Here is a 72,089-nt window from a genome sequence, read left to right on the forward strand (position 1 = left end):
CAATCTATTATTTCAAGTAATACAGAAAGAAAAACTGCTTTAAATTAAAGATCTGTTTTTAAATAAAAGTAAAGTTGTGCCCTTTATTGAAAGAACAAAAATGATAAATCCCTAGAGTCCAATCAGATGCACATAATAACATTAAAAGACAAAGGACACTCCAGCAGCAAAAAATAAATGAAGAAAGTCACTATTTAACACACTGGATTTTTTTCTTAATTTTTAAAGTGAAAATCTGTATTCTTGCTTGATTTTGCTTCTCTAGTTCCCATTTATCTTTGCTGTTTTTTTAAAACCAGATTGTGATATACTGGTGGTCTCAGCTTTGCAAACAAAATACAATCATTTGTAAAGGAATTGTTTTGCAAATTGGCACTGGACAATCACCCATTTTGCAGTTGAGGCAGCTGTTTACAAAGTTGAGGAAAAAGGAGTGTCTTAAAAACAGTGAGTCCACAAGCAGACAGCATTTCAAGGATTGCTCTTATTTGGGAACCAAAACTTCATAGTTCTTGCTATAATTCTTATGTACAAATAAAACAGAATAAAAGCCCAAACAGAAATATATTTTCTAATACCACTTTACAAGATGTGTGTGAACAGCAGTTGGCCTCTGAGAGTTGACTACAGGAAGGTTCAATTCTTTTATTATGTCAGATTACTTTGTAACTAACCAAGAGTGTGGAAGAAACCCTATGACAGTAAGCATGGTTGAAATTTATACCTTCTACTGTGTCACATCTTTAGAAAATGTAATTTGATTATGTTGCTTATGTTTTGTTTACATGGGCCTATGTTTTGTATATTGGTATGTAATATTAATTTTCCCTTTATCTTATTTTTGAAATATTGTCCCATTTTTCAATATATTCTTGGGTATTGTGGACAAATATATGTATCCAAGCAGCTAATGAAATGTCAAGTTGAAATTAGCAGTTTGTTGTCTGATTCTGCGAGTTATCTATAAAAGATTTTTTTTTGGTAGGGGTATCAGCATGAAAATACTTAAAATGAAATTTGAATAGTATCAAGTGAAAACAGTAACTTCTAAACCTTTGATCTGCCATTCTGATACACATATCTTGAGGCTAAAGGAAAAGGAGTAAGTAGAGAAAAGGAAAAATTCTTCCAGATGAAATACACATATACACACAGGAGACTTCTAGACAGTTCCCAAATGTGTGAAACAAAAGAATACATGGGTTCTAAGAGTATGCTCTATATAACCACAGTCATTTAAGAGATAGACTATAATATATGGGGACTGTTGCACACACATTACAGTTTTAATAGTGATCCAATTTTTACATTATCTTTTCTATGTTTCTTAAGATAATTGCTGATATTTTCATGTTATGATATTTTGCTACAGATATAATTTTGCAGCACAAATCAAATGCTACTTGAGAAGGTGTTATAATCGACCAGCTCATTTGTGTGAGAGTTTCAAAGCTCTCATGATATCTGGTCTTCTCACTTTTCCTAATGTGAAAGGAAATCTTGAAAACCCAAAGGTTGTGGATTTCATTTTTTAAAAATCAAAGTTTTATTTCTCATTCTTTTAAATATTGCTTGCGAGACCTTGGGAATATCTTTTTTCTCTGTCTTGGAATTACAGTGAAATAACAAGTCATTATTTTATGGAGAATGGACCACAATAGACTATGTGAGTGTTCAGTAAATGTGTATTGAGTTGTTTCACTATGTAAAAGCCTATTCCCTCCTATTCAATGCTCCTATAGACATGTATTGCCTTTAAACATCTCCAAAATTGTGACAACTTACTGTAGAAAAATATATGTCACACTACTTTTTAAAATCCACAATCAAAAGTTGTGATTTAATTTTTTAAACCTAAAAGATGTTTACCCTACTTAGTGTTATTTTGTCATCTTTAATCAACCATTTTCCTTCTATTTGCAGTTCTTAAATTATGAATTCAGAGAACTAATGGGACTGATATTTCAGCAGATGGGTTAGCCTTAGAGTTTCATCTGAGTCTGAGATTTTTAGGTTCCTTGGCAGAATAAAAGATAAAACTATTTGCTCCAAACTTAGAATAATTTAAATAAAGGAAGAATGATATGATTGGAGTGCTTTAAGAAGCAATTCTAAAATATATTAAGTATTAAGAAGTATTAAGAATTTGTAAGTAAAATCAATAAACTAATGGGAGTGTAAAACAAAAAAACCTATAATTTCCACACTTATAAAAATAGCAGATACTAGTGTGTGATGATTTTTCTGAATTATCAAATTATTGTCTCTAACCATTACCTAGAGAGGAAAATAAAGAGTAAGTTGAATTAGCCTCTTTAGCTGCAGCTATGCGAGGCCACCGAATCAGGTCTACAAATAGTGAAGTTATATTTAAGAATCAAAAAGTTTTCCTTTAATTCTTAACACATGAAAATACAAAGATAGAAATATATAGTGAGAGACTTAATTGTATACTCAAACTGACTTCTGTCACCAATCCTAAATGTACATTCCTGAGGATATATTGAAAAATTTAATCTCAAATTTAATGAAGTATTTTTATTTATAATGATTCTTCTCTTCCCACTGAGACAGAAAATTAATTATAAAATATTTAATTGTATTTCCAGTAGGTGTATTTCTTTCTAGAGCTAGGTCCAAGGCAACCTGGTATGAGTTTGAGAACTTTCATAGGTCTCCTAATAAACCACTTTCCTTCTATAACAAGGTTTGTTAGTCAGACCCTGTCACCCTGGCACTGGCATTTCTTCCCCAGTCTTGTGTATGAACTAAACAGATAGAAAGAGCCACCATAATGGTTTTTTTTTTCTTTTTAAATAGAGCACATGCATAGGAAAATTGGAGCTTTATAGGGTTTCAATATACATACAGTATATTAGAACATTTTACTACCATAGAATCACTCTATTCTCAACTTCCAGTAAGGAAAAGATTGTTCAAATAAAAAGCCGATGTGATTGAATTGGCTTCAGACCAAGGCCAGTCCAAAAATTCTTATAAGCCACAGGCTAGTGAAGAGACTTCCACAAGAATTGGAAATGAGTTAGGTGAGTGTTGACGCTTTCCCCTAGCAGCATGACTACATTAATGCCACTGTTGTCTAGCTAATATATTAACAATTGAATTTGTCATATGTAGGTTATTGAGGGGTCAAAGTATTATATATTAAAAGTCTAGGCTCTGTAAAAAATCGAGTAGTTTATTGCTTAAATAAAGACAGTTGCAAAAGGTCTAACTGAATGAGTGTTCAAAATACCTATATTTTTGAGTAATATGTCAACTCCTTTCTTTCTATGTGGTTTAGTTATTTTCTTTTGAAGCCTGCCTTTGGCAATATGTGGTTTTAGATTTACAAAATTATAGACTTCTCGATCATCTTAAAAGAAATTTTATTTCTTCTCTGTATTTTTTTTCTTCTTTCTAAATGACATTATTTCTCTGGACTGTTGCAATACCCTAAAAAAAGACTTATTTTGTTTGTTTTTAAAGGATACTGGAAAAACAGTGGACTTCATAAAAATGTTTGTTGCCTTATTGATTTTTTTGTCTACTTTCATTGAACTGAAGTAAAATATCTCCTCTATAGTGTAATCTTATATTTTAGCATTCATACACATATTGACAAAGTTAGGCCTATCTTTAAAGGGTTAAAATTATAATTTTGGTCCTATCAAGTATAATGATGAGAGTTGCACACTCTTTATTTATTTGTTCTTTTATTTTAAAAAAAAAGTATGCCTATATTATGAACAATCTGATTCTGTCTTTCAGCAAATTTCATGTGGTAAGTTCCTCAGCATCACCTGAGTCCACATTGCAGATTTGTGTGCAATGTATACGTATATATGAGTGCTAATACAGGGTCACAGTGGCATAGAGATGATTTGTTAGTGTTCTTGAATTGTAATAAACAACAAAAAAATTACACATGAACATTTTAAACATAATTATTTCTTTCATATTCATTTTTTTTTACACTTGAACTTTGCTACTTAGTATATACTATAAGATATTGCAACTTTTATTCATTGTGTTTTCTTATAAAGACAAAAATTTTGTTTTTCATCTTTTTCTCTCTTTTTTTAGATACGAGGCAGTATTTTTTTTAATGTTTTTTTATTATATTATGTTACTCACCATACAGTACAACGCTGGTTTCTGATGTAAAGTTCGATGACTCATTAGTTGCGTATAACACCCAGCGCACCATGCAATACATGCCCTCCTTACTACCCATCACGAGTCTATCCCATTCCCCCACCCCCCTCCCCTCTGAAGCCCTCAGTTTGTTTCTCAGAGTCCATAGTCTCTCATGCTTCATTCCCCCTTCTAATTACCCCCCTTTCTTTATCCCTTCCTTCCCCTACTGATCTTCCTAGTTCTTATGTTCCATAGATGAGAGAAACCATCTGATAATTGTCTTTCTCTGCTTGACTTATTTCACTTAGCATTAATATCCTCCAGTGCCAACCATGTTGCAGAAAATGTTGAGAAATCATTCTTTTTGATAGCTGAGTAATATTCCATTGTCTATATGGACCACAACTTCTTAATCCAGTCATCTGTTGAAGGGCATCTCGGTTCCTTCCACGATTTAGCTATTGTGGACAATGCTGCTATGAACATTGGGGTGCATATGGCCCTTCTCTTCACTACGTCTGTATCTTTGGGGTAAATACCCAGTAGTGCAATGGCTGGGTCATAGGGTAGCTCAATTTTTAACTTTTTAAGGGACCTCCACACTGTTTTCCAGAGTGGCTGCACCAACCTGCACTCCCACCAACAATGTAGGAGGGATCCCCTTTCTCCACATCCTCTCCAACAATTGTTGTTTCTTGCCTTGTCAATTTTTGCCATTCTAACTGGCGTAAGGTGGTATCTTAGTGTGGTTTTGATTTGAATTTCCCTGATGGCTAATGATTTTGAACATTTTTCATGTTTCTGTTAGCAATTCGTACGTCTTCATTGGAAAAGTGTCTGTTCATATCTACTGCCCATTTTATGATTTGTTTATATGTTTTTCACGTATTGAGTTTGAGAAGTTCTTTGTAGATCTTGGATACCAGTCTTTTATCTGTAGTGCCAATTACAAATATATTCTCCCATTCCGTGGGCTGTCTCTGAGTTTTTTTGATTGTTTCCTTGGCTGTGCAGAAGCTTTTTATCTTGATGAAGTCCCACAAGTTCATTTTATCTTTTGCTTCTCTTGCCTTTGGAGATGTGTCATGAAAATGTTGCTTTAGCCAATGTCGTAGAGGTTGCTTCCTAGGTTCTCCTCTAGGATGTTGATGGATTCCTGTCTCACATTGAGGTCTTTCATCCATTTGGAGTTTATCTTTGTGTATGGTGTGAGAGAGTGGTCAAGTTTCATTCTTTGGCATGTAGCTGTCCAATTTTCCCAGCACCATTTATTGAAGGGACTGTCTTTTTTCCACTGGATGTTTTTTCCTGCTTTCTCAAAGATTAGTTGCCCAAAGAGCCGAGGGTCCATTTCTGGGTTCTCTATTCTGTTCCATTGGTCTATGTGTCTGTTTTTGTGCCAGTACCATGCTGTCTTTGTGATCACAGCTTTGTAGTACAGCTCGAAATCCAGCATTGTGATGCCCCCAGCTTTGTTTTTCCTTTTTTCAACAGTTCCTTGGTGATTTGGGCCTTTTCTGGTTCCATACAAATTTAAAGACTATTTGTTCCAGTTCCTTGAAAAATGTCATCAGTATTTTGATCGGGATAGCATTGAAAGTGTAGATTGCTCTGGGTAGCATGGACATTTTAACTACGTTTATTCTTCTGATCCATGAGCATGGAATATTTTTCCATCTTTTTATGTCTTCCTCAATGTCTTTCAAGAGTGATTTATAGTTTCTAGAATATAGATCCATTACGTCTCTGGTTAAGTTAATTTCAAGGTAACTTATGGTTTTTGGTGCTATTGTAAATGGGATGGATTCCCTAATTTCTCTTTCTTCAGTCTCATTATTGGTGTACAGAAATGCAACTGATTTCTGAGCATTGATTATGTATCCTGCAACCTTACTGAATTGCTCTATAACTTCTACTAGTTTGGGAGTGGATTCTTTTGGGTTTTCCATATAGAGTATCATGTCATCTGCAAAGAGAGACATTTTGACTTCTTTGCTGATGTGGATACCTTTTATCCTTTTTGTTGTCTGATTGCTGTTGCAAGGACTTCTAGTACTATGTTGAATAATAGTGGCGAGAGTGGGCATCCTTGTCGTGTTCCTGATCTTAAGGGAAAGGCTTCCAGCTTTTCCCCATTGAGAATAATATTTGCTGTAGGCTTTTCATAGATGGTTTTTATGAGATTGAGGACTGCACCGTCTATCCCTACACTCTGAAGGGTTTTAATCAGGAAAGGATGCTGTATTTTGTCAAATGCTTTTTCTGCATCTATTGAGAGAATCATATTATTTTTGAATTTTTCTTTCTGAATAAAATCTTAGACACTGATAGATTTGCGAATGTTGAATCACCCTTGCATCCCAGGTATGAATCCCACTTGGTCATGATGGATAATCTTTTTAATGTACTGTTGGATTCTATTAGCCAGGATCTTGTTGAGGATTTTGGCATCCATATACATTAGGGAAATCGGTCTGTAATTCTCCTTTTTGATGGGGTCTTTGCCTGGTTTGGGGATCAAGGTAATATTGGCCTCATAGAATGAGTTTGGTAGCTTTCCTTCTGTTTCTGTTTTTTTGAAATAGCTTTAGGAGAATAGGTACTATTTCTTCTTTGAATGTTTGGTAGAATTCCCCAGGAAAACCGTCCGGGCCTGGAGTTTTGTTTTTTAGAAGGTTGTTTATCACTGACTCAATCTCTTCATAATTAATTGGCCTGTTTAAAAAATCAATTTCTTCCTGTTTCAGTCTTGGTAGTTTATCGGTTTCCAGGAAGGCCTCCATCTCTTCCAGATTGCTTAATTTATTGGCATAAAGCTGTTGATATAAGTTTCTAGTAATCCTTCCAATTTCATTGGTGTTGGTTGTGACCTTTCCTTTTTCATTCATAATTTTGTTAATATGGGTCCTTTCTCTATTCTTTTGGACAAATCTTGCCAGTGGTGTCAATTTTATTGATTCTCTCAAAGAACCAGCTTCTAGTTCTGGTGATCTGCTGTACTGTGCTCCTGGTTTCTAATTCATTGATTTCTGCTCTAATCTTGGTCAACTGCTTCCTCGTGCGTGGATTAGGCCTGTCCCTCTGTTGCTGTTCCAGCTTCTTGAGGTGAGAATATAAAAACTGCATTTTAGATTTTTCTATTCTTTTGAGTGAGGCTTGGATGGCTATGTATTTCCCTTTTAGGACTGCCTTTGCAGTATCCCATAGGCTGTGGACCGTTGTGTTTTCTTTCTGGGTGGTGTCCATAAATTGTTTAATTGATTTTTGATTTCCTGGTTTATTGACTCATTCCTGAGCAGGATGGTTCTTAGTCTCCAAGTGTTTGAGTTTCTTCCAAATTTTTCCTTGTGGTTGAGTTCCAATTTCAAAGCGTTGTGGTTTGAGAATATGCAGGGAATAATTTCAATCTTTTGGTATCGGTTGAGACCTGTTTTGTGCCCCAGAACATAGTCTATTCTTGAGAATGTTCCATGGGCATTAGAATAGAATGAGTATTCTTTGGTTCTGGGGTATAGTGTTCTATATATATCTATGAGGTCCAACTCATCAAGTATGGCATTCAAAGCCCTTGTCTCTTTGTCAATTTTTTGCATGGGTGTTCTATTTCTGATAGTGGAGTGTTGAGGTCCCCTACTATTAACATATTTTTATCTATATGTCTCTTTATTCTGGTTAAGAGTTGGTTTGTGTATCTTGCTGCTTCCCTGTTGGGGGCATATATATTTATAATTGTCATATCTACTTGTTGGATACATCCTTTAAGAATAATGTAGTGCCCTTCCGTGTCTCTAACTAGTCTTTAGTTTAAAATCCAGACTGTCTGATATGAGAATTGCTACCCCAGCTTTCTTTTGAGGTGCATTGGTATGAAAGATGGTATTCCATCCCTTTACTTTCAGTCTGAATGTATCTTTAGGTTCAAAATGAGTCTCTTGTAGACAGCAAATGGATGGGTCATGTCTTTTTATATAATCTGCAGCCCTGTGGTGTTTTATGGGAGCATTTAGGCCATTTACATTGAGACTGATTATTGAGAGATATGATTTTAATGATGCCATGTTGCCAGTAAAGTCTTTGTTTCTATAGATTGTGACTTTCTGTTCTGTATCACTCTTGGGGCCTTTTTACCTTTATAGAACCCCCCTTAATATCTCCTGTAGGGCTGGTTTTGTGGTTACAAAATTGGTCAATGACTGGTGAGTCTGGAAGGTCTTTATGTCTCCATCAATTCTGAATGGCAGCATTGCTGGATAGAGGATCCTTGGCTGCATGTTTTTCTCTGAAAGAACTTTAAAAATGCCCCCCCAGCCCTTTCTGTCATTCCAGGTCTGTGTAGACAGGTCTGACTTAGTTCTGATACCTTTGCCTTGGTACATGAGAAATTTCTTTGCCCTGGCCACTTTCAATACTGTATCCTTGGATCTAATATTTGCGAATGCACTATGACGTGACGTGGCGTAGGTTTGTCGTGGTTGAGCTTGGGAGGGGTCCTTTCTGCCTTTTGGACATGAATGTTTGTTTCCCTCACTAAATTAGGGAAGTTTTCAGCTACAATTTGTTCAAATATCTCTTCTAGACGTCTGTTTTTCTCCACCCCCTTGGGGATGCTGATGATTCTGACATTGGAATGTTTCATTGAGTCAGTAATCTCCCATAACCTACATTCTTGAGATTGGATTTTTTTGAGTCCAGATTCTCTTTTAGCTTTCTCTTCTACTAAGCCATCCTCCCACTCGCTGACACGTCTTCTGCTTCATTCACCCTGGCCGTCAGAGCCTCTATTTTTTACTGCATTTGGCTCATAGAATTTTTAATTTCTGTGAGATTCGCTCTCATTTCTGCCCTTAGAGATTCTATATTCTTATTAACATTTTCATTAATACTTTTTTCAAGTCTACACATCATCTTGACCATTGTTACTCTGAATTTCATTTCTGATAATTTGGTTATATCCATATCCGTTAGTTCTGTGGCAGAGGCCACAGGCTCATTGTCTTTTCTTTGCTGTGGGGATTTCTCCTTCTCATCATTCTGATGAGGAGAGGTTGCAGGGTTGTCCAGAGCCCAAATTATTGACCAGGACCCACGCTGTGTGCCCTTGTTTTATAGGGATCTTAGGGATGTGGGCTTCTTGATTTTTCAGCCTGCCTTCTAGGGGAGAGGCCTGCCACACGGATACTCAGGCAACCCTGTTTGGGAAGAGTCTCCATGTCCCCTGAGAGGGGGCATGGGGATGGGCACACTGTGAGCCGGTATTTCCAGGCTTTTGTCCTCTGGCAGCTTTCTCTGGAGGTTTGCTGTGCCCCTTCTGAGAGTCAGAGCAGCAGTGGCCGAATCTCAACCTCTGTCTCAGGACAGAGGGTTCGCAGACTCTTCTCCACTGATGTTCTGGCCACTTTAACTGTGTTCCGTTGGTGCTGCTCAACCCTGCAGCATCCCAGGATGTGCGCCCCACACCCGACGTCCCAGCCCTCACTTCCAGGGCCGGCATGTCTCTGTCCTTTGTGTTTCTAACACTGCCGGCCGCCAGCCGCTCCTGCGCTCCTGGAGCTCCCCGTCTCAGTCTGGTTCCAGTGAGCATACCAGAGCTCCATTTCAGTCTGGTGTCGCACGTTCCCCTGCTCACTGTCTCAATCTGCTCTCTCTCGGGTGCCGGTCCGCGAGTCCACCAGCTCCCCAGTGCAGTTGGTTACTGCTTCCCGGCACCCAAATGTGGTGGCTCCCTCCCCCTTCCATTTATCTTCTGATATCTGTGTGCGGTTTCACGGCTCCCCACTTCATACCTCAATACTCAGTGCTGGAGATGTTCATTTTTAGAGATCCAGGTGTATCTTCCTGCGTCTCAGGCTGATTCTGTGGATGTTCAGGCTGGTCTGGTACCTATCCAACTAGACTCAGGGGACCGGCTGAAAAAGTGGTCCCCTACTCCTCTGCCATCTTAACTCCATCCGTATTCATTTTCTTTTGTTCATTAATTCTGTATTTTGGGAGCCCCAATGGTTCTGGTAGGGGAAGGGTTGCATAGGAAAACAATGGGTAAATATAATTTAGTAAAAAATTATAAAAAGTCTGACTAGTTGGCTTTAAAGTATATATTTGGCTGAAAACTCTAAATATGTCTGTATATTTGTCCCTTATAGAGGTAATTGAATTAATTAAGGTCAAACTAAAAATGGCTCCTTTCTGATCTCCTTCCCTACCTCCAAGTATTGAGAAATGTTGATGGCAAAAGAAAGACATATCTTTGTTTGTTAGTTTTCTGTGACAAGAAAGAATTGAGGCAAGAGGTCTCAAATTTCCTCAATGGAGACATTCAGATAAAACTCTGAATTATAGGGGAAGTACCTATATGTACACATATGCACGTAAACCCTGTAAAGAAATAAAGAAAAATATGACACCAATAATTAGATTTTGATACTTTCCTGGGAAAACAAGTTGATGGTCTAGTAGTCAGAACTATAACATGCTTCACAATATAAATTTTATTAAATATTGGGCTAATATAGACTTTAAGATTAAGATAATTAAAAACTATCTCTTTGCAAAGGACACACAATCATTATGTATTTCTAAAAAAAATTAAACAGCTATTTTAAAAATATTAAAATAAATTAAATTTAAAAATAAAATAAATTTTAAAAAATTAAAAATAAATTTCCTTTTTTAAAAGATTTTATTTATTTATTAGACAGAGGGAGAAAGACAGAGAGAGCACAAGCAAGGGGAGTGGCAGGCAGAGGGAGACAGAGAAGCAGGCTCCCCAGTGAGCAGGGAGCCTGATGCTGGGCTCATTCCCAGGACCCTGGCATCATGACCTGAGCTAAAGGCAGACACTTAACTGACTGAACCACCCAGGTGTCCCTAAAAATAAATGTCAAAATAAACTGTTATTTTTATTATTCATAGTAATGTGAAGCAGAATTTATAACATAGTTGAAAACATCGAATGACTTTTAAAATCAGATTAAAACATCATTAATTTAGAAATTCTAAATTGGTCAGGCTACTATCTATTGAAACAATTTGCTAATGTCAAATTGAATGAGATAATGAGAAAATTTTAAGACTCCTTCAAACTCTTCAGGCAGCTCAGAAAGACAATTCACAAATAAAGAATATATGTTTATTGCAGTGTTGTAAAGCTATCAAGAAAGAGGCTGGTATTTTAATTTATTCATATTAAACAATAATTTTCTATGTATCAGGCCTAACCATTACTAGATAATATTTTGGCAATTTTAGTCCAGCTAATTATATATAATTGAACTTGCTAAAACCAAATTTCATTTTTAAATTCCCCAAATTAAACATCATACTCATAGCTACTTATTGACTTAATTACTGAGTTGTGAAATTTTGCTACATAAAAATGCATTCATAAGCATAAGTTTAGGAGTGGTACTCATCTTCTAAATAATTTAAAATTATATATTTTTAACCCAGAATTCAACTCATGTATATATGGTCATCTGATCTTCCATAAGGGTACCAAATACACAATGGAGAACAGATATTTTCTCCAATAAATGATGTTAGGAAAACTGGATATCCACATGTAAAAGAATGAATGTGGACTTTATCTTACTCCATACACAAAAATAAACACAGGTGAGTTAAAGACTCAAATGTAAAACCTGAAATTGTAAAACTCCTAGAATAAAACAGAGGATGGAAAACCTTCTTGACATTCATCTTGCAGTTTCTCACATATGACACCAAAAGCAAAAACAACAAAAGCAAAAATAGACAAGAAGGACTATATCAAACTAAAAAGCCTCTGCACAACAAAGGAAACAACCAGCAAAACAGAATGGCACCTATGGAAGGGGAGAAAACATTTGAAAACCATATATCTGATAAGGAGTTAATTTCCACACTATATGAGGTAAGAAACTACTACACCGCAATGCCCAAAGCAAAACAAACTGATAATGCAATTTAAAAAGTGAGCAAAGGATTTGAATAGATCCCCCCCCCCAAGGAAGACATACAAATGGACAACAGATACATGAAGAGATGTTCAATGTCACTAATCATTAGGGAAATGCAAATCTAAACCGTAATGAGACATCACATCATGACTGTTAGGATGGCTATTATAAAAAAAAAAAGATAATATTGATGATAATGTGAAAAGCTGTAACCCTTTTTAATGTTGGTGGGAATGTCGGTGGGAATGTTGGTGGGAATGTAAAACAATGCAGTTTCTGTGTAAAACAATATGGAAGTTCCTCAAAAAAAAAAAATTTAACAGAGGACTATAATATGATCCAACAAACTCACTTCTGGGTATTTACCCAAAAGAATTGAAACTAGATCCTGAAGCAATATCTGAACATTTACATTAATTATGATATCTCATAATAGCCAAGTTTCAAAAGCAATTCAAATGTTCATCATGGATGAATGGATAAAGAAAATGTGATATACCAATATTATTCTGGAAATGCTGCCCTATGTGAAAACACAGATGAACTTAGAGGATATTATGCTAAGTGGAATAAGCCAGTCACAGAAAGACAAATACTGCATGGTTCCACTTATATGAGACAACTGAAATAGTCAAATCATAGAATCAGACAGTAGAATGGTGGTTGCTGGCACTGGTATGGACGGGGAAATATGGATCTATGTAATTGATATAAACCTTCAGTTATGCAAGAATAAATATTTCTAAATATCAGCAGTGCAGCATAGTGCCCTTGGTCAACAATATGCATTGTACACTTACAAATTTAAGTAGTTAAATCTCATGCTGTGTTCCTAAAACAGAAAAAAAGGGACAGAAGGAAACTTTTGGAGGTGATGGACATGTCTATTACCTTGATTCTGGTGACAGTTTCGTGGGTGCACCCATATCTCCAAAGTCATCAAATTGTATACATTAATGTGTACAGTTTTTTGTATATCAATTACATCTTACCAAAGCTTCCTTGAAAAAGATATTTATTGGTATACACGTATTTTTTTCTGTTGATATACACTGTTCATACCATTTATTTTAAAATTGATCAATGACACATACATAGGGTGATATTTATTAATTTACCTAATATTATTTGATTGCTTCTCTGGCAAGTACTGTGTTAGGTATTGGGAATGATACAAAATGACCTGGATTAGGATTTTCAAGACAGTGGCAGAGTAGGAGGACCCTAGGCTCATCTTGTTCCATGAACACAACTAGATAGCTATCAAATTACCCTACACATCCCAGAAATCAACCTGAAGATGGACAGAACAATCTTCACAACTAAAGAGAGAGAAGAGGCCACATCAAAGAAGGTAGGACATGGGAAGACATGATTTAAGGTAGAAACAGATCATGCATGTTGCAGAGGAGGAAGCGGTGGTCCTAGAGAAGAACAAGAGAAGGGGCATACAGGGGAATGCACAAGAACATTTCCCCAAAGCCGGTGGCTTAGAAAATGAGAGGGGATGAATTTCGTGAGTTCTTGAAACCAGCAGGACTTAAAATCTGGAGTTTTCAAGGTTAGTAGGCTTAGCTGGGATATAACCCTGAAGACACAGCCCTGCTCCTGGAGAGGAGGCAGGCAAACAACCCCAAGGGTAGAAAGGTTGGGAAAAAAGATCTGAAAAACACCTGGAGCAAACAGAGAGGATATTATTTGCTATCCTAGGAGCACTTCCCTGAAAGGCATCTTTCACAGAGATCTCTCCAAGAACAAAGGAGCTGGCTGGCACCATTTTCCTCTTCCATTTCACAGCATGAACACCAAGCGACCTAAAGGAAATAGCTCAGCATGGACACTGGCTGCCTAACTTGCTTATACCAAGCACCAAACTCCTGTGCCCTGGCCTTCTCAGTCAAGCTTGCATCAGTCCCAGTATAGTGGGCCCCTACCCTGGAAGACAAGCACAAACCCCTACCATGCCATGCCCTGTACATGTCTGCCAACCAGAGAGTTCTGCAGGGCTTCAATTCAGGTAGAGTTGGTGTCAGGTCTCTTTTCAGAAGCAGACCAGAGACACCTAGTTAAACCTTGCCATAGTCAGGCCAGGGACCAAACACTGCCCACAGCAGACAAGGAGAGTCTCTGCATATGACCGAACTGAAGGATAGAGCGCCCAAAACAGAACAGCAGAGTGCACACACCACACACCAGAGACACTGCCTGAAGGGCTGTGCCCTGGGCATTACATGACCTCTTCTTCATAAGGCCATTACTAACAGAAGCAGAAGACATAACTGGCTTTTCTAACATATAAGATAGGAGACACTTAGACAAAATTCCAAGATGGAGGAATTTATTCCAAATGAGAGAAAAAGAGAACTCCATGGCCAGATATCTAAGCAAAACCGATATAACAAATATGTCTGATGAAGAATTTAAAGCAACAATCATAAGGATACTCACTGGGCTTGGGGGAAAAAAAAAAAGAAGACATCAAGGAGACCTTTGCCATAGAAATAAAACAGTTAAAAAAGAATCAATCAGAGATGAAGAATTCAATAAATGAGGTTGAAAACTGGTTTGTTGTAATGAACAGCAGATTAAAAGAAGCAGAAGAATAAATTAATGGCTGAGAAAGAAAAAAAAAGGAAAATATGAAGCTGAACAAAACAGAGAAACAGAACTTATACAACATGAGAAGAGTCTTAGGGAATTCAGTCACTCCATCAATTGTAAGAATATCCATATTATAGGAGTCCCAGAAGAAAAAGAGAGAGAAAAGGGGGCAGAAAATTTACTTGAGGAAAAAATAGTGGAAAACTTCCCTAATCTTGGGGAGAAAAAAAATATTTTCAGATCCAGAAAGCACAGAGAACTCCCATAAAAATCAAAGATAACAGAACAACAGGTCATATTATAATTACATTTACAAAAAACAGTGATACAGAAAAAAATCTTAAAAGCAGCAACACAGTAGTCCTTAAGTTACAAAGGAAAACCCATAAGGCTAGCTGGAGATTTCTCAACAGAAACTTGGTAAGCCAGAAAAGAGTAGCATGATATATTCAAAGTGCTGAATGGAAAAAATACCAGCCAAGAATACTTGATCCAGCAAAGCTATCTCATTCAGAGTAGAAGGAGAGATAAAGAGTTTCTCAGACAAACAAAAACTAAAGGAGTTCATGAACACTAAACCAGCCCTGCAAGAAATATTAAAGGGGACTCTTTGAGGGCAGGACAGACAAGAATGGATCAGACAAAATCTCCAGAAACAAGGACAAAACACATAATAAAATGGCAATAAATACATATATATCAATAATTACTTTGAATGTCAATGGATTAAACACTCCAATCAAAAGACATAGGGTGTCAGAATAGATAAACAAACAACAAAAAACAAGAAACATCTATATGTTGCCTACAACAGACTCATTTTAGATTGAAAGATACCTGCAGATTGAAAGTGACGGGGTGGAGAAATATTTATCATGCAAATGGATATCAAAAGAAAGCCACAGTAGGGGCGCCTGGGTGGCGCAGTCATTAAGCGTCTGCCTTCGGCTCAGGGTGTGATCCCAGCATTCTGGAATCGAACCCCACATCAGGCTTCTCCACTAGGGGCCTGCTTCTTCCTCTCCCACTCCCCCTGCTTGTGTTCCCTCTCTTGCTGGCTGTCTCTGTCAAATAAATAAATAAAATCTTAAAAAAAAAAAAAAAAAAAGAAAGCCACAGTAGCAATACTTACATCAAACAAACTAGACTTTAAAACAAAGACTGTAAAAAGAGACAAAGGGCATTATATAATAATAAAGGGAACAATCCAACATGAAGATAAAACAATTGTGAAATGTTTATGCATTCAACATGGGAGCACTCAAATACACTGAACAATAACAAAGATAAAGCAACTAAAGTAATAACACAATAATGGTAAGGTACTTTAACACCCTACTTACATCAATGGACAGATCATCTAAATAAAAAATAAACAAGGAAACAATGGCTTTGAATGACACACTGGACCAGATAGACTTAACAGACAAATTCAGAACATTCCATCCTAAAATGGCAGAATACACATTTCTTCCAAGTACACATGGAATATTTTCCAGAATAGATCACATGTTAGATCACAAAATAGGTCTTAACAGATATAGTGAGAGTGAAATCATACTGTGCATCTTTTCTGACCACAATGCTATGAAGCTAGAAGTCAACCACAAGAAAAAATTTGGAAAGACCATAAATACACCAACGTTAAATAACATGCTATTACATAATGAATGGTCAAGCAAGAAATCAAAGAAGAAATTTTTTTAAAAAAATACATGGACACAAATGAAAAAGAGAACACAATGGTCCAAAATCTTTGAGATGCCTCAAAAGCAATCCTAAAAGGGACATATATAGCAATATAGGCCTACCTCAAGAAGCATGAAAAGCTAAAATAAACAGCTTAAATTTACATCTAAAGGGACTAGAAAAAGAACAACAAATAAAACCTAAAGCCAGCAGAAGGAAGGACATAATAAATATTAGACCAGAAATAAATTATATAGAAAATAAAAAAGCAGTAGAACAAGTCAATGTCACCAGGAGCTGGTTCTTTGAAAATATCAATAAAATGGATAAACCGGTAGCCAGACTTTTCAAAAAGAAAAGAAAATAGACCCAAATAAATAAAATAAAAAATGAGATAGGAGAAATAACAACCAATACCACAGAAATATAAACAATTGGAGAATGTGGAAGAAATGGACAAATTCCTAGAAACATATAAACTACCAAAACTGAAATAGGAGGAAGTAGAAAACTTGAATACACTGATAATCAGCAAAGAAATTGAATCAGTAATCAAAAAACTCCCAAACAAACAAAAGTCTAGGGCCAGATAGCTTCACGGGTGAATTCTACCAAACATTTCAGAAGAGTTAATACCTATTCTTTCAAACTATTCCAAAAAATAGAAAAGGAAAGAACACTTCCCAATTCATTCTATGAGGCCAGCATTACCCTGATACAAAACCATATAAAGACACCACCAAAAAAAAGAGAACTATAAGCCTACATCCTTGATTAACATTGATATAAAAATTCTCAGTAAAATACTAGCAAGCCAAATTAAAAAATACATTTAAAAAATTCATTCACCTCCATCAAGTGGTATTTATTCCTGGGTTGAAGGTGTGGTTCAATATTTGCAAACCATTCACTGTGATATACCACATTAATAAAAGAAAAGAACTGTATGATCTTTCCAATAGATGCACAAAAAACATTGGACAAAGTACAACATACATTCATGATAAAAACCCTCAAGCAAAGTAGGGCTAGAGGGAAAATACCTCAACAAAATAAAGGCCATATATGAAAACCCACAGCAAATATCACCTGCAATAAGGAAAAACGAAGAACTTTTCCTCTATGGTCAGGAACAAGACAAGGATGTCCACTCTCACCACTTTTATTCAACATAGTATTAGAAGTCCTAGCCACAGCAATCATACAACAAAAAGAAATAATAGCATCTAAAACAGCAAGGAAGAAGTAAAACTCTCACTCTTTGCAGATGATGAGATACTCTGTATAGAAAACTCAGAGCACCTGGGTGGCTCAGTTGGTTGGATGGCTGACTCTTGATGTTTTTTTGCTCAGGTCATGATCTCTGGGTCCTGGGATCAAGCCCCACATCAGGTTCCACATTCAGTGGGGATGCTGCATTGGGATTATCTCTCTCCCTCTGTCCTTTCCTCCCTCTAAATTAAATAAATAAATCTTAAAAAAAAAAAGAAAGAAAAGAAGAAACTCAAAAGACTGTACCAAAAAACCCTGCTAGAACTGAAAATAAATGCAGTAAAGTCATAAAATCGATGTACAGAAATCTGTTGCATTTCTATACACCATAAATGAAGCAGCAGAAAGAGAAATTAAGGAATTAATGAAATTTACAATTGCACCAAAACCAATAAGATACTTAGGAATAAATCTAACCAAGAGGTAAAAGATCTGTACTCTGAAAACTAGAGACTGATGAAAGAAATTGAAGATGACACAAATAAATGGAAAGATTTTCCATGCTCATGGATTAGAAGAACAAATATTTTTTTTAAATGTCTACACTACACAAAGCAATCTACACATTTAATGCAATCCCTATCAAAATATTACCAGTGTTTTTCACAGAGATAGAACAAAGAATCGTAAAATTTGGCGGAACCACAAAAGATGCCCAATAGCCAAAGTAACCTCAAGAAAGAAAAGCAAAGCTGGAGGAATCACAATTCCAGACATAAAGTCATATTGGAAAGCTATAGTAATCAAAACAATATGGTACTGGCACAAAAATAGACACATAGATCAATGTAACAGGATAGGAAACCCAGAAATAAGCCCACAAGTATATGGTCAATTAATCTTCGACAAAGCAGGAAAGAATATCCAATGACAAGAAGACAGTCTCATCAACAAATGGCATTGGGAAAACTGGACAGCAACATGCAAAAGAATGAAACTTTCTTATGCCAAACACAAAAACAAATTCAAAATGGATTAAAGACCTAAATATGAGACCTGAAACCACTAAAATCTTGGAGAAGAACGCAGGCAGTAACCTCTTTGACATTGGCCATAGCAGCTTCCTTCTAGATATGTCTCCTGAAGCAAAGGAAACAAAATAAAAATAAACTATTAGGACTTCATCAAAATAAAAAGTTTCTGCCCAGCAAAGGAAACACTTAACAAAACTAAAAGGCATCTTACAAAATGGGAGAAGATATTTACAAATGACATATCCAATAAAGGGTTATTATCCAAAATACATAAAGAACTTATACAAGTCAACACCCAAAATCCAAATAATCCAATTTTTTTTTTAAAAAAAGGACAGAAGACATGAAGAGACATTTCTCAAAGAAGACATCTAGATGACCCATGGACATATGAAAAGATATTCAACATTACTAATCATTAGGGGAATTCAAATAAAAACTACCGTAAGATATCACCTCACACCTGTTTGTATGGCTAAAATAAAAAAAACATAAGAAACAACAGGCATTTGTGAGGATGTGGAGAAAAACAAACCATTTTGCACTATTTGTGGGAATGCAAACTGATGCAGCAACTCTGGAAAACAGTATGGATGATCCTCAAAAAGTTAAAAATAGAACTAACATATGATCCAGAAATTGTACTAGTAGGTATTTTCTCAAAGAATACAAAAATCTTATTCAAAGGATACATGCACCCCTACGTTTATGGCAATATTACCCACAATTCTCAAATTATGGAAAGAGCCCGAATGTCCATTGACTGATAAATGGATAAGAAGAAGTGGTATATATATGCAGTGGTATATTATTCAGCCATAAATGTTTGAAATCTTGCTATTTGCAATAGTATGGATGAAGCTAGGGGTATTGTGCTAAGTGAGATAAGTTAGAGAAAAACAAATACAAATACCATATGAATTTAAGAAACAAAACAAATGAGCAAAGGGGGTAAAAAAGAAAAAGAGGCAAACTAGGAAATAGACTAAACTGTAGAGAATAAATTGATAGTTACCAGAGGGGAGGTAGGTGGGGCAATGGGTTAAACAAGTGATGGTGATAAAGGAGTGTACTTGCTGTGATGGCCTGGATCAGGACCCAGTGCTTAAAGAGTCTAATGGAGGATGTCCTTCATTATACAATGGATCTAGGCTATAACATAGATAACCAAAATGGCACTACAACTGCAAAGGTAATAAGAACCTCAAAGGATGTATATACAGGAATCATAGAAATTGAGAGACAAATAAAACTACTACCAACAGAGGGAAAAAAGAAAGATGCCACTAATTCAGTACTATTTGAGCTTTGTATTCAAGGGTAGGTAGAACTTGGATACATGGATATTTAGGTTAACAGCATGGAATGTAGAGGAAATATCACAAAGACAGACACAAAAGCAAAGGAGGCTTGTTGCAAAGAGGAGAGTTAATTCAATCAATGCAGAGATATAGAAGGGTAATAATGAAGAATAATAATGGAAATACATGTAGGGGCTATATTGTAAAAGACATGAAAGGCCAATATAAAAATATTAAATGATGTATTTTGAATAATCATGAACAATCATGAAAGATTTGTCAGGAAAGTACTGTCCTTCACAAAATTAACTTTGAAGAAGTGGATAAGATGGACCACATAACAGAAAAAAAAAAGGAGAGGGGGAGAGAGAGAGATAAGAACACTAATTAGGAGTCTATTGTTATCTAACTATTACATAGTGAATCTCGGGGGAGAGGGGTGCCTGGGTGGCTCAGTTGGTTGAGTGTCTGACTTAGTTTCAGCTCAGGTCATGATCTCATGGGTTGTGAGATGGATCCCCACATTGGGTGGGCTCCATGCTCAGAGGGGAGTCTGCTTGAAGATTCTTTCCCTCTGCCCCTCCCCCCACTCTCTTTTTCTCTCTCTCAAATAAAAATCTTTAAAAATAATAAAAATAAAACTAAATAGTGAATCCAGGGGAAAAAATAATGAAAGTGAAGACAGAAGTTCAGAATCCTAATTTATTTACATGCAGTACTGGGAGAATTGGAAATTCATTTGAAATGGACTTAAAAAAAGAACTTAAGAATTTTGAAATGTATGCCTCAAATTTTGTAGTTATTTTATTAATAGAACAAATCCTAAAAAGTGATATTCAAAATATTCCCTAACTACTATGCTATGAATACTAATCATATGGAATGGGCACTGGTTTGGGGCTATACTGTTGGTGTCAGCTCTGCATTTAACAAGGGGAAGATGATTGAGAGGAAAGAAAATGCAGTAAGTGTTCAGGACTATCAAGATTATCAAGGTTTGAGTTGCTCATGGGATGTATATTTGGACATGTCCTATAGTCACATGCAAATTGAGAATAGTACTCCACAACCTGGTATATTGTATTTAAACCATACTGTAAAAATTCCATTCAGGTACAGAGAGGGACAGTTTGATCTCCAAGTTACAAAGCACCCTCAAGCAATTATTGCCAATGAAACATTACAGGTTTTTCAGCTTGTATACACTAAGGAAGATGGCAACCACTAATTTTTGGTGGGGAATAAAATATACTGTGTCTTTACTCCACTAAAGAACTCATGGCATATTAGGTGAAGTTTTTCTGATTATACACTTTCATTAAGATAAGAAACATAATGCAGTGTGATATAATGTTAAGAAATATACAATTTTAATTTACATGCGTTTTCCTGCAAATTTTAGATACCTAAATTTAGGTAAGATAATTAATGCTTAACTTCTCTGAAACCCTCTTTCCTCCCACACAAGATATGAAAAGTAATACCTTAGGGTTTGTAGTTAAGGTTCAAGTGGATAATAAATGTAAAGGACTTAACCAACACAAAAGGGGAGTAGTTTCCCCACAAAATCTAATGTTTACTATATCATGCTAAAGCAGCTGGATGGATTTGCATTATGTTACAGTGCATGATTGAAAATGGTCTGACTTAAAATATACTTTATGGGCACCTGCATGGATCAGTTGGTTAGGCATTCAACTCTTTTTTTTTAAAGATTTTATTTATTTATTTGACAGAGAGAGAGACAGCCAGCGAGAGAGGGAACACAAGCAGGGGAGTGGGAGAGGAAGAAGCAGGCTCCCAGTGGAGGAGCCTGATATGGGGCTTGATCCCAGAACACCGGGATCACGCCCTGAGCTGAAGGCAGATGCTTAACGACTGAGCCACCCAGGCGCCCCAAGCATTCAACTCTTGATCTCAGCTTAGTTACTGATCTCAGGGTCATGAGTTCAACTCCTGGGTTGGGCTCCACACGGGGCATGGAACTTGCTTAAAAAAATTTTTAAGTATATTTTATAGAGCATAATCAATATTAATATTAATCAATATTAATTTTGGCAGCATTTGGAGTATATATCAAAAAGGAAGTCTTCTACCTGAATGGCTGAAATCAACATGCTATATGTGGTTGGCATGACCTTGCTTTAGAAAAACATGAAATACTTTCTAAAACAATGTGGACTGTAAAATCAAGAATTGTTTCAAAATCACCAATACAAAGTCATAGGGCACATGGACTAAATTCTAGACTTCAAAAAGGTCAAGTCATATATCCCCAGATATTTAAATTTGTGATAAGCAATATTCTTTGAGATGCAATAGTGAAAGCATCCTCTTAGTATTTAAGTTATTTTTTCATAGAAGTTGAGCCTTAGAAAGCATTCTTCCTTTTGCAGAAAATAGGATATTGTACTGATTTATATGAAGGTAGCTTGACAGAAATAACCCACCTCTAAGGCAATAATCTCAATGTGAGAGGAGAATTTAAAATAACACTGGGCATATTGAGCTTTAGGAGTAATAAACATCATCATGTTAATGTCATCAAATTAATGAAAATGTGGCTAACTCCCTGTGGATTTGAGTGGTTTCAAATGGGCAAAAATTCTTTTTTTTTTTAATATCTGTGATCCAAGCCAATTTTTTTCCCCACTCATGAACTAACCTCATTGAAACACACTTGTAGCAGAGACTCTTTTATGTGAAATGTACCGAATTCTAGGCCAATGAAAGGCCTGCAAATTATATGTCTGCTCTTTCTTGAATCAAATCTCAACTAAGATTCATTCATTCAAATCTCATTTCTGGGACATATGTGATTATTTTAAATATCTTCTAAGGATTGTAGTATTTCACTATTTGATTTGCTATATACTCAAACCTCTTTATAAAGGAGTTTTCTGTGATTTCGTTAAGAATTTTGAAGGAAACCGTAACCAGTGAGAGTAAATCAGAGACAAATTCAAGAAACCATATGAAAGAAGAATTTGTTTCTACTCTGTTTTGGAAAGAACTGAAAATAAGTGAAAAGTAATTTGATATAAAATTTATGAGATGTTTTATGATAGATTCTCTCTTGAGACTTGGCAGATCTTTGAATATAACTGTGGTTCTATGGACAGACAGGTGTGCCAGCAGTCTTAAAGTCTAAGACCGTCATGTGATTGAAGCCATGATGACAGGGATAAATGTGCAGACCAGAGAGGTAGATTACTAATTTTTAAAAAATTATGGGCGCTTTTTGTGTTTCTGAATAACACATAAGCAATTGACTTTGGTTGTTTGTCTTTTTTTGTTTAATGTAGCCAATTTGATGCATTTTTGGCAACTCTGATACATTTCCAATGATACAATCACCCACCTGCTCACTCACACATAGGAGATGGGCCTGGAGGATGTAGGCAGTATGTTTTTCCTGGTTGTCTTTGAGACATTGATTTGCCTTTACACAAAGAAGTATAAAAGAAAATTAAGACAGGAAACTAAGTCTCCAAAATCTCAACCTCCTACCCTTTCCTTTAACCGGGGTCTTCTGAAAATACAGTGTAAGTCAAAAACTTCTAAAAAATAGCCTAATTTATTTTAAAAAATTAGACATGTCCATTGAATCTAGTCATTTTTTTAATCCTAAATCATTATAGTAAAGCGTCATATGTGCATCTTATGACCATCCTGAGATTCCATGGCAAATTTCTTCTTTTTACATATTCCTCATTATCTCAGTTATTATATCAGAATTGTAAAATTTTCACCTATTCATTTAGAAAAATAGCATCTCAAGTGGCATTTTGTTCAGGGAATCTAACCGTAAGCATGGTTCCCTGTCTTATGCTGCGCATCCTTTTTTAATGTCTTTCGTGTTCCATTTAGTTGTTGCAGAGGTACTTGCCCTTTAGGACACAATTATCAACTGTTGCTAATAACAGGAAACTGCACTCTTAATTAGTGGTACCCCTTAGGACCAGATGTAACAGTGTGATATGTAAAAATGATTATTTTTCACCTTCCTTTATAGATATATATGTTGCTTTAAGAAACAGTGAAGGGGCACCTGGGTGGTTCGGTTGGTTAAGCATCTGCCTTTGGCTCAGGTGGTGATCCCAGGGTCCTGGGATCGAGACCTGTTTGGGGCTCCCTGCTTAGCAAGGGAGACTTCTTCTCCCTCTCCCTCTGCCTCTCTCCCCTGCTTGTGCTCTCACTCTCTTTGTCTACCAAATAAATAAAATAAAATAAAATACAATACAATGAAAATTGGGATATATGATATGAAAATGGTAAGTCATGCATAAAATTAAAATATTTTAAATGTCTCTGTGATGATAATTTAAGTTCCATCTCCTAGAAGCAGGCTCAGGTGGAGATTTTTGTTCAAGTGATATGTTGATTGCTATTTTCCAGAGGAGGGGAGTGAGGGAAACTGGATAAGGCAGGAGGCCAAAAGGGAGCAAGGTGATCTCAACAGCACAGAGAGCACCACAGATTTAGCCCTATTTTGTGACAAAGAACTGGCCTTTTGTACAACCCCCAGGTGGCTGAGGGTGGAAGTGGAGGAGTCAGTGTGTCCAGCCAGGCAAGGTAGCTATCATTTGGTCATGGGCAATTCACCAGAAAAGAGGACAAGTGTGAGTTGTTAATGGGTAGATATAAAGAGCAGAAAAGGGGAATTAGGTGAACACATAATTCTGTTCCAGTGTTCTAACATGAATGGGAATTTTATTTCAGCTTCTAAGTATTGCCATCTCAGCAGAATGAAAATTTCTCCAAACTAAAATAGTTATTTAAAAAATACTCTGTGAAAACTACACAGATTCAAAAAATTTGTTTAATTTGCCTTCACCCACAGTAAAACAGTAGTTATATTAAAATCTTGGATGAAATGATTTTACTCAAATCATTGGATGAAATTTTAGGAAATATATGTAATATATTTGTGAATTTTAGGAAATATACGTAATATATTTTTTAGGAAGTTTTTTTAGGAATATAAATTTTTAAGGAATACAAATTTTAGGAAATACATGTAATACTTTGTGAATTATGTGTCTCCGTTTTATTGCATGAAATACCACCAACTTACCAACATAACGATGAGATAGACATAGTAATAAATGAGTTCATTGCCTTGGTTAATTGGTGAATTTCTTCTTCCTTTTGTTTTGTTTTGTTTTGTTATGAAGCTATTATTAGTGTAGAAGAATTGATTGTATTTTATTTAGAGTTTATCTTAATTTAATAAATGTAAAATATTTAAATGTAGGTATGTGTCTTCTTGACCTGGGCTCCTCAATGATCAAGGTCTAGGCTTGGCCCAAAAGAACCACTTTTAAAGCTTTTTGGTTTGGGATCATCTGGAAGGCATTTTGCACTTTTGCACCAGCTAAATATATATATATACATATATATATATATAATAATTAATTATTATTATTATATAATAAAAATATATTTGCACTTTTGCACCAGCTAAATATATATATATGCCACTTTTTAATTAATCAGTTTTAAGAAGAACATATTCTAGTTCTACATTTAAAAATATGGTACTTAACCCTCATATGGCATCCAAAATTTTCCTCCTCTATTACTTTTCTACCTTTTTAAAAATTAGATGTTTATTTTTGTTTTTATTTGCTTTTTTCATTTCTGTAAGTGTATTTGAATTTCTATTTCTTTAGATATCACATATAGATCATACCTTTTTTTCTTCTTGAAAGGCTAAGAAACTTACGCTCCTTTACCAGACCCCACCTTATCTCTCCTTCTACTTAAATAGTACTTGTTATATTGTTACATTTATAATGTCAAGATATGGAATATTTACTTTAGGTTTATTTATTTATTTTTATTTATTTATTATTTAAATTCAATTTAGTTAACATATAGTGCATTATAAGTTTCAGGAGTAGAATTTAGTGATTCATCAGTTGCATATAACACCCAGTGTTCATTACATCAAGTGCCCTCCTTAATGCCCATCACCCAATTATCCCATTCCCCGTCTACTTCTCCTCCCACAATCCTGTTTGCTCCCTATAGTTAAGAGTCTCTAATGATTTGTGTCTCTATATGTTTTTATCTTATTTTTCCTGCCCTTCCCCTATGTTCATCTGTTTTGTTTCTTAAATTCTACATATGAGTGAAATCATATGATATTTGTCTTTTTCTGACTGACTTATTTCACTTAGCATAATACCCTCTTGTTCCATCCACGTTGTTGAAATGGCAAGATTTCATTCTTTTTGATGCCTGAGTAATATTCCATCATCTATATCTCACATCTTCATTATCCATTCCTCTGTTGGTGGACATCTGGGCTCTTTCCATATTTTGGCTATTGTGGACATTGTTGCTATAAACATTGGGGTGCATGTGACCCTTCGAATCATTACATTTGTATCCTTTGGATAAATACCTAGTAGTGCAATTGCTGGGTCATACGGTAGTTCTATTTCTTAATTTTTTGAGGAACCTCCGTACTGTTTTCCCGATTAGCTGCACCAGTTTGCATTCCCACCAACAGTTACTTTAGGTTTATAAATGCAATTGAGCCATCTGCTGTTGGTACTTAAAGTGACTCAAATATATAACAAAAAAATTGCTTATAAGATGGTCATTATGTTAATGTAATTGTTGAGTGTTAAACTCTAACTTTGGGTCATGCATAATCTTCCTGGGTTGTTATAGAAGAAGGGAAATCATTTTAACAGCCTAGAGCACTTCCAGAGTGACCAATTTACCCAAAGTACCAGGAGAGTGACTTTTCATTTCACTTTTTACCCAATGGTAATTTCTTCATGGAAGAAATTTAATCAAAATGAAGCAAATCAGGGGGCACCTGGGTGGCTCAGTCAGTTAGGCATCTGCCTTCAGTTCAGGTCATAATCTCAAGATCCTGGGATTGAGCCTTGCTTTGGGCTCCCTGTTCAGTGGGGAGTCTGCTTTTCCCTCTCCCTCTGTTCCTCCCCCTGTCTGTACTCTCTTTTTCTCTCTCTCGAATAAATAAATTTAAAAATCTTTAAAAAATGAAGCAAATTAGGCATAAAGGTAATTTATTCAACCGATGAGCCTGATCACACTCATGATGCAGATTTGCTGTATCCAGCAAATTTTCAAACATATTGGCTTAAATTTATAGATTTACATAAAATCAATATTCTTTCTTTTTTCCCTCTCTTACCCATATTGCCTCCTGCCCAGTACTTTCCAAGGAGTTCTTACTATGCCTCCACTATGATACAGCACTATAATTGGAACTTACTTCTGCTATTAAAAAATTACCTCATTTTAATAAGTAGAATATTTTGTTTCTTTTCCATCATATTTTTCAGGTTGTTAGCACAGTTATATTTAATGTTTTGTCATTTCTGTATGATAGGAATGTTATGTTAGAAATCATTGTCTCTTAAATCACATTTAAATGTTTTTAAAACAATGTGAGACCTACCTTTATTTTTTAAATGATCCTCATTGGTTCTTAATTCCAATATAAAATGATATTAATTGGATTGGGCTGGGAATAATCCTTGTCACTAAAACTTTGCCTTTCAAAGCTCAAAGTCAAATGTATTCTAGTCTCTTGAAGCACAGACAGGTTAAATAACTTCTTTAAGGACACACAACCCAACAGGTGGATGACAGTCTGGCTGCTCTACATCTTCTCTGGCATCCAGTGCTATGATGAAATCTGATGTCAACTCAACTATTTCTTTTGAATCTTTGATTCTGAAAACTTTAAGAATTCTATCTATACTTTGGTATAAGGAAGTCCCACAAGACTCTTTCTAGGTATGGACATTTTTCCATTCTGCTTCATACTCAACACTCACATAACTCTATAAATAAATCTATTCACTTCTCAATAGTTTTTTATTATTATTTTTTATGTATAATTGCTCTACTTGTCTCCCTCTTGTGCCACCATTTTCTCTATTCTTTTTGTTTTTGATAGAATGTTTGTTATTTGAATATAGTACATTCTGGACTGATCCCTTCTGTCTGTTATTTTTCTGATTATTCTCACCTCTTCATCTTTTTTTTTTTTTTCATGTTCTCTACACTGGAAGTTTATTTTAAATTTATGTGCTGGAATTATTTTTATTCTATTCCTGAAAAATACATTTCTTTAAAAATTCTAAGATATATTTTTGCATTTCCTTAAAAGGCGTTTCAATTTCTTAGAAACCAGATACCAATTTTGAGCCTGGGTTCCTATGTAATACTTTAAATTTCTCTACAAGCACAAGAATGAGAAACTAATATGGAACTCTATTCCATATGTAGTTCACAAATTATTCAAACTCATTATTGAACTGCAGCCTATTCCTGTTGTCTATGCTATCTGATTTAGGCCCTAATCATTCTCAGGGATCTGCCAGTAAGAAAAGACCAAACCCTTGAGGCTGCTTTATTAAGTATATAATTTAGTTGCAATATTTTCTATTTTGGCTTATCCCCTTTCCTTTTCTATCTCTCATACTCTGTTCTTAAGAAATATATCTGCTGCTTGTCCACAATAACCCAAGTCACCTTCAGTTATCGGTTCTGTTATATACTCATTCCTCTTTGTATGTAATTAACATAATTTCAGTGAGGTATTTTGGAAGGAAGGAAATGTAAAGACATATAGTCTTCATTTTTCAAGTTATAAATCTGATGCTTGAAAAAATTTTGTTATAAAGGCTATATTTTAAAATTAATTTGAAAGTTATAAAACCCTATGGCTTCTAGTTATATGGAAATGTTTGATTCACGAATATTATTAATTTAACCCCAAAGTTTTAGCACTGTTTCCTTGATCTCTTTTTCCTGTAAGATCTAGCAAATATATAACAGCTCTTATTCACTTTCATAAAATGTCTGTTCTCCCCACTCCTTTTTTTCTACTATAACTGTTAGAAAGTTAGTATGTCTTCTGTACTTGTTTTTTGTGACAAGTTCACTGTCCTAGAGTTCTCTGTTATATTTTTTCATCTTTCATTTCCATGGTGAGCTATATATGCTACCTCAAGCAGTCTTTTAATGGCTTCCATCTTTCCTTCTCTTTTTCATTGATATCCTGTGATTGAAATATTATCATCCACCTCCAGGGCACTCAAGAGCAGTCACAGTTCTCATTCATCTTGAAACTCCAATAATTGAAGTCCTTTACCTCCTCATATCTTTCTGTTAGATGTAAGATTTGTCTGTTGCAAGAAATTTCCATTTTGTTTCGAGATTACAGATAGGTGCTGAAGTGTATACTACATTGAAGAATAAGCTCTCCTCCCAAGATTCTAAAAATTCTTTTCTCAACAACTGATGAGCATGCCCTTCAGATTACAAAAGGTGAAAAGCAGATCATCATGAATAAATAATTTGTCTAGTCTGCCCCTCAATAGAAAAGATGATACAAAATTGTAATTGAAGTTTTCATAATGTCTTCAATAGATTTTCTTTTAAGCACAGGAGTGTAAACTTCTGAAAAAGGGAATGAGAAATCCTTAGAGACACTTAATGCATTTATCAAATTTTTTTCTCCCTACATTTTCCAGAGAATCCCAAGCTATATTGTTATTTTCTGCCTTAATTTCTTATCTCTCGAAATCGTTCTTTTACCACTCTTTTTCGTACTTGTCCTCACTCAGAGAACTGGAAGAATCCCAGACAGGGAACCTCATGTACTTTGGGGAAACATCTGACATATTGTACATTCTTTTAAAACTTTCTAGAGTCAATTCATTTTGATTTAATAGTATGAGCTACTGTGGAACATACTAGCAATAGGAGTGGCTGCTCCTAATGTGAGAATAATTTGTGTATGGATTTTTTTGACCCTTCTCTTCTCAGGACGGTGTTGAAAATTGATTAGTATCCCTTCTCAGATTTAAAACGTTTTGACAAGAGTTCAATTTTCTGACAAAGATAAGTGAAGTTTCCCTTGAAGGTAAGGAAGTAAGGAAAAGAAAAGTTAAATATTTTCTCTATGCTACTATGTTAGAACTTTTTAAAAAGTTTATGTAACAACTTATAATTGATCTTCTATAGACAGATTACCTCTTAAGGGATTCTCTAGTGAAATAACAAGTTGTATGATAATTGTCTGCATTACTGGATTTTCTTAAAGATAAAAAGATTATAATAAACATTCTAACAACTGAAAAGCAGTGATATGCAATGTCACAGAAGTTTGGAACACTGATATTTTTATGGAGTGACTACTGTCCATTCAAGAACATTTACTAGTAAGTTTATCTCCATTCTGCTGAGTGAGGTAAAAAATGCTATTAGATGCAGAGAATGGAGGCTCATAGTGAAACTCATTCATACTGACAGGGTGTTTGTGGAAAATGACTGCTAATAATATATTGTGTAGTGAAATGATGCAAAATTAATTGCTTCACTTAACAGACTTTGAGAATCCTTCTGATCAGATTTCACTGATTCTTTAAAACAAGGCAGAGATTCATTCAAAAGGTCAGAGCAATTTAAGAGTCTAAAAAAAAAGCCTCTCTCTCTTCCATTGTACCTTGCACACAAGCTTTCTTACATTAGCAGTTCAGAGACTGTGCTTAGAGCATAAGGAAATTGTTGGGATTCAGAGTGTGACGTGTGTGTGTGTGTGTGTGTGTGTGTGTGTGTGTGTGTACCAAGTCGTTGAAAGACTCCGAGAGCAGGATTACCCACCAACCCCCGTGCTACTGTGGCTGCTTTAAGTGTGTGGCTGTCTCATTCTAAAGCAGCAGAGTCATCCGTTTTCCATCTTGTTTTGAGGTTCTATTACGTCCCCATTATGTTACCCTAGGAAATGTAAAGTATTTCCTATGCACCCACTCTGCCCTAGCTCTTCCAACCCTAGAACCTCCCTCACTCCACAACTTGCCTGCAATTCGGACGTAGATACATTTCCTGAACTAGATTTACATCTACTATCTAAATGTCCTGATTTCCAAAACCCATATAAATATAACATATAACACAATTTAAAACATTCAGTTTAGATCTATTTTAACATCTATTCTGATATACCCACAGTTTTAGAACTACCACCTATATATTTTCTTTTATTTTGGACAACCCATGACTTTCTCATTCAGTTTGGACTGTAACGATAAATTGTTTCTCTACTCTTCAAAAATTAGTTATTTTTATTCCTTTTCTCAATGAATTTCAAAGGATTATGACTTACCAAAATATATATAAATGGTTCTTCTGTGATCAATTAATGCCATTTTTCCTCCTCATCCAAGTCATATTTCAGCATCACTTTATAATAGGAAAGATATGTCGTGGATATAAAGATGTGAGTCAATGTGACATATATTTTCCTAATCTATATGACTTTCTATTGTCAATATGAATTATGAATTGACATGTTTGACTCATAATTTTTGATATATATTTAAAATTCCTGAAACTCGCTGTAAATTTATATATATATATATATATATATATATATATATATATGTATGGTTTTTATTTAAATTCCAGTTAACATATACTATAATATTAGTTTCAGGTGTACAGTTTAGTGATTCAACACTTATATACAACACCCAGTGCTCACTACAGCAAGTGCACTCCTTGATCCCTATCACCCATCCAACCCATCCCCCCACCTTCCTCCCTTCTACAACTACTACTTTGTTCTCCATAGTTAAAGGTCTGTTTCTTGGATTGCTTCTCTCTTTTTTTCCCCTATGATCATTTGTTTTGGTTCTTAAATTCCACATATGAGTGAAATCATATGACATTTGTTTTCCTCTGACTGACTTATTTTGCTTAACATAATACTTTCTAGCTCCATCCAAGTCATTGCAAAAGGCAAAATTTCATTCGTTTTTATGGCTGAATAATATTCCATATATATATGAATATTCTATATATATTAATATGTATATTCCATATATATTTGTATATATTCCTAATATATATATTCATATATATTCCCAATATATGTTCATATATATTCTGTATATATACCACTTCTTTATCCATTCATCAGTTGATGGACATTTGGGCTCTTTCCATAATTTGCCTATTGTTGATAATGCTACTATAAACATCCAGGTGCATGTATCACTTTGAATTAGTATTTTTGTATTCTTTGGGTAAATACCTAGTAGTGGAATTGCTGGATCATAAGGTAGTTCTATTTTTTAACTTTTTGAGGAACCTCCATACTCTTTTCCACAGTGGGTATACCAGTTTGCATTCCCACCAATGGTGTAAGAGGGTTCCCCTTTCACCATCTTTGTTGTCTTCATCTTCTTGTTTTGCCATTTATTAATTCTCCTTTCAGTCATGTCAAAACTCTAAGTCCATTAATTTTTAATTATTTAAGAAATGTATAGTTCTATTTGATTACTTTGTTAATTTCTTTATTAATGTTTTATAGTCCCTTTCTCTTCTTTTTAAACCCTACTTTTATTTATTATTTGACTAATACTTTCTATTTCATGTCTTATAATTCAAATAGCTAAGATCTTGTTGATCTGACACTTCTTTTGGTCATTTTACAATATTCTTTATTTTCCTGTTGTGATTTTTAGAAGGTAATTTCATATTTGTTGTGGGAGTTGATAAGATGTATTAAGCTTTGGCCAAAGTGAGATTTCCTGACAATATTAAATGTAGCTTGTGCTTGCTATTTGCAAGCACTACTACTCCTGATTCTAATTTGAAATGGGATTTTGGCTTTAGATATTTTTGAGGTGTTCATGATACCGAAGTATTATGAATTGATTCTAATAATACGTGCATTCATATGATGAGTATATATTTTTAGAAGATGATATATGGATATCTGCCCTCTTAACCACAGCTCTAGAAGTGTAACTATCATTGTTGTTTCCTCATAGTAAAGGGGAAGTGGTTATTTAATTTAAAATTACTCTCAACTGAATACATAGTCCTTTGGGGACTCAACTTCATGCACATGTTTCCCAGCTGGATTTGCTAAGTACCTTAAGTGTGATCAATGCTTAATATTCCTATCTTCTTTGGTCTTTAATGTGTGAAAAGTTAAAGTCATGTTCACTAGAGTTAGGCAAATACATTACAAATGAAAAATGGTTTCAGTGCTCTAATTAAATGTCTAGATTCTTTTTTTATTTGTTTATTTTTTTTATTTTTTAGAGTCAGGATTTCTAACTATCTTGCCAGAACATATACATTTGAAGCTTTGCTGTTGTTTTCTTTTTTTCATTTTGTTTTATCCATCATCCTTAGTTGTTTTCACTGACAGTGAAAGTAGTGATTGTTTTCCCTATTAGCTATCTAGTTTGCTGGAAACTGACATTAGCATGATTATATTGTAAAAACAACTAATATGAGCAAGGAAATAGGGTTGAAATGTAACTTGTGCCAATTATACCACTTGCATATTTTTAAAAACATAGAAAGCTATAATATACATTGTTTATAGGTACATGTATGTATGTGAAAATATACTTGAAATGCATAATTGGTGAAATAAGATAAATAGCAAGCTAAAGCTACTTCAGAGGAAAGTATCTTGGAATGACAGGGCATTGGTAAGGAGAATGAGTGCATTTATTCATTGATTTTTAAAACATGGTTATTTTATTAACTATAAAATATCTCTACTTTTTATATTATTATTTCATCAAAATGTCTTAAACATCAGGAAAAATAGGAAGTAGATTTAAATAGAATCCACAGTAAAGTGAGAACCAGGACCAGAGCATTGAATTATATGATTATAGAATTATAAATTGATTAACGGAAATTTATCATTTTGCACTAATATATTATTCGCTACCTTAAAATAACCTTCGAACAAAGTCCTTTCTGTGCATATTTAGTGTTGTGGATGTTAATATTGACATTTATTTTTCTTTGCTCGTTTTAATGAACAATAAATTTGTTACATGTTAAAAAGCATATAACTCATATTTCTCAGTAAATTAGCACCAAATATTTTGATTTTTTAAACAAGTTCTACTTTTTCTTCCATTTTTGTGATAATTAGTTCAAATTTGACCTTATAATTTTGAAAACATTATAAAATGCTATACTTTATGAACTTGCAATTTTGTTTATCCGTGACTTTCTTCATATACCAGATATCTGCTAGAAGTGCAAAGTACAGAGCTGAGCTTTTAATAACTCTTCAATTTGCATTCTCTTTTTTAAAACTTTGTTTTATTTTCAAAATACTTTATTTCTACCTTTTAAAAATTTTTTTGGACATTGGAAAAGTCAGAGTTCAAAGACTCAAGGTTCCTTTAATAAGCCAAGTCATGTTCTGATGCCAGAGGTAATGTTGGAATTCGTTTATTCATTGAATAAATTATGCATTATTTTAACACCCTAAAAATTATTAGGGTGACACTTTTAGGTGTATGTAGCAATTACTTCCAAAAATGTAAATTCCATTAAATGATGATAAGGATTATAACCATAAAGAATATATATAGACAAATTGGTTATTGTAAAGTTCATGAGTGGTTTTAGTGGGAAAAAAATGTTCTAGAACACTGTCTGCTGTGCCACTTCCAAAGGCATTTGCTAAACCTTCTGAGTATTATTAAAAAGTGTCCATAAGTATAAAATTCAATATAGTCAGTAAAGAATGTTAAGTAATTCAGAATGATCTTCCTCTTGGAAAAATGAGAAATACTACTGGTGATGGGTAGTAAGGAGGGCACGTATTGCATGGTGCACTGGGTGTTATATGCAACTAATGAATCATCGAACTTTACATCAGAAACCAGGGTTGTACTATATGGTGACTAACATAATAAAAAAACATTAAAAAAAAAGAAATACTACTAAAATGTGTATATGTGAGTATAAAATATAAAAATATCTATACATTTAAAATTATGTATATATATGCATAATACAAATTCACATATACACATATATAAAATTTATATGTATATATCAAGATCCAGAAGAAGACAAAAATCAAAAGCTGAAGCCACTTTTCAAAGTTGCTTTTGCTAAACTTGTATAGCCACTGTGAAAAACAGTATGACTAGTTCTCAAAAAATTAAAAATAGAAATACCATGTGTTCTAATAATTCCATTATTGAGTGTTTACACTAAGAAAATAAAAACACTAATTCAAAAAGATATGCACTCCTATGTTTATTGCAGCATTATTTACAATAGCCAAGATATGGAAGCAATCTAAGTGTTCATCAATAGACCAACGATCAAGGAAGTTGTAGTATATTTATGTATAAGGGAACACTATGCAGTCGTAAAAAAGGTAAGATTGTGCTTGTTGGGTATTATGCTGAGTGAAATAAAGAAAGAAAAATACCATATGATTTCACTCATATGCAGAATCAAAAAAGAAAAAAAAATGAATAAACGAAAAGCAGAAATAGACCTATAAATACAGAGAACAAACTGATGGCTGCCAGAAAGGAGGGATGTAAGAAGTTGGGCAAAATGGGTGAAGAGGAGTGAGAGATGTAGGCTTCTAGTTATGGAATAAGTAAGTCAAAGGAATAAAACCACAACATAAGGAATATAGGCAATGATACTGTAATAGCAATGTATGGGCTCAGATGGTAGCTACACTTGTGAATACGGCATAATATATAGATCTGTTGGATCACTATGTTGTACACCTGAATCTAATGTAACATCGTGTGTCAACTATACTAAAAACAAACAAACAAGAAACCCAAAACCGAACCAAAACAAAACAAAAAACAGGGTACCAAGAGTTTAAAGAAGGTAGTAACCATTAAAACAAAAATATAAAACTTCCTAAAAATTATAAATAAAATAGCAAAGAATGCACATCTCATAGAAAAAGAAACAGGAAATACAAAATAATGATAATAAAATAAAGATGCTTTTGCTCTGGGCTAAGAGGCTGAGAAGCAATTTTGAGAGACTTGAGATGAAAAACAAAAGTTGAAGTTCAAGATCCCTGAAAGGTTGGGAACCTGGTAAACAATCCTCTACATATACTTAATTATATAAACTGCACAACTGCTCCCCAGAAGTAAACTTAAATCAAGATTAAAGTAGGTCTTGCAGACACAAAATGTTGACTTCAAGACACTTTGATAGGTCAGGAAATTTCAATTTGTAAAATTGGCTTACAGTAATTTTAGATTGTTCATTCCATCATATGGCTGTAGAAGCAAAAGGAAATTCTCTCTGAAAAAAGGTGGTATCCTAACTATTAATTCTTCAAATTATGTCATAAAAATTTCTCAAATACATTGCCCAGCACACATTTAACATAATCTAGGCATAAGATAAGGCAAATCATTGTGTCTGAGAACAAACAGAAATTACTGATAACTGATATAAGCTCACTAAAATTTTTTGTAGTAAAAAGATATTCTTTCTACTGCAGAGAAAAGCTAAATTTAAAAATGTCACCAAGGAAGTTAAAAATATAAATATACATTGAAGATTTGCAAAAGAACCAACTAGAAATTCTAGAAATGGAATATACTCTAATCAAGATTAAGAACTCAGTAGGATTAATAGCAGTACTGAATTTTTTAAAAAATTCCAGATTTAAGTGGAGGGACAAAAAGCTTGAAAAATTGTGGAGGAGGAGACATGGAAAATGTAGTGAGAAAATATAACACACATTTATTTATTTATTTTTAAAGATTTTATTTATTTATTTTTCAGAGAGAGAGAGAGAGAACACACAAGCAGGGGGAGCAGTAGGATCCCCACTGAGCAAGGAACCCAATGTGGGACTTGACCCCAGGTCGCTGGGATCAAGACCTAAGCCAAAAGCAGACACTTAACTGACTGAGCCACCCAGGCATCCCACGTAACACACATTTAATTGGAGTCAGCAGAAATGGAAGAAAATGTGGAAGAAACGCTGTATTTTTTTTAATTCATGAGACTTTCTTTTAATTGACAAAAGATAACATCTGTAGATTCAAGAAGCCAAATGAAGACAAAGGAGGAAATTTATATACAAACACATTATTTGAACCTAAAGAAAACCAAACACAGAAAGAATTTTAGAACAGATGACCTTTAAGTTAACAACAGTTAACAACCATAGGCTTATAGATGATTTCTAATAGCAGAATGGAAGCAAGGTAGCAGGAGAATAATATTTTATACATAGATTGAAAATAATTTCCAATCACATATTTTAAATACAGAAAAAATATTCAATAATGGATGTGAAAAATAATATTTCTAGATAGACAAATTCTAGTAAGATGCACCATCAGCAAACCTGTCATAAAGTGAATGCTTAGAGCTTTTTTCAGAAAGAAGAAAAATGATCTCTGTTGTCAGTTTGGACATGCAGAAAGGAATGAAGAGCAACAAAAATGAAAAAGTATACTCTCACCAAGATATCTAAATTCTGGGCCATCAAGCACACTTCAACAAATTTAAAATAATAGAAATCATACAGTATCTGCTCTCGGACCACAATGGAATTTAACCAGAAATCAATAACAGAAAAAATGGAAAGTCTCAAAATATGTGGAGATTAAACAATATGCTACTAAGTAACACTTTGGCCAGAGAAGCAATCAAAGGAGAAACTTTAAAATATTTTCAACAACATAAAAATTGACAGCACAACTTATCAATATTTGTGGGATGCAGTGAAAGCCGTAGAGGGAAGTTTACAGCAATGAAAACATATATTAGGAAAAAAAAAGAAAGACCTAAAATCAATAACCTAAATTCCCATCTTAGGAAACTACAAAAAGAAAAGCAAACTAAATCCAAAATAAACAGAAGAAAGAACGTAACAGCAGAAATCAATGAAATTTAAACAGGAAATCAACACAGAAAAATCCATGAAACTAAAACCCACTTCTTTGAAAAGATCAATAAAATTGACAAGCCTCTAGCCAGACTGACAAAGAAAACAAGGACACAAATTACTACAATCATAAATGAAAGAGAGAGGTCACCTGGGTGGCTCAGTTGGTTGAGCTTCTGATTCTTGATTTTGGCTCCAGTCATGATCCTATGGGTCATGACATTGAGCTCTATGTCAGGATTCCCGGTTAGCGGGGAGTCTGTTTGAGATTCTCTCTCCCTCTCTGTCTGCCCTTCCCCCCCAACTCATGCAAACACACTCTCTCACAAAAAAAAAAAAAAATCAACACCACCAACAATAATCCAATTAAATATAGGCAGAGGACCAAAGGAGCTTGGGAGCAACAAAGTGGGAAAGAATATGCAATGGGAAGAAGACAGTCTCTTTAATAAATGGTGTTGGAAGGGTGCCGGGGTGGCCCAATGGGTTAAACATCCAATTCTTGGTTTTGGATCAGGTCCTGATCTCAGAGTCCTGAGATGGATCCCAGGGTCAGGCTTCATGCTCAATAGGAGTGTGCTTGAGATTCGCTCTTGCCCTCTCCCTCTGCCCCGCTCCTGCTTGTATGTTCTCTCTCTCAAATAAATAAATAAATAAATCTTAAAAAAATAAATTAAATAAATGAAAGAGGGGACGTTACTACAAATCTCATGGATATTAAAGAGATAATAAAGGAATATTATGGAAGGTATGCCCATAAATACTCTATGCCCACAAATTTGATGACCTAAGAGAAATAGACAAATTCCTTGAAAGGTACAATCTGCCAAAAGTCCTACAAGAAATAGACAACAGAAATAGGCCTATATCTTAAAGATATTAACTCAATAATTAATAACCTTCCAAAACAGAAAATACCAGGTCCAGATGAGTTTACTAGTAAATTTTACCAAGGATTTAAAGGAAAAAAAATATACGAATTGTTTAATATTTCTTTCAGAGGTTAAAGCAGCGGGAATACTTCCTAACTCGTCCTATGAAGCCAGCATTAAAAAAGTACCAAAACCAAAGATATTAAAAGAAAAGAAAAGAACAGATCGATATTATTCCTGAACATTGATGCAAAAATCCTCAAGAAAATATCAGTGAGTTGAATTATACAACATGACCAAATGGGATTACACCAGGCATGTAAGGCTTGTTCAACATCTGAAAATCCATTAGTGGATTCATCACATCAACAGGCTAAAAAAGAAAACTCACATAATCATGCCAATAGATGCAGAAAAGGCAATTGACAAAATCCAACACCCTTTCACAATAAAAACTCTCAGTAAAGTAGGACTAGTAGCAAACGTCTTCAAATTGATCAAGAATGTCTAAAAAGCACACAGCTAACATCATAATTAAGCTTTCTCACCAAGATCAGGAACAAAGCAAGGACATCTCCCAACACCGCTGTTTTCAAGCACCCCCCATTCAAATACTTAGGTAGAAATCTAATGAAATGTACACCAAATCAACATGATGAAACTACAAAACTCTCACAAATGCAATAAAAAAACTAAATAAATGTAGAGATATTCCATGTTCACAAATATGAAGACTCAAAACGTCAAGATGCTAGTTCTTCCCAACTGATCTATAGATTCAATGCGGTCTCCATCAAAATCCCAGCGTTATTTTGTGGATATTGACCAACTCTGAAGCAAAAGACCCAGAATATTCAACACAATATTAGCGAAGACCACTTCTTGTAAGACAGACCCTACCCGGTTCCAAGACTTGTCCTAAAGCTACAGTAATCATGACAGTGTGCTATTGGCAAAGAATACACAAATAGATCAATGAAACAGATTAGAAAAATTAAAAATAGACTCCTGTAAGTGATGAATTTATGTAGCACAGAAGTTTTTGGGGTTGGTGGAAAAAATATCTGCGATATTATGATGAAAGATACATGTCATTATGCTTTGTCTAAACTCACAGAATGCACAACACCAAGAATGAAGCTTAATGTCATAATGTAAATTATGGACTTTGGGTGTTTATGGTATGTCAAAGTAGATTCATCAATCTTAAAAAATGAGTCATTCTAGTGGAAATGTTGATAGTGGGGAAGGCGTTAAACTACTAAATGTATAGTGTGCAAGGTGTATGTGCAAATCTAAATGAACATTGGCTACATAGCTGTAACAGTAATGCATTAAACAGCTTAAAAAGGATTAGAATAAAAATAGGAAAAATAGCATTTAAATTGCAGGGATGCATAAAACCAATAATGTTTATCCTCCATTCTGTTTCCCCAGATCATTTTTCCCCCATTTCTTTTAGCCTCCGATCTCAATTCCTTGAAATTCTTGGCCAAAAACTCTTGGTCACTAGAGCATAAAACCTATCTCCTTTGCATGGGTCAAAGCAACGCTGAGGCACTACTTACACTCCAGAGTTACCAGGTGAGACTTTTCCCTTTCCTTCCCCTTGCTATTTGCTACACGTCTTTGCTGTTTCTCCTGGGAGCCCTTCTTCAATACATTACCAACAAATGATACCTAATCTTAAGATCTGCTTCTGCCAAAGACAGTTTTCAGTTTGGATCTAATAGTTAAACTCTACTATAGTTTTTATCAATGCATAGAAGGGAGTAAAAGTTCCAAAAAACATTAACTTTGATCAGTCAAGCTTGCATGGTATAGTCTTTAGCCTATGACCAATTAATAGTAAAAGAGTGTAGAAATTCCAAACTCAATGGAAATAAAAGAATAATAAATAGTCAAATCAAGAAAATGCTAGAAAGGGGAAGTAAAGAATCACAAAACAGGACAAACAAAAAGCATACTGTAAGATGATAAATTAAAAATTAAATATATCACTGGTTACATTATTAATCCCACAAATATGTCTAGCAAAAACAAAACAAACAAACAAAAACCAGATACAGTGGGCGTTGGACAACAACATCTGCATGGCATTTGCAGGGCTCACCTTGGATGTGAGAACAGTCATCAACAGGGTCTGGATGGAGTGCCAGAGCCACCGACTGACCGTGGAGGACCCGGTCACTGTGGTGTGGCTACATCGCCAGTCTGAACAGCACTACACGCAGAGCAATGGATGCAGGCTGTTTGACATCTCTGCCCTTTTTGTGGGTTTTGGCTTTGAAGGCACCCCCAGATTCCATCAGACTGGCCTTCAGGGGACATACCAAGCCTGGAGGGCCAATGCCACAGGCTGGGGTGCCAAGTCGGGGCGTGAATTTTCAGAGAAGAATTACACTGACAAAGCCATAGACACAGCTGACCTGAGACAGATGACCTGAGCTGGTTATCAAGGCCCTCTCAGAAGTGGTTCAGTCTGTCAGCCAAAACACTGAACTGGCTGTCATGAGGCAAGATCAACCCCTCAAGATTTTAAATCCCAAACAAATTGAGAAATGCGTTGCTGAAATTGAAAAAGAGGAGGAAGAAAATGAAAAGAAACAAAAGAAAACATCATGATAAGGAAATCTTGGTGGTAGTGCTTTTTAAATTCAGCATGGCTGATTCTTAAAATGACATGTAGGCATTTCCATTCCATTTATCTACTGTCCAAGTGTCCGGCAATAAACTTCTGAATTTGTTAAAACAACAACAATAGATACACTGAAAACATGCTGTACTATTCCATTCGTATTCAATTCAAAAAGAGTTGCACCTAAATCATAGTGTTTAGGGGTTTATACTTAGGTACTAAAAGTATAACAAAGGAAAACAGACAATCACTTCTTGAACTGAGGAAGAAATGTCAGCACAGTGATTACTTTGAGCAGGGAAGGAGGTTTTTGTTATTTGTAAGGGGCATTGTCTATGATGGTCAATTTTTTTTTAAAGATTTTACTTATTTATTTGAGAGACAGAGAGAGCACAGGAGCAGGAGGAGAGGCAGAGGGAGAAGCAGACAACCCACTGAGCAGGGAGCCCGATGCAGGCTGGATCCCAGGACCCCGAGATCATGACCTGAGCCGAAGGCAGCCACTTAACCGACTGAGCCACCCAGGTGCCCCTGTGATGGTGAATTTTATGTGTTAACTTTACTGAGAACTAAGGTGCCCTGTTGTTTGGTCAAAGACTACGCTAAATGTTGCTGTGATGGTATTTTGGATATGTGATTAACATTTACCATCAGGTGACTTTAAGTAAAGCAGATCATTTTCCATAATGTGAGTGGATCTCAACCAATCATTTGAAGGCCTTAAAAACAAAAACTGAGGCTTCCTACAGATTTCTGCTTCAACAATATAATAGAAATCCTACTTGAGTTTTCAGACTTTTGGCCTCTCCTATGCATTTGGGACTGAAGACTGCACTATCAACACTTACCAGAATTTTCAACCTATTGGTGAGTCCCACAGTATTCAAATTTGACAGCTCCCACAACTGCATGAGCCAATTTCTAAGATAAATCTCCCTCTCTGTCTCTCTCTCTGTCTGTGTGAATGTATGTATGCATATATGTATAAATGCATGGAAGGGAGTACATACACACACACACAGGAGAGAAAAAGTGAAAGAGAAAGAGAGAGAGGGAGAGAGAGAATACCCTATCTCAGTATATATCCTGTTGGTTTGGTTTCTCTGGAGAATGCTGACTGATAGAGAGGGCTTCTGAGTTGCTGGCCATATTTTATTTTTTACTTGTGTGATGGTTTACATGGGTAATTTTTTTTTTTTTTGAGTGTGAGAGAGAGAGGAAATGTGTGACTGGCAGGGAGACCAAAGGGAAAGAGAGAAAGAAAATCTTAATTAAGCTCCACACCCAGTCTGGAGCCCATTGGAGGGCTCCATCTCACAATCCTGAGATCATGACCTGAGCCGAAATCAAGAGTCAGAGGCTTAACCGACTGAGCCATCCAGGTTCCCCCATGGGTGTTCATTTTCTAATAATTCTAAGTGTTACATTTATGTTTATGCCATTTTCCTTATGTTTTTATATTTCACAATAGAAAATGAAGCAAAAGTAAGTAATGAGGAAAAAGAAGGGTGAAGGAACACTTACTAGGGACTGTTATATTTAAACTTCTATGACAGAATGTCCAATTTGCATACCACACTTCGTCATTTGCCCACCTTCCACCATTAACCAGCGTCAAAACCCTGTGACAAGAAACTTCAGTCATGCAGTCAAAAATGCCAGTCCTAACATAGTGAATTTCTCTTCTCCAATAGCGACGTCTTCGTAGCCGTGCTTTTCTTTGCAGGTTTACTCCACCTGAACTGAATTTGTACTTCCTGAAACCTGAGGTAATCTCCTTTAACTTCCTTTTCACCAGAGGCACAGACCAGTTACCGCAGTGAATAATCCCATGGTTTCCACAGAGAGCGCAAGTCACTTAGCCACTGAAGAATCTGATTTAACCAAAACAAAGTGAAAAATCAATCATTAAAATAGCTTTGGCCTGTATGGAAATCTAGAGATAACCATGTAAGCTTAGTATGATTATCCTCATTTTATAGTTGAGGAAACTGATGTCTGTAGAGCGTATCTAATGGCTCCATATCACTCAACTACCACCATGAAAGAAACAGACTAGGAGTCCAGGGTTTCTTTCAGAATCAGTTTGTTTCTGGTGTATCACTAGTGTTGGCTTCAAATGGGACTACTCTATTTAAATGACTTTCTTGACTCCTAAAGTTCATAAGCAAGCAAAAATCCCCCAATAGAAGGATGTTGTGTGGCAATTTACACTTTCACAGTGTTTTGGGCACCTGGGTGGCTCGGTAGGTTAAGTGCCTGCCTTCAGCTCAGGTCATGATCCCAGGGGTTGTGGGATCAAGCCCGAGCCCCGCATCAGGCTCCCTGCTCAGTGGGAAGCCTATTTCTCCCTCTCGCTCTGCCACTCCCCCTGCTTGTGCTCTTCATTCTCTCTCTGTTAAATTAATAAATAAATTTTCAAGTGTTTTAAATTTATATTTTTAGCTGATTGTCAAGGTATAAATATTGATTTTAATATTACCTTGCTTGTATATATATTAATATTGTCCAAATGAAGGCACTGAGGTTCAATGATTACTTGGGACTTAAACTTAGAACACTTGAATTCAAAGCCTCTGCTTTGCCCAATTGTCATATTACCCCTATACAATCATATTGTTAGAAATATCTTTAGAAACTTTGTAAGCCCCTCTGGAAATCATATTATTATGCTTGCATAGTTACAGGGGTATTAACTGTATAAGCGGTATGCATGTGTGTTTATAATTTGTATACTGTCTGCAAAGGTATTGCAATGAAGCCACGAAGTCCTAGAACTTAATGCTATAAATCCAGACGGGGGAGGTAAAGCTAGGCTGATAAATATCTTTAGTTATGATGAAGCACTTTCATTAATTTCAATTTCACTAATTCACACTTCACAATAATTCATTTAGGGCATTTACTAAATTGTTATAAAATGGCCTGAGCTTTTACTATCTATAATGAAGGGGTTGGAAGGAAAATTAATACTTGCCCAGAGAATATAGAAATAACTGAGAAGGATGTAAGAACCTGTTTTCAGGTGTCCAAACACTCCAGAAATCATTTACATACAAGCAATTGATGAGCTAATTTCAACTCATTCTTATCTATTCATTGAGGCCATTCAGCTTCAGAACTCTAGTGCTTTGTTAGTCTAATTCCAATTATAGTATATAAGAGGGTATTGAAAATGCCTTTTGAAAAAAATGCATTTCATTAGAAAGAAAAAATTACAATTTAGATCGTTCACTAAGGGAAATTAATCCAGATTGGGAACCAGATTAATGAGTTTTCTTTATTTATGACTAAAAACTTTATGCTCTCTAATATATTAAAGAAAGGAGAAACCATGATCTAGGTTATAGTTTCTATTCTCAGGATTAATTGCTTTTTTAATTAAGAATTTCTGCATTGGTTATCGCTTTAATTATCCAGTGAATATATATTTACATTTCCAAAAGTATATAGGAATTTAACAAATTTCAATTTTAAAACTTGAGAGTGAGTCAAAGGGTATATAAAATACGAGTCCAGCCAGGATGTTTGGTTAAGCATTTACAATAATCTAAGGAAAAATGAGCAAATATTGGTACAAATCCAGTCATGGAATTGAAACTATGCCTGGTAAGCCATTGATACAACACGTGTGTTAGGAGTTATTATCAGACAAAAGGTCAATTAATCAATATACCAAGTATTTACATGTTCATTGAAGACTGCTGGGGGCAAGGTGGAAGATACATAAATCATTCAAAAGTTACTATGAAAAATTATGGTATAGAGGCAAGAAAACCATCTGATTCAAATTGTAACATTAGCACTTAGGAATTATGTTTTTTGCCAATTAACTTTATGGCACCTCTATTTCCTTCTCTGCAAAAATTCTGAGAATAATGCTTTCATTCCCCTAGTTGTATAAAGCGGCTACCAGTATCAAAAATATCAATGTGTTCTGAAAATGGTAAATCTCTCTCTAAATACAAGGTATCAATTAGTTTTAGTAATAACCTACAACATGACTAATTTCTCAGAGAAAAATTCTGGGAATGGTGCTTTTAAACAAGTTAAGATGATCACTTCATTTCTGCCACATGAACTGAATGCTCACTGTCTTGCACCAGCTGAAAATCTGTCAGATACGAGATGCTGACCAAGAGTGCTAGGAAAATGCATGATGGAGTGACACTGAAAATAGCAGAGCCAGAGGCGACAATATGATTATATTAATTGCCAACCTACAGGACCCTAAAATTGTGTTGCAACACTGGAGAGACAATTGATAATACCTAAGACTCCCAAGAACAAGTGTTTTCCCATTATCAACAATGTAAGTTTGTACATGATGCCATTCCAAAAGCAACTTTGATTTTATCACTGAGATTATATTCCTTGCAGTTTAAAGTAGATTTATTCAATCCCTTTTGTTCTAGGCCAAGTTGATAGTCTAAGCTTCAAATAAACATTAGTTTTTCCTTTTATGCTTTTTTTTTCAATAGAAGTAAGACAAGTTCCAGGAATGACACTATGATAAATTATAAAAAATTACCAATAGAATAAAGAGTACAGGTGTCACATGGGTTGTAAATTATTCTGATGGCCCAAGGCAACAAGCAGCAAACAATTTGTACAGAATATTTCAGGAAGGCATCACTCTCCAAACAGAGCTAAAGTTCCCATGGAAAGTTACTCATGTAAGTGGGCTTAGGTCATGAAAATTGTTCATCTGAGAACTGCAGCTGGCCATACAAACTCAAGGTGTAAATTAGATAAGGTTCCACTGAATCAGTATCTATCTATAACTTAGAGACTAGTGAACTAGTTCTTATCTTTTGGAAACTTCACTGGATTTGGGGCTGAAAAAATTTAGCCCAGTGGAAACTTGAGTCTCCATAAGACTTGAGTTGGAGGGTAAAGATTCTAAGTTCAATTTGATAAGTAAGGAGATATTTAATCTTGAGCAAATAAAATAAATTCCCTAAGATTACTTTCCTTATCTATGAATGAGAAAACTGATAGCGGAAAAAGTATTATCAAATGGCTTTGTTAAAATAATCAGATGAAGCCATATATCCCAAATAGTCAGAAACTACTAAGTGGTAAACTATATTCACTAAATCAGAGTTCTAAATATTGCATTTTGTTATTTGTACAGGTGACTTTGTTTTCTATTTAATTTTACACAATTACTGCGCTTTTATATTGATTATGTTTCTCATTGTTCTAATGGCCCATCCCCAGAAAGAACATGGACATAGACAGTTTCCTAAACCCTTTTATCTTCTTTTGCCCTTGCCTTTCTTCTGTCAGTTTTTCAGCTCTCATCTCTGCCTTCCACAGTAAAACATGCTGGACAGGCCTCTTCCTGGATCAGCACTAGTGTTCTAACTGAAGGAGCTGTCATTTTCTTTGTCTACTACTTGCTAAACTTCAGTGATTTAAGAAAATGCTTCCTGGCTCAACTCCCCTGAGTTCAGCAAGTATGTTTCCACTGCCCTTGTTATTTCTGTTCCTAATTGCTAATAGGAAAAGTAAAATAAAATCTAAGCAGTAGAAACTGCAGAAGATGCTGCTTTACTAAGGAGGCTTCCTATAGTCTGCAAAAAAAATTGAATTTGTTTTGTTCTCTTCACTATACGAGATAGATTTAAGGAATTACTTTAAACAGTGGAAACGAATATGTTGAGATGACTATTGTTTGGGAGTGTTTTCCTATTATTCAAAAAGCCCTTTCTTCTCTAGCTGTCTGTCCGGGTTCAAATCCTGACTCAAACACACAGTATGATTTTGTGCATATTATATGAGTTCTGAGCCTCTTGGTTTCTCCTGTAAAATGGGGAAAAATATCATATACATCATGGGATATGAGTTAATGGTTGTAATGATTTAAAAATAATGCTGAACATGGTAAAACTGTAACACATTAGCCATTATCATTGTTATTCAATCTTCTACAATAGATCATGTTACTTAAAAGGAATTCCATCATCCCTTGGGGGTTATACTTGCCAGTTAATGCTCCTATCTACTACATATACTCTGTTTTAATGCATAATGAATGGGATATCTATGTACACATATACAACTAAGTTCACATATAATTAATCATTAAAATTCCTCTAAATATTTTGGTCAGCTATATCAGCTTTTTCAATGTAATTGGTAATTGGTTGGTCAAAAGAGAAAAGGAAGCAAGTTAAGGAGTATTGGACAACATACTCTGTGAACAGACATTCCTAATACCGCTAAGATTTCTTTTTCAACAACTGTAGGAACAATGTTTTTTCTCCACTATATTCTTAGCCACCACATGTTACTGAAGTTTTCCTGCACATGGGCTGTAACATATCCTTGTAAAGGTTAGAAAGGAGGGAGGTGGGCAGAGACTAAACCAGGAAGTCTATTTTTAAAAATTATGTTTAAAACCCTACACCTGCTTAGTTCATTTATTTAGAAAATAATAACCACATATTCTTGGCCAGTAACTGTCACAATTTCCTCTTGAGATTTCCATTATTTTGATATCCTGAGACACATTGCAAATGCTATAACTAAAGCTCTGTGAGCTATTTAATTAAATAAAATTTTATGACTATAATTTATTACCAAAATTTAGGGTTAAGCATAATGACACTGATGTTATTTCTGTGACTCCCTTCCTAACAATTTGAAAAGAAGTGTAAAGAGCTCCAACTCAAAAGTCAGAGGAATCTGTTTGAATTCCATCACTACCACTTACTTATCTGTGAGACTAGAGGAAAATTACTTAGCTTCTCTGAGCTTCTATTTCCTTTTTTTAAAATGAAGATTACAATACTTTTTACTTTAGAAAGCTGTTATTATAGGAAATAAAAGACAAGATGTACCATTCAGCTGTGCTCTGCAAGGAAAATAATTGACCAAAGGCCCACAACTGCTGCCCCTCTAAATGCACAAGGTGTTTGCATGAGGCCATGCTTCCTGAGGGCTGCTCCGTACAATGTTTAAGAACAGGGACAAGGGAGTGCCTGGGTGGCTCAGTCAGTTAAGTGTCTGCCTTCCACTCAGGTCATGATCCCAGGGTCCTGGGCCCACATCAGGCTCCCTGCTGAGTGGGGAGCCTGCTTCTCCCTCTCCCTCTGCAGCTCCCCTGCTTGTGCTCTATTTCTCTCTCTCTCTCTGTCAAATAAATGAATAAAATCTTAAAAAAAAAAACAGGGATAGGAATACAGTCGTATGGATACAGATGGTAGCTACACTTGTGGTGAGCATAGCACAATGTATAACTTTTTGAATCACTACATTGTACACCTGAAACTAATGTAACAGTGTGTGTCAACTATACTCAAATAAAAATAAATAAATAAATAAATAAATAAATAAATAAATAAATAAATACAAAAAGAAAAAAAAGAACTGTGTGTGTTCAAGCCAAAAGCTCCCTCCTGAGAGAAACAAGAGTTCTTCACTGAAGACTTTGGCAAGAAGATTCCAATGGGCCTGGCCAAACCTTTCTTAGAACTGGGCTGCCATGTAAGACCCTTCACACCAAGTTTCCTCCTTCCCTCTCTCCTTCATGCTGTCTGATCTGTACTGCAATCAGGAAAACAAAACAAAACAAAAACTCATGTGCTCCTCACCCTCTTTATCCATCTCATGCATCTCCCACACTAAATCTCTTACCTTTAATCATATCTTGACATCTGCGAATCCAACCTAGGAAATTATATAACTTAGTACATGGCACATAGTATCCAGCACAAAATGTGTATATTCTTGCACACAGAATCTGAAAATAGATTTCTTTATTTTATTTTACATTGTAGCAAAATCATCAGTATATTTTACTTTATTTCTATATAGATTTTCCCCAATACCTTCTGTAGCCACATGTATGCGTATTTTAATAATTCTGACAATATTTTTACCTAAAATAGTGCATTAAAAATTAGAATTTAGCCTTATTCTGTCTAGGTTATTTTAAAGGTATGGAGATCACACAAAAGAGACATTTGAACAAAAAGGAAACAGTCATTTAAAGGAATTGGAGTTAGACATAAATGGCAAGGGAAAAACTGAATTGGTTACAGTTTTCTTCCTTATGGCCAATATTTCCCATGGAGCAATGACGTGTGTGCATGTCAGGGGAAGGGGATGTCGTCAGAATGTGCTAAAGAGGAAGAGTAGAAAATAGTAGAAAAGAATCAGAAAGGAGAACAAGAGCATAAGCACTCACAAAAAATGAAGGAGACTTAATTTATCTAAAAGATCAAGAAGAAATTTATTTCACATAATTTCTTTTCTCTTCCCTATACCTGCACAATGGAAAACTGAAGTTTTACCATTCTTGCTCTATAATTCCTGGATAGTCACCTTTGATTCTAGAGTTACATGTGTTACAAAACAAACAAACAAAAAAAGAGGCATGCTTAAAAAATGCATGCTTATGTACTATTATTTTAATTCTATAAACTTGATTGGGAACTTGTTAAGGGCTAAAAAATTGTCCAGAGGATTCATAACTAAAAACAATATGTTTCTTGCTTTTCAAGGATCTACAATGAAGTGCAAGCATTAAAAAAAGTATAGTATACTGTGAAAAATGCTTTATTAGAGGACTGTACAAGGTGCTCTGGAATGATCAGAGGGAAAGATTTGTTCTGCCTATAAGAGCAGAAATGCTCTAGGACACTTGGGTAGCTCAGTTACTTAAGTGTCTGCCTATGGCTTAGGTAACGATCTCAGGGTCCTGGGATTGAGCCCTGCAATGGATTCCCTACTTAGCAAGGAGTTTGCTTCTCCCTCTCCCTCTGTCCCTTCCCACGAGAACGAGCATGAGAGTTTGTGCGCTCTCTCTCTCTCTCTCTCTCTCTCTCTCAGGTTAAAAAAATAAAAAAGAGTGGAAATAGTCAATAAAAAGGTGAAACTGCACAGAGTCTTGAGGAATAGATCTTCTCCAGTGAGATGAGGTCAAGAAACATCTTCTGAGGCAGAGGGATAACAACATCAATAAATTCACAGAAGCATGGGGAGCCATGAAACACCTTAAGAATGACAAATAACTCCTTGTGATTGGAGCTGGGTTGACATAAATGGGAGAGAGCATGGCAAGAAATGAGGTAGGATTGGTGGAAAGAGGTCAAATTATGAGCAGGTGTGTGCTATGCTTTTATTAAGGGGATGAGACCATTACTATCAAACTGTTAAGGAGACTTGTTGAAGCCTCTTTGTTTATTTAAAACTTCATCTCTCGTTCTTATTTCCCAATTGTTTTCCCAGAGCAAACCTCCTTTCTAATCACCATTTTGGACTATGTAGGAAGAGATTTCACGTATATAATTTAGCAAAACAAAAATATTAAAACCATTTAGTTTTTCACTTTTTCTGCATGTCAGCATTCTGCAACTGATTTGGTTTGTATAGTATGCCTTTCCTTCATTTCAAGTGTTGCTAAAATTTATTCTTTGAAAAGCACAAAGACATGCCTCATGGTCAAAGTTAAAAATTTTATCTGAGGGTGTTGAGATCTATGAATAAGAAACTGCAAAAAAGTGGCTTTTCCCATTGGTCTGTATAAATGAAAAAAAAAATCACGAAGTTAGTTAACTACCCTTTTGTCACAGTGCAATATTATCAAAGTATTCCTTAGAAGAACCCCTAAATTGATGCTGATACTTCAGGGACTGAACAGAACTAAAGTTTCAGTTCTATATTCTGTTCATCTGGTAAGCAGAGAGAGTGCAGTCTTCCAGCCCCTGTCTACACGGGAAAAAGAGAGAGAAAAACTCACATTCCTATTGCCAAATCTTATTGCATAACCTTTCAGACTATCACTTTCAGATCAATGATAATTGCAAAGTTAGGGCCAATTGTATTTGCAAAATTTAAAACCCCAATATCATGTTAATAGGGCATGGGTTTAATCAGCCAGCCATGTAAATTTATTTTTAATCATTACAACAACTTTCACAAATTTGAACAAGTTTCTTTTTAAGCCAGGTTGTTTTGAGTGAAAATTCTTTTTCATCATTTGAGCCACAGCTTTCTTTTATTCAGTACCTGAGCCAGACCCCTATTACCGAAAAAAATAAATAAATAAATAAAGTCCTTTAGAACTTTAAACTGGGCAGTTGTAGCCTGAAACATTAAGCAGAGAAGAAGTCATCAATCTAGAAAGGGAGCATAGGGCTCATCTGCAGCTACCCATGTGGAATTGTTTTATAACGATTCAGGAAACTCAATCCTTTTAAAGTAAATCATTAGGAACTTTGATGCTTCAAAAGTCTAGATTATGGATTTTTCCATTAGTAATTTGATAACGTCTAAAGGTATAAAACATATTAGGGAAGAAAAATTTTTGAAAAATTTTATCTTGTCAAATTATGTTGAAGTTTTTTTTTTTTTCAGATAGTATTTTTTGTAAAGATATAGAATGATTCAATTCTAAATGGACTCCAGGGAATTTTTTTCAAACATTGTGTTGTTTCAGGGGGAAGGAGGCTGATATAGGTAATGATTCAAAGAGCTAGGTATTGTAACTATGTGTAACATAAAGATAATATATTTAAAGCATGTGAATACTTCATCAATCTATTCCTGAGGCACTAGAATAAACCTATTTAATATTATATGGTTGCATTATAAATAGCTTATAATCATTTGAAAAATATAGTGATTATCAATGGTATTACCTTTTCTCTAATGCCCTGGACTCTAGGACACATTCTGCAGTGTATTTTCTCGTCCCTCCCTGAGTGTGTACCTGCGATGTAAGACTAAGGTGACAATAGTAAAATTTCCATGACATAAAGATTTTCATATAAAAATTTAAATACTTTAAATTGTCAAAAACTGCAACTACAGGCAAGACATGCTTGTATTAACATACTATTATAGAGGAGATTATATTAAATTTTATTTAATGGAAAACCCATGTACACATATGTTTATCCTCGTCCTAGATATGTTATATGCTCTTTGATTAATTTTCCATTCATATTATCGGTCTTAGAGAGGAAGTTTATAGGACCTGTGAACAAGACATGACATTTTAAGGAGACATCATATTTAGGCAGTGTTATATGCGTTTTGTTGTTGCTGTGTATCATTAGTATTTTGTTCCTCTCCTTGACATCTCTGTGTTGATCAACATCAATTTCTGCAAATAAGTTAGCTATGATTTTGAAAGAGATTGCATTGAATCTATACATTGATTTGGGGAATATTGTCATCTTAACAATATTAATTTTTCCAATCCATGAACATGGTATATCATTTCATTTACTTAGGCCTTTAATATCTTCAAATAATGTTTAGTAGTTTTCAGTGTACAAGTCTTGAACTTCTTTTGCTAGATGTATTTCTAAGTAGATTTTAAAATGATATTTTAAATGGAATTGTTTTCAGATTGTATATAAATACAACTGCTATTTTGTATATTGATCTTGCATTGTGCAAACTTTCTTTACATTTAAGGGAAGTTTGCTGGATATAGAATTCTTGGTTGATAGTCTTAATTTTTCAGCACTTCGAATATGCAATCCTACGGCCTTTTGACCTCCCTCATTCTGATGAGAAGTTAACTGTTGATTGTGTTGAGATTCTGCCTATGATGTTTTCTCTTGCTGCATTCAAGATTCTCAGTTTGTCTTTGATGTTTGACAGTTTGTCTGATGACATGCTATGGCTGTATCTCTCAGTTTAGTGTGCCTGATTTTCAGATGTGTAAATTAATGTTTTTTCCTTCAAATTTGATGCTTAACCATTATTTCTACAAGTATTCCTTTGTATCTTTTTTCACTCTTATTTCTGGTAGGTACACTTGATAGTACCTCACATATCTCTGAGTTTGTGTTCATTTTTCTTAATTCTCCTTTCTTTTCTTCAGAAAGGGCACTTTTTTATTTATTTTTTTAATTTTTATTTTGTTATAATAGTCACCATACAGTACATCCCCAATTTTTGTTGCAATGTTCCATGATTCATTATTTGCATATAAAACCCAGTGCACCATGCAATATGTGCCCTCCTTAATACCCATCACCGGCCTATCCCAATCCCCCACCCCCCTCCCCTCTGAAGCCCTCAGTTTGTTTCCCAGAGTCCACAGTCTCTCATGGTTCATTCCCAGAAAGGGCACTTTTAATTGATCTATATTCAAGTATGTTAATTTTTTCCTCTACCAATTAAAATGAGTCTCTGAATCTCTCCCTGAATTTTTCATTTCAGTAATTATAGTTTTCAATTACAGAATTTCTATTTGGTTCTTTTAAAAAAACTTTATCTTTATTGATGTGTTTTATTTTGTGAGACTTCCATTTAAATCTTTAGAAATGATTCCATTTGTTGAACATATTTTTAAAGACTGATGTAAAATCTTTGCCTTCTAAATCCAATATATAAGTTCCCTCAGGAACAATTTTTATTGCCCGTTTATTTTCATTTGTTTGTTTCCTCCATACATATAGGACAATATTTTCTTTTTTTTGCATATTTCAATTTTTAAAATTATACACACAGTCAATTTGAAATATTGAAATGTGGCAAATCTGGAGATCAGATATTCACTTTCTAGGGTTTGTTGTTGTTGCTTTTTATTGTTGCAGCTTGTCATGGTTCTTTTTCTCTGTTTAGTGACTTTCTTGATCTAATTCCCTAAAATATATTGTCTTTGTTGTATGTGGCTAGTAAAGCTTCTGATTGATAACTTTAGTGGTCAGATAATGTATGGATAGGAATTTTCTTAAATGCAATGAATCAATAAACTTTCCATGCTGTGCTGAAGGTCTTTGTTTGTGTATTTGGGGACATCTTTAATGTTCCTTCAATCTACAGCTCTGCCCTAGCTTTCACTTTCTCATTACACAATGTCTCAAGGTCAGGCAGAGTTGAGAGATTAAGGTCTTTTCACACCTTCCCTGGGCATTCACAAATCTCTATACATGTGTATGTCCTTTTAGATTCCCAGGAATACTCCTTTGAAAATTGAAGAATTTCAAAGCCCCCTACTGACATCCTTTTGCACCATATTTTCTTTTCATGCTTCTATTCGCCCCACTGGGTAAATTGCTACCTGAGACAATTGTGATGTTAGAAAATTGCCACTGGTTTTTTGACAAACACCCTGAAAACAGGTCTTTTCCTACTGAAGGAGTTTTGGTTAAGGTAAAATATATACAAGCCCTGTGAATCAGGCTTGTCCAGAGAGCCTTCAAATATGTGAAATAATGACAGTTCTTGAGAATGGGGCTTTCGGGTGAGCTATAAATTGATTCTATCCTCCTTCAGTGTATGCTGGTCACCTGACTTTCAGAGCTACTGGGGTTAAAAGGCTGCTGATTTTTAAATCTATTGCAGGACTGGGAAGAGGCTTATGAAGATAGGACAAAGTAAAATGTCACAAAGTTTACTGAGAGTCAGCGGTTTCATTGAATAAACACTCCTCCACTGTTGCAACCATTGATTAATTTCCAGAATTCGAAAAGGTTGTTTCTGACAATTTTTGCCAGTGTTATTATTCTTATGTGAGGATCAGATTTTTAGAGGTTTTTCTCTCCACCATACTGGAAGTGCTTCCCTCCTTCACTATGATTTTTATAAACAGACTAAATGAAAACCTAGACATTTTTATAGCTTTCCACTTTATGTTTGTCAAATGAATTTGTAAGGAAAAGAAAGAAATCTAACTGATTTTGATTATAGTACTAACTATATTGTTATTTTCTAAAGATACATTACTATTCAAAAATAGAACTGTTGAATCCCAGATAGTTCTGAACTTTGTATAAACACTTCACTTTTCAAAGAGACTAAATACTTTGATCCCATTTCTATCCCTAAATCCCAGATCAATACCTATACTATCAATACCCAGGGCTGCATCATGATTAGGCTATATGCTATTTAAATCTATCTACCTCTGTGTGTGTGTGTGTATGTGTGTGTGTGTGTGTGTGTGTGTGTGTGTGTGTGTTTAAAAAATAGCACATAGCCTGATAATAATGGTGTATTAGGTATCTATCAAAGTTTTTATACATCTATGCATATTCTTATTGTTAAGTCTATTAAATTGCAAACCATGTGTGTGTAAGCTAAGTGTGTATGCTCAGAGATATGGCCATGTTTAACCATCTTGTTATGCCTGCTAGGTATTTTCATAGTGCCTTATAATTAGCAGGCATTCAACATTATTTCTGAGTAAAATATAATCACCAGTCATTGTCCAATATCTAATGGGTCTGCTACATACATATTTTCCGTAAGTGAATGAATAATGTTCACCTACATATTTACCTTTCTTAGTTAATGTTAGAATAGTGCACTCCCGACAAACCTAACGCACCCTCTCCCATAATGTGGCAATTGTATCCCTGATTCTGACTAAAGAATTTATAAATACATAAATCTCTACAAATGTATTTAATGTCATTATTTGCACAATAATTGTCTTAAGGAGAGAACACTAATTTTGTATACATAAGACAGGCACATACTCATTTTTAGAAAAAATTTATCTGGATCTTGGCTCCTAAATACACTTGTATTCATCATCTGTGCATTACTCTCTCCCCTCCATTTTGTTATTCATTCATTATTCATATGCTTTACCTCTAAGTTTGAATTTACACATCTTCTTTTAACTCACTTTGTTTTCTGATTTTTATTTTGTTTTATAATAATTTTGAATGAATCTACTCCACCATGCCAAGGTTTTTCCTATATACTGATAATTATCTTTTATGTGCTTAGCACTGTGATTTTCCATGACCGTTTTAATATGGACACTGAGTTTTATTCAGATTCCTGGGTTGACCATACCTAATCTTTCCTTTCTCAACTGATCCTCAACCCTCCATGTCAGTTAAAAAAATAAATAAATCCTACATCCAACACCACTCCTAACGAGAGGTGAGATATATATTTTCTTCCTTGAATCTGGGAAGTCTAACACCTGCTTTGACTGGTTAGTAGAGCATACCTGGCACTTCTAAGAACAGGTCATAAAACACTATACAGTCTGCTTGAGTCTCTTGGAACATTTGCATTTAAGATGCTCCCTTTCAGAATGTAGCTGCTGCAATGTAAGACACCCAAGTCACGTGGAAAGGCCATGCATAGGCATCCTGGCTGACAGACTCAGGTGAAACCAGCTTTCATATCTTCACAACCCTTCTAGCAGACAATATTGTACAGATAATCTCAACTCCCAAACGTTCACATCATTCCCAGCTAATTGATTCCTCTCAGTTGAGGCCCCAAATATAGACAGTGGCAGACAAGCCATCGCATTTGGCCCTGCCTGAGTTCCTAAGCCATAGAATTTGAGTATAATAAATCAGTTGTTCTATGTCTCTAAGTTGGGGTTGTTTGTTTTACATTAATAGGACTAACAGATCTGGCCTAGTTCCAAGTCCTCTCTGTGATCACACACACTGCTCAGTGAGGTCCTGGTGAGTACAGTCTGACAATTAGCATATCAGTCCTCCAAGGAGTTTTGAGAACATTGTTTCTTAGAAATTCACTGGGTGACATGTATTTTCTTTTTCTCTCTCTAATGTCCCTTTCTCTTGGAGATAACATCATGGTTCAAAGATGTAAGTCAACACACAACCCTGGACACTTGGTTCTCTCCTTGTAACACTGTATGATTTGGGAAAGGTAGAAAGTGTCTAAGGAAAAACTGGCAATTGAGATATCCCATAGTCTCAATACATCACAGTTTTCACTAAAACTGGGGCACCAAACATTTTGAAAACTTATTGTTGAGCATGAAATGACTGGTCCATTAAGTGGTAATAAATGTTCAGAAAGAACATTGGTTTTAAATTAAAGCTGTCACTAAGATCTGTTTGTAGTAGCAAAGTGCATATAAAGTAGCAAACTGCCTCCCTGGGATCAGGTCTGCTCCTGCCATTTCATGTTGCCATACATATGCATTATGTTACTGTATTCACCTAACTGAAGCTTGCACCACTTCATTAATGGAAATCTACTACAGTAAGTGATAAAAAATCCAATCCAAATCTGTAGACTTTAATTTTGAACCATTAGTGCAAAGTTTTATATAATCCTGTGCTAAGTAAAAATGGCACCTAACTGAAGCTTGCACCACTTCATTAATGGAAATCTACTACAGTAAGTGATAAAAAATCCAATCCAAATCTGTAGACTTTAATTTTGAACCATTAGTGCAAAGTTTTATATAATCCTGTGCTAAGTAAAAATGGCACCTACTTGGCTGATAAACTTGACATAACATAAGGCTTCCAATTATGCTAACAGTGAGAAGATGCCTACGAAATAAGAGTAATCATTTCTTTTAAATATTTTATATTTATTTGTATTAACCTGAGGAAAAAAATACAAATTTTTTAACTTTCTCTTCAAAAAAGCTATTATAAACCTTTCTCCAAAATAATCAATTAATATTTCTTTGTGTTAATTTCTAAAGGTATAGTTTATACATTGAGCCATATTCTTTTTTTTTTCTTTATGGTGACACCTCAATTAACTTTATTTTATTTTATTTTATTGATTTTTTTATTATGTTCAGTTAACCAACATATAGTACATCATTAGTTTTTGATGTAGTGTTCAATGACTCATTAGTTGCATATAACACTCAGTGCTATATTCTGTTCCTTGAAGTTATTTGTAGTTGAAGAAACAAATCATCCAGAGTGCACATTAATTTAATATTTGTTCTTCAAGAAAATAATGATTAGAAAAAAAGAAAAATAGCAAGATCTATGGAGACTCTCTTCTTAGGATGCCCAAGAAATGTGTAAGTGGAAAAAGAAAATTAAAAGAGTAAATTAAAGATCACATTAGAAAATAAGACACCTATAAATAAAACATTATAAATGTAAGGAGAAGATATATTAATTCATATTTTCAGAAGAAAGATGAAGCATATAGTTATGTCCATTTTTTTTACCTAAGAATTTCACTAAAAATTTTATAAAATAGGTTGCTCAAATTATATGTCTCTAAAATTGTAGGAAATTAAAAAGCAAAGTAAGAAATTAATTTGGGGGAAAAGCAAGATTATAAGAGTCTAGTACATAACTTTAGGAAATTTTTAAAACAAAGTGTACTGAGGTAAACAAAAATGTGTATTTCATAATTTTTGTATAATATTATATTATGCAATAGTTTAAGGATTTAATAAATCTAAAGAAACTCCTCCTTTTTAATTTCAGTATTGTCCAGATTCAAGCATAACAAGGCCTCCTAAAAATCAGATTGTTGAGAAACGAACTTATTTTTTTAGATTGTCTTTTAAAAATATTTATTTTAAATTTAATGTACTTTAAATCTTTCCAAGTGTATGTTGTACCTAGCATTAGGCAAATTGCAATGAAAATATATGCCTTAGTTTTTGTTTGGTTCAACAAGCAAGAATGATGTGGAAATGGCAACTTTTTAAAGTAAATTGATTATAAAAATAATTAACTTTATTTAAAATGCTTAAAATCAATTATAGAAGAATGCTTTCTTAATAGTTAAAACTATCTGGGGCTAATATAATAGTCTACATATTTTGATACATTGATGCATTGCAAGGCACTTGGAATACTTGGATGAATAGAAAAGCACTTGGTTCTGTCAAAAAACCTAATATGTATTAGAGTACAGAGATGAAGAAAAAGATAAATTACAGAACAATGCCAGAAGCTTAATGATCAAAGAATGTATTAGGTACAGAGATCACAAGATGAAGGAGCTATCAATTCTATTTGGAGAGAGGTCAGAGATGTCTTCCCTGGAGAAATTCTTTCTGAGTGTTTTTGAGAAATAATTGCTTCACTCTGAGGACATGGAATGAATAGTTATTACAATTAGAAAGAATAAGAGTGAGGAATGTATGGTAGAACAGAAATTTGATTTTAATGCATTGTGCTACTGTGTCAGTAAGTGAAGTGTGAGTTATTTGAAAAAAGCACACATCCCTGGACTGTTTTCTGCCACTCTGTATCCTGTAAACTGGAAAGGACTGCATGCATATCCATGAGAAAGGTCTCACACAGTGCTGTGATGATAATAAAATAGCTTCATAGCTTTCTTTGAATTTGTACTTACATCACATTCCTATTTCTAACTCTCTATAATACAATGTCAACCATTTTCCTTAATTGGTATGACCAGAAGAAAATATCATTTATACTGGTTCACTTTTTTAAAGATTTTTATTTATTTATTTATTTGACAGAGAGAGAGACAGCCAGCGAGAGAGGAACACAAGCAGGGGGAGTGGGAGAGGAAGAAGCAGGCTCCCAGTAGAGGAGCCCAATGTGGAACTCAATCCTGAGCCGAACACTTAATGACTATGCTACCCAGGCACCCCTATACTGGTTCACTTTTTTAAAGTGAAAGTAGATAGTTATGTTGGGACAGCTGGTACCAAATGGGGCTGTCACAAGTCAGTGAATAAGTGTAGTAACACCACTTCTATCTCTCGTCTCCTGTCAATCCAGTCTACTTTCTCTTCTAAATTGATCCATGTTTAGGAGAAACTAACCAGATCTTGATCACTCTGGGAAACTTTTAACAGTTCCCAATTATCTTTTAGACAAGGAAAGATTAGTTTTTAATGAAGATTTTTATTTTATAGCCTCACTAAGCCATTCCACATTCAGCTGTTACTATCTCTCTACATGTTCTTTATAAGAGAGTCAAGCTAGGTGACTCATTATTTAATGCATGTATCAGGGAAATATTTTCACATTAAATTGTTTGTGTTGTTTCCCAACACAATTTTTTCTGCTTTTATTCTTTAATCTTCCTGTCTTCTGCCCCACTATCTTCACTTAGGGAGCAGCAAGGGCTTTCTATATGCATTGCCTTCAAAGTAAGTTGACTTTTATAGAAAGTTGTGAAAGAAGAAAAGAGAAGAGCTCAGTTTTGAACTTTGGTTAAACTTTCAGTTTTGAAGAGCTAAAGACTATACAACTGAAATAAAAGGCTCTGAAGATTAGAAGAGCTTAAGAACCCAAACCTAAGGTTTCTATCATGAACAATAAACTTCCAGTAAAATAGAGGAAGATACAGATTGCTCTCCCCTTACAAGGCTAGGATAAGAAATGCTGGGGTTGTGTTGAAAAAGGAGAAAGAAGACACTTTCCAGGGTACAGAGAGATGGGTTAGCTAGGATAAGAGAATGGGTCTGGAGGAATTAATGAGCATAAGTAGAATCCACATTATGGTTCCCAAAAGAATGAGTACTGTTTTTTCTTGGCTCCAAGAAACAGGTGGGAGCCAAGTTCTCACTAGTTATTATTGGAAACTAGGAGGCATCCTGCCTGTATTGACTGTAATATTATCTGTCCTTTTTACACTCAAGCAGTGATGATCTCTCACCTTCAGTAGTCCAAATGTCGCTGGTCAATAGCCCACCAAGAGCAACATAAAGAACAAACTAAAACTACAATGACATATCACCTCACACCTGTCACAATGGCTAAAATAAAAAATACAAGGAATGACAGGTGTTGGCCAGGATGTGGAAAAAGGAAAACCCTTTTGCTCTGTTGGTGGGAATGTAACTAGTGCAGCCACTCTGGAAAACAATATGGGAGTTCCTCAAGAGTGGAAAAAAAAAAAGAAAAATAGAACTACCCTATGATCCAGCAAAGACACTACTAGGTATTTACCTGAAGAATACAAAAATACTAACATATATATACTATATACTATATATATACTAACATATATCTTAGGGATATATGCACCCTGATGTTTACAGCATTATCTACAATCGCCAAATTATGGAAACAGCCCAAGTGTCTACACCTACACACACACACACGCGCACACACACACACACACACACACACACATTCAGACGTGAAAGAGAATGTAATCTTGCCATTTGCAACAACATGGATGGAGCTAGAGAGTATAATGCTAAGCAAAATAAGTCAGAAAAAGACAAATACCATATGATTTCATACATATGTGGAATTTAAGAAACAAAATAAATGAGCAAAGGTGAAAAAAAAAAGAGGCAATCCAAGAAACAGACTCTTAACTATAGAGAACAAACTGATGGTTACTAGAGGGAAGGTGTGTGTGTGGGGGGATGTGTTAAGTAGATGATGGGGATTAAGAGGGCACTTGTGATGAGCACTGGGTGTTGTATGGTATTGTTGAATCACTATATTGTACACCTGAAACTAATATTATACTGTATGTTAACTAAGTGAATTTCAATAAAAACTTTAAAAAAGAACAACATAATGAAATTAGTTTTATGTGACCTAACTTGTCTGGATGTTTAAACAACACAGTGAGGTCAAATTTGAAGACCTTGAATACAGGAAGGCAAACAGAAAGGAAAGGGATGCTTTTCCCACTCTTTCTCTTTAATCTTGCACCTTCTTGTCAACCTGGATAGATGAAACACAAAGTTACTCCAGGGCTCCTCACTTCCCCTCAGAGATGTTAAAGCTCCCCATCACCATTTTTTGTGAATTCCATCTTCTGCTTCTACTCATACTACCCCTTTGCCTGAATTATTATCACCTCACTCCTTGCTGCTATGAGATGTCCTATTCATCAGCAAAGAATCAATATAGTACAGGCTATTTGAAAATCTAATTGTTAATAGTCTTCATTAGAGAATTTGTAGCTTTAAGCAGTATTATCTGTCAATGTTCATCTCTAGTTCCTTTTTGATAAAATTTTCTCAATAAATCCAATCATATGTAATAACTTCTTCCATGAAAATTGCATCCCACTCTTTGGTTTATAACGAGCCTGTAAAGTATCAGTCAGAAATTTTGGTTGTGATAAATCTTCTTTTGGCCCAGATGCTAGTAACTAAACTGATGGTACCAATTTCTTTTCAAAAGAGGGATTTAACTCTCTTTATAACCAAGTCAAAGATAAAGACCTTAAAATTATCTTTCATGTTCCCTTCCATTTCCCCTTACGAGGTTTCCTAGATGTTCTAGAATACTTAACCTTGCCAGCATTATCCGATAAGGATGCTATTTGTTCTTCCCGCTTCCTTCTGGCATTATCAGCCCTGAATTTGTATTATCTTACAATAATACTCTAGCTTGTGATATTTCTGAAATCATTTTTGCTATCTTAGAGTTTACCTATATTTCCTTGTCAGTGTTCCCACAGAGTAGAGGTGGGCAAACTACCATGCAGGGGATCAAACTGGCCCATTGGCCTGTTTTGTTTTGTTTCCACACAGGTAACTAATAATGGATTTAAAATTGTTAACAGGTTGTATAAAAAAGGAGACTATGCAACAGAGACTATGTGTAGCCGGCAAACCTACAATATTTACTTTACTAATTGCTGTTAACAATTAGTCACTTTAGAGAAAAAGTGCACTGACCCCTTCTATTTGGTCACTGTCATTACCACAAAATATGCAGGCTCCCAGTCTAGGATTTGTAGTCAGTCTCCCATGCAGGTATGTACCAAATAAGGATTATTGGAAGTCCTGAAAGGGACTCAACTATAATGTATTAATCTCTGTAAATTCTGGAATCTTCAACAATCCCACGGCTTTTGTTTTGTTTTGTTTTTTCAGTCCAATGGGACCCTAGCTATGGTGAATATTTAAATTAATTCTGATTTACTATCCAATTGACTGCGGTTGAGATATAGTTCAGATAAGGTCATCTGCTTTCTTGCATCTGTATATTTCTTATCTAAGATCATCATTGTTAAAAAGTTAAATAACTACTTAAGCTTTTTTTTCTGGTTAATAATAATCTGCGTGAAATCTGAGTTTTAAATATTTACATTTGTTTTCAAATATATACTCACACCATGAATTAGATCAGTAGTTTAATCATTAGGTACACATGTGTAAATATACTATAGAATTTGAACCTTTCTCTTTACATGATAATTTTTACCTGCGCATATTTTAAAATATGGTAAAATGCAAAAAAGGGAAACAATTTTGATTTCGACATCTTCAGTGTTACAATAACTAGCCTCTCTTCTGAAACAAAGAATGAGGTGTTTTTATTCAGGGATATCATACAGTTATATTAATAAAATAGCAATGAAAAGAGTTTAAAATCCATTTTTAAAAGAAAAATATTTATTTTCCCTGAAATAGTGGTGACTATTTCTATTCTCTGACAGTAGGGGAGGTTCCATTGTACCTCTGCCGAGAGAGTGAAAAAAAACAGTCAATTCACTGAAAATGAGAGTGACAGGACCACAGTTGCATTCATTTAAATCTTGAAAATTTATAGAAAGCATTTATCTCAAGGTGAGCTGTTAGGTGCTGTTGTAAGAGTGCATATTATCCAACTAGTCATCAGCATATCCAAATGAACAAACAAAAAGGATTAGAAGAATTTAGGACAATTCTCTTTGCTTTACATTTGTCATGCAAGAAATAATGAACTTGGTTCTCTATGTGCCCAGAAAATGATTGGCAGGGTATCATTAAAAATGAAAAAATCAAATGTTTTTACTAATACTCTTCTCCCATATTCATTGGTGTAGCAAATGGAAATGCTAAACAGTAACACACCTGCCACCTCCAAATACACATTCTGATGTTTATTATTCAAGCAATAGTTTATTTCCTGAGTGAAGATGCACTAAGCACTATCTGAGCCAAATTGTTAAGGAAGCCATTGCCACCTCATTACTATCTGCTTTCGCTTCCCTCTATTCACTAAGCCTCTACTTATCACTCCACAGGAAACTGGTATCCTCATCCTTGGGATGCTAAGAGACATTAATTTGGGTGCTGCCACTAGAAATATCTATAACACCAGTGATTCATTTCTTCATCCCATTCTTTTCCTAACATATCACATTGTTAGATACACTGTTTTCTCTTACCATTTCTCTGAAGGAGATGGAAGCTACCAATCTTAATGAACCATTGATAAAATCAGAAATGAAGTACAAGTTCTGTTAACTGACTTCCACCAAATCAATTTTACGGATTACTTAATACTCTCAACACAACTTGTAAAACATATTAACTAAAGCATATGCTAGTGGGCTACCCTTTATTACATCTGCACTGATTTTGATTTACCAGGTGTTTATTGGGTTTGCACATCAACCAGTTTAATTTTGATGTAATATTTCACCTAATAACATAATTTAATTAAACCTTATATATACCAGCAAAATATATATATGAAAAGATAATCATTTTAGCACAATTACTGAATGGCTTAAATATTGTGGATATTGTGAGAAAAACCAAAAACTTAATGACCACATGTAGAAGTAAATTTTCCTCCAGCAATATGGCTCAACATCTTTTTAAGGGGAGCTAAACTCACTTATTGATAAATAAAGTTAAATTAAGAAATCACTACACAATACAGAATTAGTTTCCTTGTTATCTACAAAAAAAAAAAAACTCAGAAAGCATTATATGCATCACGAAATATATTTTAAAAATCAAAGAAAGAGTATAGTAATCATGTACAACAAAGCAGATGAATTTTCAAGTTTCCAGGATTTCATTATAGGAATATAACATATTTTAAAAATTGAAAAGTTACAAGTCATTTATGACCAGATTAATGTGACACACAAAAATTTGCATGTGCCAACTTAAACAGGAATTTTTTTCTTTCTCTATATTTGAAGAACATAGAATCATACTTTCAAATACAAATTATTGGTTAGTGATATGTCATCTTTCACCCAGCCTATAAAGTAAGTAGATCTGAGTGTTAAATGCAAAATTATTTGAGTTCTATTTTGGAATAAATGGCAGATAATTATGTGTCTTATGAAACTCTTAAAAGTTAACAACATTAACATACAGTTTATAATATACCATTCACAAATAACAAGATTCCAAATTCAATAATTCAATAAATCTTGAAGAAAATGTGACCTCCATTTTTAACACCATGACCCAAAACTCCTAAACTAAAGGAAAACTATGAAGAAAATGTTTTAAGTGATATAAATCTAACTGGAAGTTTGGCGGTATAAGGAAGGTGACGTTAAATGTTGATCATTTGTTAGAAAAAAATATGTATCATATGACATCATAACTGTCCTTCATAAAGCAGACATGTCTAGAATGGAAAGGATAACATAGGACTTTGTTTAAAAAAATAGTTTGTCTAAATAGATGATAATATTGGGGCACGTGGGTGGTTTAATCTGTTGAGCATGGACCTCTTGATTTCAGCTCAGATCATGATCTCAGGGTGGTGGAATCGAGTCCTCTATCAGGCTCCCTGCTCAACAGGGCATCTCCTTGAGATTCTCTCTCCATCTCCCTCAGCCCCTCCGCCAACTTGTGCACACTCTGTCTCTAAAAAATAAAATAGTAATATTACGAACAACAGTGAAATTACTATACTGTAAAATTACTATTTTTCATCTAATCAATTTACTGGTTTTATTTTCCAAATGAACTTTTTAATGTTTTTTGTTAGAATGATGCATTATTAAATGTTTTTGTGATAAGTAGTTTCACAGAGTTTTTCAAATTATTACTAACTACATATGCCAAAATAATTGATGACAGCATCTACATTATAGAGTCTCCAGTGTTAATGAAATTAGCAATAAGGCATTCTTCTTGTTATTCATCTGAAAATTTTAATTTATCTTTTTTGGTACTTTTTCTGATGTTCTAAATAACATCAGTCTAATTTTTCTACCCATAGGAACACTATACACCCATTCACAGCTTCAGCAGTGAGTTTATCACCAGTGAGTTTTTTTTTCCTAAATTGTTCAGACCTGCTTTTCCAACAACATTCTTGAAATTACCATTTATGCCAATGATTGACACCAATTCTGCATGCCCAAATTAAAATTCAATTTCTTCTCCTCTCAAATTGATTTCTTCTTTTTATTTAATTAATATATCACTCCCTTACCAATAACTTAGCCATAAAACACTGAATCATCCATAAACTACTCTTTTGGGCTACCTTTTCTCCTTCCCTTAACTAATCATCATCTCTTTAATTATAAGACCTTGCTTTTCATTTCACTTCTCCAGTTAAATCCTTCATTACTTGACTTAAGAACTATAGCAATACATTTCTAAACTATTGTGTACAGAAAAAATAAAGGAATATGCTCTTTTTTCCTTCAAAATTCTTTGATGAATCCCTATAAAATACACAGTAAATGCAAATTTCCTTGTATACTATACAGAGCAATTCAATCATATGCTAAACTTTCAAGTAACAGTCACCATTCTCTTACTACTTGTTACTTTCTACTTTCAAAAAATTAATGTAGCCTCATATTTCTGAGATTCTTTATATATAAATATACAGATATTTTAACATCTTTATATTTCTTACTATTAATCCTTTTTGCAAAAATATAGTCACCATTTAAAGTTCAGGCTAGATTCCATCTCTTCAATAAAGTCTTCAAAATTTTTTGTTGATAATGTGACATGTTCCTCCAACCTGGCAAATTTTCATTAATTTATGTGAATTTTAGTTTTGGAAATAAAGTTATCCATCACTAAGCAAACAGTTAAAGTAGAGAGAATGAGTGTCATTTTTGGGAGCATGACAAAATTTTTTAAATGCGTAGTTTGTCCTGGCTGCATAATATGTTAGATGTAGGGACAGTTTTTAAAAGTGATAAGTACAGTAAAAGTCATGATAACCACATGAGAGAACTGGGACAAATTCTAACATACATCTCCAGAAAGAGAAAGAAAGAGGAAATGGGGGGAAATAGCAATGTTTGAAGATATATTGCCTAAAATTTTCAAACTTTACAAAAGAAAAACAAGCTACAGGTTAACAGTAGAACTGTTAAAAACAGAAGACAAAGGGAAAATCTTAAAAGAAGCAAACAGAACTGAACAGCACATTAAAAGGATCATATACTGCAATCAAGTGGGATTTATTCCTAGGCTGCAAGGATGGTTAAACATATATAAATCAATAAATGTGACCCATCATAGAATGAAAGACAAAAATGATATGATTATCTCAATAGATGCAAAAAAGCATTTGAAAAAAATGCAACATCCTTTCATGATAAAACCATCAGTAGTCTAAGTATAGATTAGTATATAGGTATATTTAATATAATAAATACCATATATGACAAACATGCAGCTAACGGAATATTCAATGACAAAAGTTAAAAAGCTTTCCTCTAAGATCAGGAACAAGACAAGTGTGTCCACTATTAGCACTCTTATTCATCATTCTACTGAAAGTCTTAGCTAGAGCAATAAAGCAAGATAAAGATATAAAAGGCATCCAAAATGGAAATAAAGAATTAAAATAGTCTCTGCTGATTACGTACCTTATACATAAAGAAATCTAAAGGCTTCACAAAATCTGTGTTGGAACTAATCAATAAATTCAGTAATGTTGTAAGATATAAAATCAACATATAGAAATCAGTTGTTTCTCTACACTAACAACAAAATATGAGAAAAAGAAATAAAGCAGCAATTCCATTCACAGTAGCATCAAATCAATAAAATATTTAGCAATAAATTTAACTAAGGAAGTGAAAGATCTGTGCAATGAAAACTGCAAGACTCTGATGAAAGAAATTGAAGAAGACACAAATGGAGGGATGTGTTCATGGATTAGAATTAATATTGTTAAAATGTCCATACTACCCAAGGCATTTATAGGGTTATTCCAATCCTATAAAAATTCCAATGGCATTTTTCATAGAAATAGAAAAAAAAGTCCTAAAATTTGTATAGTTCCACAAAATATCCCAAATAGCCAAACCAATCCTGACAAAGAAGTTTAAGCCTGGAGGCATCACACTTCATGATTTCATGACTTATTACAGGCTATAGTAATCAAAACAGTATGGTACTGGGATAAAAAAAGATGAGATAAAGGTTGGTGAAGATGTGGAATAAAGGGAGTTCTGTGCACTGTTGGTGGCAATGTAAATTGTTACAGCCATTACGGAAACAGAAAGGAGATTCCTCAAAAAATTAAAAGTAGAATATGTGATTCAGCAATCCCATGTCTGGGTATCTATCTGAAAGTAATGATAACATGATCTCAAAGACATATCTGTACTCCCATGTATATTGCAGCATTATTCGCAATAGCCAAGATAAAAACAAGTTGTGTCAATCAACAAATGAATGGATAAAGGAGATGTGATATATACCACACACACACACACACACACACACACACACACACACACATACACACACACAGAGGACTATTATTTAGCCATAAGAAAGAAGAAATCCTTCCATTTGTAACAACATGAATGGCCCCTAAAGTCATTATGCTGAATGAAATAAGTCAGATAGAGAAGACAAATACTGCATGTGAATATTTATGTGTGGAATTTATAAAAGTAGAACTTGAGAACCTGGGAATAAGATGGTGGTTACCGTGGGCTGGAGGTTGGGAGAAATGGGCAGATGCTGGACAGAGGGTACAAACTACCAGTCAGAAGATTAATAAGTTCTAATGTACATCCTCATGATTATAAATAATAATGTTGTATTATATACTTGAAAGTTGTTAAGAAACTAGATTGTAAATGTTCTCAGCACTAAAATGTAGTGTTAACTATGTCATGTGATGGCAGTGTTAGCTAACAATTATGGTGGCAATCATTTCCAAATCGACATGTGGTACACCTTAAACTTATACAGTGTTATATATCAATACATCAAGTATATGTTAATAAAGCTGGGGAGAAAATATTAACTGTATATAATATCAAATATGTTGGCAAAATTATATATTATAAATTTAAACATTTGGCACATTCTATTTCAAATCAAATGACACTTTATTTAAAGTTTTACTCATTCTATTTCAAATCAAATGACACTTTATTTAAAGAAAGAACATGGAAAAAACTGTTTTCTCATATTTTATGCAGTAACAAAGGATAGAATATATAGAACTACAGAAGTTTAAATTACTGATTGAAATCCACTCACTGAAAACTGCCTGAAAGAGATAATTAGGTAACCAGTATGTGCCCAGAACAACACATATGAAAGTTGAATTTTATGTAAGATGATAGAAAAGAGTAATATCTTTCCCTGAGCTTCCTTTTTGGCTAGATGGTGGTTTTCATTGTGATTTGGGCACATTTTGGTTAGAAACATTTGGCAATTCATTATTCAGTCAATTTGCACATGAAGCCAAATAAGCTGGGGGTTGGGGGGGAACCTGTGTGGAAGTGTTGCTAAGTAACAGCTTTCTCTTTCATCAATACTTTATAATTATAACGAGAAAATCTGCAAATTCTATCATTTAAAAAATCCTCATGAGACCTTTTGTAATAATTTGACTTTTATTTGTTCTTCCTCCACGTAAAAGAGCTAAACTGAACAAAAGTACAAACTGTGATTCCTTATAAGTAGAAATGACAGGTAAGAAATTAGTTTCGTTAGATATTTGAAATAATTGCTACAGTGTGAAGTTATCAGTAATTATAAATAATTAATCTCTTTATCTCTGATACTTTTTTTTTTAAAGATTTTTTATTTATTTATTTGACAGAGAGAAAGACAGCCAGTGAGAGAGGGAACACAAACAGGGGGAGTGGGAGAGGAAGAGGCAGGCTCCCAACGGAGGAGCCTGATGTGGGGCTGGATCCCATAACGCCTGGATCACGCCCTGAGCTGAAGGCAGACGCTTAACGACTGAGCCACCCAGGTGCCCCTATCTCTGATACATTTTTAAAGAAATAACCCATGATCCCTCTTCTTTTGTGCTAATATAACAATGGTGACATTCCTTTATACTATAAATTTAAGGATTTTATGTATTTTTCTCCCCTCGACTCCAGTCACATATATACAGAGACATACAGATACAGACATCACATATATACATATGCTATACATGAACACATATCTTAATATTTGCATCCAGTATGTTACAAATATGTATAATATATACATCTTATCCTATAATAGGGAATATACATCTTTTTTTAAATATAAAGTAGTAACAGAATTGTTGCTTTATTGGTGTGTATCTGAGCTTGCCATTAAACTCAGCAGCACCAGAAACTCAAAGATTACAGTCCACTTTCCCTAAATAGCATTTAAAACCTTTGTGATTATTCCAAACCCATCCTGGTGAAATTTACACTACTTATATAGTGTTAAGAGCCAGGATGTTAAAGCCACAATTATCTTGGTTTCAATAGTGGCTTCACCACTTACCTGTGAGAACTTAAGCAATTTTTTTACTTGTTTTTGCCTCATTTTTCTCAACAGTAAGATAAATTACTGTAATTTCTACACTTTCACACAGACTTAGAACATATTTATTAGATGTTCATCAAATATTCATTTCATCTATTCTTCTATGTACTCCTTTTCTCTGTAGAACTTAGAGTCACATCCCATGCAATTAATTGTACATTTTTAAACTACCTGTGTCCTCACTAAGCAAGTTCCATGAAGACAGATACTTTTCTTTGTTTTGTTCATTGCTGTGGCCTAGGATAGTGTTTGACTCACAATAGGTAATGAAAACATTAATTGTATTAACTCTCTCGTTAAGCATTCTATTGATCTACTAATATTCAAACTTATAGTCAGAAGACAGTATCTGTTGAGTCTCACCTAAATGTGATTTGGTGCAATTCAAACACCTTGATTTTCCTGAGTTTCCTAATATTGGTAGTTTCCAAATGTACAAGGTTTAGATTATTGTCAAACTCAGGTAAATGTATATACAAATCATTTGCAACTTCTTAACATATAAACTATAGATGTAAAATTTTATTATCAATAAATAGCTTTCCATATATCCAAATATAATACTATTTTTACTGATAATGAGCATGGTGGATTTTGCAATTCATCACACAGATTTTCCTTCAATAAAGGACTTGTGGCCACAGTTGCTGAAAGTACTGATGGCAGAAAAATTTTTGCTTTCAGAGATCTTCAGAGATTGCCTCAACTTGGCTCAAGGTTGCACTGCTTCCTGGGCTGACCCACCTCCTACAACTAAGTGAATGGGAAGTACAAAGTCCTGATCATGGTGATCTGATCATAAACTCAGGAGAACTCTGAAGAGCCATTTTTATTCCAAGGATCTCAGCAGGATTAGCAAGACTACTTTGAGTTTGTGGCACAGGTCAACTTTTGCCCAATTGTGTTTTATTCCTCTCTATTCCATAGGTGTCAATCTCAAAACCCTCATTAATAAGCAACCTTCAGATCCAACTGAGTTTTACAGTCACCTTCCTGGTTAACCAAGCATACAACACTTATCTGATAAAGCAGTTATTAGGATTGTGTTTTGGACCCGGATCACTCAGCTCTTGGCTGTCATCAAAGACCCATCACTGGTGATAGCTAAGCACACACAGTGCCTAGCATAGGTGGCAAACCAATTGTTAAAATTAGCAGTTATGTTGAATTAGAATGATTTACAGATGAAAGAGAGAGTATTAGCAGATGCATTTAAAAACTGTGGGAAATAGTAATCATACCGATATTGACTTCAATGTATATTTCTATGTTCAGGAAAGTCTGGAAAAGATTGAAAGAAGTCTGAGTGATTTATTTCCAATTATTGAGTGAGGCAAATGTGGAAGCCAGAGGGTGTCCTTGGTAACTTAGCAGGGAGTACAAGCATGTCTGTTATGGCAAGTTCAGGACCTTGGCAAAGAATGGAGCTTCATGGAATAACCTGATTTGTGTTAACATTCCAAAAAATGAGAATTGAAGATTGTCCTGAACTCTCTGATTCTTCAGAAATGATTCATCTCTTTCTATTACTGGTAAAACTGTAGTCCCTTGCTTGGAGATGAGGCAGAGACTTCATCTTAGTAAGACAGCATGTGTTGTTCCAAAGATCTTTGTTCCCAAAGGGGAAACAATTCTGAAAAAGTCCACAGCAAGAGTCCCATTGGATTTTAATATTTAACTGCTGCTTTAGATAAATAACTGAGGATACTGTGCCAAGGGACTACAGAGCAAAAAGGAATCAGTTTCATGGAATACCTAATTGACTACACTACTGTTACCTAATGGGATGAGGTACATTTTGAC

The 72,089-nt window shown here is 34.6% G+C and overlaps 1 pseudogene; it reads left to right on the top strand.

The window, feature by feature from the left end:
- The first annotated feature begins 23,293 nt into the window (after positions 1-23,293).
- Positions 23,294-41,136, top strand: LOC123781228 (proteasome subunit alpha type-7 pseudogene; annotated as a pseudogene).
- The last annotated feature ends 30,953 nt before the right edge of the window (positions 41,137-72,089 follow it).

The sequence above is a fragment of the Ursus americanus genome, chromosome 18 (assembly GCF_024610735.1).
Source record: "Ursus americanus isolate L20-20 chromosome 18, mUrsAme1.1.p, whole genome shotgun sequence".
NCBI classification, from domain to species: Eukaryota; Metazoa; Chordata; class Mammalia; order Carnivora; family Ursidae; genus Ursus; species Ursus americanus.